This window comes from Lissotriton helveticus, chromosome 8 (genome assembly GCF_964261635.1).
Source record: "Lissotriton helveticus chromosome 8, aLisHel1.1, whole genome shotgun sequence".
In the NCBI taxonomy this organism is placed as follows: domain Eukaryota; kingdom Metazoa; phylum Chordata; class Amphibia; order Caudata; family Salamandridae; genus Lissotriton; species Lissotriton helveticus.
Genome location: NC_136069.1, coordinates 255,874,490 through 255,946,578, shown reverse-complemented (window position 1 = coordinate 255,946,578; position 72,089 = coordinate 255,874,490). Strand labels below are relative to the sequence as shown.

General features: G+C 42.3%; 1 protein-coding gene across 1 annotated transcript; it reads left to right on the top strand.

The window, feature by feature from the left end:
• The first annotated feature begins 24,095 nt into the window (after positions 1 to 24,095).
• Positions 24,096 to 60,316, top strand: LOC144772588 (collagenase 3-like). The gene is made up of 9 exons (XM_078657015.1): positions 24,096 to 24,333; positions 30,587 to 30,735; positions 35,545 to 35,670; positions 35,837 to 35,998; positions 39,547 to 39,664; positions 41,580 to 41,713; positions 54,126 to 54,285; positions 55,064 to 55,167; positions 59,214 to 60,316. Exons 1-9 carry the CDS (start codon positions 24,137 to 24,139, stop codon positions 59,312 to 59,314), a joined length of 1,251 nt encoding a protein of 416 aa, XP_078513141.1. The 5' UTR covers positions 24,096 to 24,136; the 3' UTR covers positions 59,315 to 60,316.
• The last annotated feature ends 11,773 nt before the right edge of the window (positions 60,317 to 72,089 follow it).

Here is a 72,089-nt window from a genome sequence, read left to right as displayed (position 1 = left end):
TATCGCTAGCCTGTAGATATGCATTGGCTTCACAAGCCTGTAGATATGCACTGTCATCGCTAGCCTGTAGATATGCTCTGTCATCGCTAGCCTGTAGATATGCATTGGCTTCACTAGCCTGTAGATATGCACTGTCATCGCTAGCCTGTAGATATGCTCTGTCATCACTAGCCTGTAGATATGCACTGCCATCGCTAGCCTGTAGATATGCATTGGCTTCACAAGCCTGTAGATATGCACTGTCATCGCTGTCATCGCTAGCCTGTAGATATGCATTGGCTTCACAAGCCTGTAGATATGCACTGTCATCGCTAGCCTGTAGATATGCTCTGTCATCGCTATCCTGTAGATATGTGCTGTCATCGCTAGCCTGTAGATATGCATTATCATCGCTAGCCTGTAGATATGCACTGTCATCGCTAGTCTGTAGATATGCTCTGTCATCGCTAGCCTGTAGATATGCATTGGCTTCACAAGCCTGTAGATATGCATTATCATCGCTAGCCTGTAGATATGCGCTGTCATTGCTATCCTGTAGATATGCGCTGTCATCGCTAGCCTGTAGATATGCATTATCATCGCTAGCCTGTTGATATGCACTGTCATCGCTAGCCTGTAGATATGCTCTGTCATCGCTGGCCTGTAGATATGCACTGTCATCGCTAGCCTGTAGATATGCATTGGCTTCACTAGCCTGTAGATATGCACTGTCATCGCTAGCCTGTAGATATGCATTGGCTTCACTAGCCTGTAGATATGCGCTGTCATTGCTATCCTGTAGATATGCGCTGTCATCGCTAGCCTGTAGATATGCTTTATCATCGCTAGCCTGTAGATATGCACTGTCATCGCTAGCCTGTAGATATGCTCTGTCATCGCTAGCCTGTAGATTAACACTGTCATCGCTAGCCTGCAGATATGCATTGGCTTCACAAGCCTGTAGATATGCACTGTCATCGCTAGCCTGTAGATATGCTCTGTCATCGCTAGCCTGTGTAGATATGCACTGTCATCGCTAGCCTGTAGATATGCTCTGTCATCGCTAGCCTGTAGATATGCACTGCCATCGCTAGCCTGTAGATATGCATTGGCTTCACAAGCCTGTAGATATGCACTGTCATCGCTGTCATCGCTAGCCTGTAGATATGCATTGGCTTCGCAAGCCTGTAGATATGCACTGTCATCGCTAGCCTGTAGATATGCTCTGTCATCGCTAGCCTGTTGATACGCATTGTCATCGCTAGCCTGTAGATATGCATTGGCTTCACTAGCCTGTAGATATGCACTGTCATCGCTGTCATCGCTAGCCTGTAGATATGCATTGGCTTCACTAGCCTGTAGATATGCACCGTCATCGCTAGCCTGTAGATATGCACTGTCATCGCTAGCCTGTATATATGCATTGCCTTCACTAGCCTGTAGTTATGCACTGTCATCGCTAGCCTGTAGATATGCTCTGTCATCGCTAGCCTGTAGATATGCACTGTCATCGCTGGCCTGTAGATATGCATTGGCTTCAAAAGCCTGTAGATATGCACTGTCATCGCTAGCCTGTAGATATGCTCTTTCATCGCTAGCCTGTAGATATGCATTGTCATCGCTAGCCTGTAAATATGCACTGTCATCGCTAGCCTGTAGATATGCACTGTCATCGCTAGCCTGTAGATATGCTCTGTCATCGCTAGCCTGTTGATATGCACTGTCATCACTAGCCTGTAGATATGCATTGGCTTCACTAGCCTGTAGATATGCACTGTCATCGCTAGCCTGTAGATATGCACTGTCATCGCTAGCCTGTAGATATGCTCTGTCATCGCTAGCCTGTAGATATGCACTGTCATCGCTAGCCTGTAGATATGCATTGGCTTCACTAGCCTGTAGATATGCACTGTCATCGCTAGCCTGTAGATATGCTCTGTCATTGCTAGCCTGTAGATATGCACTGTCATCGCTAGCCTGTAGATATGCTCTGTCATCGCTGGCCTGTAGATATGCACTGTCATCGCTAGCCTGTAGATATGCATTGGCTTCACTAGCCTGTAGATATGCACTGTCATCGCTAGCCTGTAGATATGCATTGGCTTCACTAGCCTGTAGATATGCGCTGTCATTGCTATCCTGTAGATATGCGCTGTCATCGCTAGCCTGTAGATATGCATTATCATCGCTAGCCTGTAGATATGCACTGTCATCGCTAGCCTGTAGATATGCTCTGTCATCGCTAGCCTGTAGATATGCACTGTCATCGCTAGCCTGCAGATATGCATTGGCTTCACAAGCCTGTAGATATGCACTGTCATCGCTAGCCTGTAGATATGCTCTGTCATCGCTAGCCTGTGTAGATATGCACTGTCATCGCTAGCCTGTAGATATGCTCTGTCATCGCTAGCCTGTAGATATGCACTGCCATCGCTAGCCTGTAGATATGCATTGGCTTCACAAGCCTGTAGATATGCACTGTCATCGCTGTCATCGCTAGCCTGTAGATATGCATTGGCTTCGCAAGCCTGTAGATATGCACTGTCATCGCTAGCCTGTAGATATGCTCTGTCATCGCTAGCCTGTTGATATGCATTGTCATCGCTAGCCTGTAGATATGCATTGGCTTCACTAGCCTGTAGATATGCACTGTCATCGCTGTCATCGCTAGCCTGTAGATATGCATTGGCTTCACTAGCCTGTAGATATGCACCGTCATCGCTAGCCTGTAGATATGCACTGTCATCGCTAGCCTGTAGATATGCATTGCCTTCACTAGCCTGTAGTTATGCACTGTCATCGCTAGCCTGTAGATATGCTCTGTCATCGCTAGCCTGTAGATATGCACTGTCATCGCTGGCCTGTAGATATGCATTGGCTTCAAAAGCCTTTAGATATGCACTGTCATCGCTAGCCTGTAGATATGCTCTTTCATCGCTAGCCTGTAGATATGCATTGTCATCGCTAGCCTGTAAATATGCACTGTCATCGCTAGCCTGTAGATTTGCACTGTCATCGCTAGCCTGTAGATATGCTCTGTCATCGCTAGCCTGTTGATATGCACTGTCATCACTAGCCTGTAGATATGCATTGGCTTCACTAGCCTGTAGATATGCACTGTCATCGCTAGCCTGTAGATATGCACTGTCATCGCTAGCCTGTAGATATGCTCTGTCATCGCTAGCCTGTAGATATGCACTGTCATCGCTAGCCTGTAGATATGCATTGGCTTCACTAGCCTGTAGATATGCACTGTCATCGCTAGCCTGTAGATATGCTCTGTCATTGCTAGCCTGTAGATATGCACTGTCATCGCTAGCCTGTAGATATGCAATGGCTTCACAAGCCTGTAGATATGCACTGTCATCGCTAGCCTGTAGATATGCTCTGTCATCGCTAGCCTGTAGATATGCATTGTCATCGCTAGCCTGTAGATATGCATTGGCTTCACTAGCCTGTAGATATGCACTGTCATCGCTAGCCTGTAGATATGCATTGGCTTCACAAGCCTGTAGATATGCATTATCATCGCTAGCCTGTAGATATGCACTGTCATTGCTATCCTGTAGATATGCGCTGTCATCGCTAGCCTGTAGATATGCATTATCATCGCTAGCCTGTAGATATGCACTCTTATCGCTAGCCTGTAGATATGCTCTGTCATCGCTAGCCTGTAGATATGCACTGTCATCGCTAGCCTGTAGATATGCATTGGCTTCACAAGCCTGTAGATATGCATTATCATCGCTAGCTTCTAGATATGCGCTGTCATTGCTATCTTGTAGATATGCGCTGTCATCGCTAGCCTGTAGATATGCATTATCATCTCTAGCCTGTAGATATGCACTGTCATCGCTAGCCTGTAGATATGCTCTGTCATCGCTACCCTGTAGATATGCACTGTCATCGCTAGCCTGTAGATATGCATTGGCTTCACTAGCCTGTAGATATGCACTGTCATCGCTAGCCTGTAGATATGCATTGGCTTCACTATCCTGTAGATATGCGCTGTCATCGCTAGCCTGTAGATATGCATTATCATCGCTAGCCTGTAGATATGCACTGTCATCGCTATCCTGTAGATATGCACTGTCATCGCTAGCCTGTAGATATGCTCTGTCATCGCTAGCCTGTAGATATGCACTGTCATCGCTAGCCTGTAGATATGCATTGGCTTCACTAGCCTGTAGATATGCACTGTCATCGCTAGCCTGTAGATATGCATTGGCTTCACAAGCCTGTAGATATGCACTGTCATCGCTAGCCTGTAGATATGCTCTGTCATTGCTAGCCTGTAGATATGCACTGTCATCGCTAGCTTGTAGATATGCATTGGCTTCACTAGCCTGTAGATATGCACTGTCATCGCTAGCCTGTAGATATGCTCTGTCATCGCTAGCCTGTAGATATGCACTGTCATCGCTAGCCTGTAGATATGCATTGGCTTCACTAGCCTGTAGATATGCACTGTCATCGCTAGCCTGTAGATATGCACTGTCATCGCTAGCCTGTAGCTATGCTCTGTCATCGCTAGCCTGTAGATATGCACTGTCATCGCTAGCCTGTAGATATGCATTGGCTTCACTAGCCTGTAGATATGCACTGTCATCGCTAGCCTGTAGATATGCTCTGTCATCGCTAGCCTGTAGATATGCACTGTCATCGCTAGCCTGCAGATATGCATTGGCTTCACAAGCCTGTAGATATGCACTGTCATCGCTAGCCTGTAGATATGCTCTGTCATCTCTAGCCTGTAGATATGCACTGTCATCGCTAGCCTGTAGATATGCATTGGCTTCACAAGCCTGTAGATATGCACTGTCATCGCTAGCCTGTAGATATGCTCTGTCATCGCTAGCCTGTAGATATGCATTGTCATCGCTAGCCTGTAGATATGCATTGGCTTCACTAGCCTGTAGATATGCACTGTCATCGCTAGCCTGTAGATATGCATTGGCTTCACAAGCCTGTAGATATGCATTATCATCGCTAGCCTGTAGATATGCACTGTCATTGCTATCCTGTAGATATGCGCTGTGATCGCTAGCCTGTAGATATGCATTATCATCGCTAGCCTGTAGATATGCACTGTCATCGCTAGCCTGTAGATATGCTCTGTCATTGCTAGCCTGTAGATATGCACTGTCATCGCTAGCCTGTAGATATGCATTGGCTTCACAAGCCTGTAGATATGCATTTTCATCGCTAGTCTGTAGATATGCGCTGTCATTGCTATCCTGTAGATATGCGCTGTCATCGCTAGCCTGTAGATATGCACTATCATCGCTAGCCTGTAGATATGCTCTGTCATCGCTAGCCTGTAGATATGCACTGTCATCGCTAGCCTGTAGATATGCATTGGCTTCACTAGCCTGTAGATATGCACTGTCATTGCTAGCCTGTAGATATGCATTGGCTTCACTAGCCTGTAGATATGCGCTGTCATTGCTATCCTGTAGATATGCGCTGTCATCGCTAGCCTGTAGATATGCATTATCATCGCTAGCCTGTAGATATGCACTGTCATCGCTATCCTGTAGATACACACTGTCATCGCTAGCCTGTAGATATGCTCTGTCATCGCTAGCTTGTAGATATGCACTGTCATCGCTAGCCTGTAGATTTGCATTGGCTTCACTAGCCTGTAGATATGCACTGTCATCGCTAGCCTGTAGATATGCATTGGCTTCACAAGCCTGTAGGTGTGCACTGTCATCGCTAGCCTGTAGATATGCTCTGTCATCGCTAGCCTGTAGATATGCACTGTCATCGCTAGCCTGTAGATATGCATTGGCTTCACTAGCCTGTAGATATGCACTGTCATCGCTAGCCTGTAGATATGCACTGTCATCGCTAGCCTGTAGCTATGCTCTGTCATCGCTAGCCTGTAGATATGCACTGTTATCGCTAGCCTGTAGATATGCATTGGCTTCACAAGCCTGTAGATATGCACTGTCATCGCTAGCCTGTAGATATGCTCTGTCATCGCTAGCCTGTAGATATGCATTGGCTTCACTAGCCTGTAGATATGCACTGTCATCGCTAGCCTGTAGATATGCTCTGTCATCGCTAGCCTGTAGATATGCACTGCCATCGCTAGCCTGTAGATATGCATTGGATTCACAAGCCTGTAGATATGCACTGTCATCGCTGTCATCGCTAGCCTGTAGATATGCATTGGCTTCACAAGCCTGTAGATATGCACTGTCATCGCTAGCCTTTAGATATGCTCTGTCATCGCTAGCCTGTAGATATGCATTGTCATCGCTAGCCTGTAGATATGCATTGGCTTCACTAGCCTGTAGATATGCACTGTCATCGCTGTCATCGCTAGCCTGTAGATATGCATAGGCTTCACTAGCCTGTAGATATGCACCGTCATCGCTAGCCTGTAGATATGCACTGTCATCGCTAGCCTGTAGATATGCATTGCCTTCACTAGCCTGTAGTTATGCACTGTCATCGCTAGCCTGTAGATATGCTCTGTCATCGCTAGCCTGTAGATATGCACTGTCATCGCTATCCTGTAGATATGCATTGGCTTCAAAAGCCTGTAGATATGCACTGTCATCGCTAGCCTGTAGATATGCTCTGTCATCGCTAGCCTGTAGATATGCATTGTCAACGCTAGCCTGTAAATATGCACTGTCATCGCTAGCCTGTAGATATGCACTGTCATCGCTAGCCTGTAGATAGGCTCTGTCATCGCTAGCCTGTAGATATGCACTGTCATCGCTAGCCTGTAGATATGCATTGGCTTCACTAGCCTGTAGATATGCACTGTCATCGCTAGCCTGTAGATATGCACTGTCATCGCTAGCCTGTAGATATGCTCTGTCATCGCTAGCCTGTAGATATGCACTGTCATCGCTAGCCTGTAGATATGCATTGGCTTCACTAGCCTGTAGATATGCACTGTCATCGCTAGCCTGTAGATATGCTCTGTCATCGCTAGCCTGTAGATATGCACTGTCATCGCTAGCCTGTAGATATGCATTGGCTTCACAAGCCTGTAGATATGCACTGTCATCGCTAGCCTGTAGATATGCTCTGTCATCGCTAGCCTGTAGATATGCATTGTCATCGCTAGCCTGTAGATATGCATTGGCTTCACTAGCCTGTAGATATGCACTGTCATCGCTAGCCTGTAGATATGCATTGGCTTCACAAGCCTGTAGATATGCATTATCATCGCTAGCCTGTAGATATGCACTGTCATTGCTATCCTGTAGATATGCGCTGTCATCGCTAGCCTGTAGATATGCATTATCATCGCTAGCCTGTAGATATGCACTCTTATCGCTAGCCTGTAGATATGCTCTGTCATCGCTAGCCTGTAGATATGCACTGTCATCGCTAGCCTGTAGATATGCATTGGCTTCACAAGCCTGTAGATATGCATTATCATCGCTAGCCTGTAGATATGCGCTGTCATTGCTATCCTGTAGATATGCGCTGTCATCGCTAGCCTGTAGATATGCATTATCATCACTAGCCTGTAGATATGCACTGTCATCGCTAGCCTGTAGATATGCTCTGTCATCGCTAGCCTGTAGATATGCACTGTCATCGCTAGCCTGTAGATATGCATTGGCTTCACTAGCCTGTAGATATGCACTGTCATCGCTAGCCTGTAGATATGCATTGGCTTCACTAGCTTGTAGATATGCGCTGTCATTGCTATCCTGTAGATATGTGCTGTCATCGCTAGCCTGTAGATATGTATTATCATCGCTAGCCTGTTGATATGCACTGTCATTGCTATCCTGTTGGAGTTCTGGACTTTTTTTGTTCCGTCCAGAGGTGTCAGGGATAACACCCGAAGACCCCGGAGTTCTACCTGTCTCGGTGCACAAATAAACAGAAACACAGGCTTCTCGATGGTGGCGTCAAAGACCAAAGGTTTATTACTGCAGGGACACAGAAGTCACAGAAACTACGCATGGGCAGTGTCTAGGAGCCTGTTCGAATTGTACAACGAGGGTTGCTCCTTATATGTTGAATATTGGGCTTCAGGCAAAATTCTTTACATGTTAGCACGTCCCAAAACCTTTGTATCTTAAACAATAAATATTTGGCGTTGCACAGGAATCGTTAGCAAAATCTGATGTCAAAACATTACGAACGAGGGGGTTCCCACTATTCCATCACAATCCCATGTCAACTTTTCATTCAAGACCCGGACCGCCTCATTGTAAATTTCGTTACCTCCCCCTAATAAAGGCCCAGAAGGGAAGGAGCAGAGCCAGGTGCAGAAGATAGAAAAGTGGGATAAGAGATGTTTGTGGGTCGTAAATGGGCAAGGTTACCAGATTCGGCTGACTAATCATGATCAGGCCAACGAACACGAGAACCAGTATAGCAGGACTGGCCTCAGGCAGTGGAGGCAACTTCTGTCGAGTCATGCGGCCATGGCGTGTTCTGTTCTAAGGTGCACGTGTCGCTAGCAAGGTGAATCTCCGGATAAAGCCTACGTGTCCTTAGGTGCTAGAGGTCACTGCGTGTCCATTGTCTACCTGAGGGCAAGAAACACAAAATGGCTTCCGTGATCTAAGATGGATGCCATGGGTAGATCAGAAATGTGTTCATAACAGGAGTGCTCTTGCTCGTAGCATAGCGAAAACATCAGGATATGCTAAATGGATCATTTGCGGTTCACTGATACCAAAATTATGTATTTACGACAATGTTGAAAACACGGGTTCAAACTGTCACGGAACCTCAGACCCTCCTTTTGCCCTTACGTAGGCAATTACTCTATGTCCGAGTCTATCTCTATGCTCATCAGGTCAGTGACGTGTTGTTGCATCATCATTCTTTCTCGCGCCTTTTCTCCAAACGCAGGTGGTTTTCTGAAACATGTTGCAGCACAAAGACTACACAAAGCGGGACCACACTGGATAATCAGGCAGCATGAGAACAGAAATACTAGGATGACACCAATGACCATCAGAACCTTCCATCCCCACGCTGATACCAGAGTCCAAAACCACTCCATGAAGGACCAGTTTCCCTTGTCTACGTGTATAGAGTCGGAAATCTTGTGTAGCTTAGAGATCGCCTCATAGACGGTTGGAGCATTATTGGGAATAAAAACACAGCAGCTCGATTGGATCATTTTGCATACCCCACCTCGATCTGCAAGTATTACGTCTAGAACCATACGGTTCTGCAACGTCATGAGACGATCCGCCTGAAGCTCAGCTGTCAAGTTACTAAGGGCACCAGCAGTTTCTGTAATAGTAGATTCAACTACCCGTGTTAGCTGACGTAGATTTCTACTGTTGGCCATAGGCCCCCAAAACGGAAGGAAACCTTTGAAGAAGTCTCCAGCTTCCTGACCAGCGGTATCTTCCTTGCTGAAGACACCTCTTGCTACTCTGGTCTTGTGATAATCTGAAGAAGCAGTGTATGTCGGAGGCAACAATCGAGCAATATAACACGAACCTGAGAAGTCAGCAGGCAGCCATGTATACGCTCTGTCTTGACAGATGAAGTAAGTACCCCTAGCAGTAAGGAAGGCAGGGGAAGAGTTAGACGGAAACACGTAAGTCTCAACGCACTCACTCCTCCCTAGCTGAGCTCTCGGATTTCTCCCATTTCCTTGCAAACAGACCTGACCTCGGTGAGGCACGACCCAGACTGGAGTGGAGCTTTTACGCTTGCTTTCTCCCAAACTAAGGCGATACTCTGTAGAGTTCCAACTCAAATATACCCGTAATTCATCTCTAGGGTAAGATAGAGTATTATTGACGTCTTTAATCATGTCAATAATTCCCTGGACTAAGGCTTTGTTGGCTGAGTTGTATTTAGTGGAACGTGGTGGACGCGGAGGATAGGTCTCAAGGGCATAGGCAAAAATGGTCTGAAAGGCCTGAAATGATCCATTATAGCTAAAAGGCAAGACTAGATAGGGAATGCCTTTATCCATAGTGTGGGGTATCAAGCCGCACACCCAGCAGTCTGTAGTATTAACTACCAGTTGGTGTTGATGCAAGAGCTGTACAAATGTATTGTTAATAAATTCTGAGCGTCGAGCTTGTTCGTGTTCAGGAAACGAGTGAAAAGAATGCATAAAAGAAACAGTAGAAGTATCAGGATCAAGGGGAGGTACTGTAGTTACCGGCATAAAAATCAAATGCACACCAAAGACGATTCCACCCACTAACGTTATCAAAACAATTAAAAACGTAACTGCACATTGCATTAGAAAGCATTTGCTGTGAAGTATTCTGTACAGTCTATTTCTGCGAACATAAATTACATTCTGTCGTTGCAGCTCAGGAAGCTCCATCTTCTACAATCCGCTCGCGACCACTGATGATGTGTACGTAGATGAAAATGCCTCTATCAGCCCTGGGAGTTCCCAGAACTAACAGAAAGATCGACCTTGTGTCTGACCCCTGCAGATTCAACTAGGCACACAGCCACGACCCTACGGCTACCCAGACGGCAAGGCAATTTTTAAAACAACAAAACAATAGCAAACTTCCTGGCTGGAGGCAATGTATCAAAAAATTCAAATGTGAAAATAGGCAGTTTCCTGCTTTATTTGTCCATATTGCGAGATCGTAAATTGTATCTCAGTTTTGCAGGAGCTGTCTGATCTGGAAACAATGTATTTTCAGTCGGCGTTGCAATGTTCACGTTCGCAGATGGCGAATGTTCTTTTGATGCAGATGGCAAATGGTCAGGGTTCAAAAGAGCAGTTTCAGGAGGAGAGCCAGAGTTTGGTGTATCTGTGATCAGTTCTGCATCGCTGAAAGGGATGAAACTGGGTATTTGTTCTGCTTCAGAGGCACCGATTCCTTTCTTCACCCAGTTGTCGTAAGGAAGTGGCAGGGGCACACGTTTGACGTGTGTCGTGTGTATCCAATTCTTCCGTCCGGCCACACGAATAGCAGTTCTCGTCGTCAATAACACCTGGAAGGGGCCAATGAATCTGGGCTGAAGATTTTTCGTTCTTGCAAAATTTCTAATGACGACTTGATCCCCAGGTTTCAGCTGATGACCTGGACTCTCCGGTGGCTTTGGCAATGCATCGAAAACCTGTTGGTGAATAAGGCTCAATTTAGCAGTCAAGTCGAAAAGGTAATCAATTAACATTGGATATTCCAGCTGTCTAAATTCTTTTGGCCTAGGCACCCCCCAAACATTGGCGGGACGGCCAAAAACTATTTCGTATGGACTAAGCCCTACTCTAGAATGTATAGTTGCTCTCGTTGATAACAAAGCCAAGGGTAGTGCATCTGGCCAGGACAAACCTGTGGATGCCTGAATTTTAGCGAGTTTCAGCTTGAGGGTGCCATTGTAACCCTCAACTAAACCAGCAGACTGGGGATGGTTCGCACTGTGGAACTTTTGTTTAATCCCTAAACCGGCACACACACTCTGCATAACTTTCCCTACGAACTCACTTCCGTTATCTGACCATACAATCCGTGGCATGCCATACCTAGGGAAGTATTCTTTGAGAAGAATTTTGGCAGTGGACAAAGCAGTATTGTCCTTCAGTGGATATGCTTCGATCCATCTGGAGAAAGCACAAACTACCACTAGGACGTACTTTAGATTGTTGCAACGATCCATGTGAATGAAGTCTAACTGAATCACTTCAAAGGGGCAAGAAGGAGGAGCGAAGTGACCTGCAGGTGTGGGGATTCCCTTGCCAGGATTATGCATTAGGCATACCATACAATTTCTCACCACTCTCTCTGCACACTTACTAATCCCCTCATTCTTCCAGACTGAAGCCAACATCTTACAAATCCCTTTAGAACTGATATGCGCTGCTCCATGTGCCATCATTACTACTGCAAGCACATACGCATCAGGCAACATCCAACGCTGCTGTTCCGACAAGTCAATCCAACACCCATTCGAGTCCAATTTACCCGTGCTCTCTTTCCATGCAAGCTTTTCCTCCTCAGTCGCCTCTTTCTGAATTTCTTTCACGCTTTCCACTGTGTCCTCACACATTCCAGACTCAGAAATCCATCTTGCAGACGTTGCAACATACATTCTACTCATCATATTTCTAGCTGTCTGTTTAGCAGTCTCGTCAGCAAAAGCATTCCCACGACCAACATCATCCGTGATTGCTTTATGAGCGCTGCACTTCACAACCGCAACTTCAGTCGGCAAGGTTAGAGATTTCAACAAGTCATTAACTAGCTGACCATGTTGGATCTTAGTCCCATGGGACGTAATGAAACCTCTCTCTTTCCACAAACGGCCAAAACTATGGGCCACGCCGAACGCGTACTGACTATCTGTGAACACATTCACTCTCTTTCCCTTAGCTAAAACACACGCTCTCGTTAGCGCAATTAATTCCGCAGCTTGGGCAGAATTCTGACTCACTCTTGCAGTCTCCACAATCGTACTCAAAGTCGTTACTGCATAGGCAGCAGTTACATCACCATTCTCCAATTTAAAACAAGACCCATCAACATACAACGTGCCATCCGGATCTGACAACGGAGTGTCTTTAAGATCAATTCGTCCTTTTGTCTCTTCCTCGGTTCTAAAGCAACAGTCATGTGGCTCGGAATCACTCGACTCTTGACTAGTCGGCAACAATGTTGCTGGATTCAATACATTGCATCTTTTGATCTGAATATGACTCGCTAGCAGTGTCAGCTCATAGCCAGATAATCTAGCACTGGTAAGGTGTTGTGTCTTAGTTCGGTTCATGAGTGTGTCCACAGCATGAGGAACCATAACCACTAGCATGTTGTTCATGACCAAACCAGCAGATTGTCGAATGGAAGCCGCAGCTGCCGCTGTAGCTCTCAAACAACTAGGCAACGCTCTAGCTACCGGATCTAATATTGATGAAAAATACGCACAAGGGCGTTGTTTATCACCAAATTTCTGTGTCAGAACACTCACCGCGCAACCTTCTCTCTCGTGAACATAGAGCGTAAATGGCTTACTGTAGTCAGGAGTACCCAACACAGGAGCTGAACACAGTGCATTTCGTAACTCAGAAAAACTCTCCTGACATACAGCAGACCATGGCACTGGACTCGGAACATTTTTCCCAGTCAAAGCTACCAACGGTTTTGCCAAAAGAGAAAAATTTGGGATCCACTGCCTACAGTATGAGGTAATACCTAAAAAGGCACGTACTTCTCTCTGTGTGCTAGGAACATTCATCTGTGTAATTGCTTTTATTCTCTCTGGGGTCAACTTCCTTCCCTCCTTTGACAAGAGATGACCTAGGTAGGTCACTTCTTGGCAACAATATTGCATTTTCGAAGGTGACACCCTGTGATTCAAATTAGACAAATGATGCAATAACGAAATTGTAGCTGTTTTGCAAGTTTCCTTGTCATCGGCAGCTACTAGAAGATCATCTACATACTGCACTAAAACAGAACCAGGAGGGAGTACCAAGGAATCTAACTGACTTTTTAATGCCTGACTGTAAATGGACGGACTCTCACAATACCCTTGTGGAGCACGTTTAAACCTGAAGCTTCGACCTCCTAAAGAGAAGCCGAAAATATCCCTGCTTTCCTCGGCTATCGGAATGCTGAAAAAGGCATTCTTCAAGTCGATAACTGAAAACCATGTGGCTGTAGCAGGAATCAACGTTAACAATGCAGTTATGTCTGGAACTACAGGGAACTGTGGAATCACAATCTTGTTAACCTCCCTAAGATCTATGACAAAGAGTATCAGGGAGAGAACGCAGCTCTGGTGGGAGCGCATCCATCGACAAGTACATTGGAGAGGTGATTCTTTTACCCAACGTAAGCTGTACTCCTTCCGGAGAACAGTACAATGTCGCATATAGGCGTTTTAACAAGTCTAAACCAAGCAGATTTTCATTACAACCTGTCGTCAAAATCAAGGGAGCTTTCAATTGACGGGGTCCGACAGAAATAGACAAAGGACCAGATACGGGGTTGTAAACAGGGGCGCCTGAAAAACCTACTGAAACATTTGTTAAGCCAGACAAAGGTGCGCCAGGGAGTTTCTCATGTATGATAGAACTTTTTGCTGCACCAGTATCCAACAGAAACGGTTCGACTACACCTGATGCTGCTACTGCGACATAAGGCCCACTCTGATCTACTGGAACTGATACTACTCCCTCTCTTTGTCCTTGGCTGTCCTAGTACTCTTTTTGCTGAAACCCTTCATCAGTTTCACAATAGTCTTCAACATGATACTGCTGAGATCTATTTTGCTGAGCAGACTGACTATTTCGCTGATCAAAATGGTTAGAAGGGCGATCGTTCGTTTGTGGAGGCATAGCACCTCGTCCTCGACCCCTAGAATTTTGCATAAAACCACCACGACCTCTCTGAGCTGCCGCAGCATTATTCTGCGCTAAGACTGGACACTCACTCTTATAATGGCCTTCCTTCTTACAGTATGCACACTGGTTCCACTGATATTGCGGTCTCTGAGAACCATAATCTGTCCTTTGATATGAACCTTGCTGCGTGTTAGTCTGATTCGTGCGAGACGGATATGCTTGCTGTAAAAGAACTTTAGTTTTTAAATCTTTTGTCTTCTTCTCTGATTTTTCCTTCTCCTCTTTATCCCTATTTTCATAGTACTGGGCAGTCGCAAGTATTTGCGCAGTCGTAGAGACAGCCCACGCACTCTCGGAATCTTTCAATTTATTACTAAGTTCGGGCAACAAATTGTGTACAAATTTATCAACGAATAGTCTCTGTCCTCCTTCTGTGCTCATATCCTGACCACTATGATCCACAAAAGTCTCTTCGAACCTTGTGAAAAAGTCGGAGACACTTTCGTCCTTCTTTTGCCTGCATGCGGACAACTTGTCCCAGTTAACGCGCAATGCCGGCATTAGAGTCTTCATTAATTCAATTATTCTACCGGGTAAATTAGCAATTAGAGGTTCGGGTTTGGAACCACCTATTTGCTGACCATCCGCTGCAATTATAGCTGCCCAATCACCACCTAGGGCAACTGGATGATTCTCTTTACGAATTTTAGCCCAAATTGGTTGCGGAACTACATTCCCAAATAACATGTCAATGTCCGCTAGATTCAGCACACAAGCCTCAACTGTCTGTGCTAACTCCTTGTAATATCCGGCTGGATTTTTACGCGGATCAGGCAGGGCCTGCTTTACTGCTAATACTTCAGCTCGCTTCCACGGAATGTGTATCCACACTCTCTGGAATTGGGCCGGAGCGGCAACAATACCATTCGGTACATCAGCTTGCACAGCTTCGCGCCAAATTGGAGGAACCTCCCTCATTGGATATTGGCGATTCTGCTTCGTACTACGTTTTTCTAACTCCCTCGGTGAACGAAGGGATGGGTCATTCCTATAACTTAAAATCAGTTCCATCGCTTCTTTTATATTTTGACCAATTATCATACCTGCAGCAAACTCTTTCTGAACATTAATTAATTCTTCTAGATTTGATTCAGAGTCATCCTCTTCCAATTCCTTACGTAAAAGGAAGCACATTTCATCGAACACATATCGTTGTGTCGGTTCTTTCCATTGCATAAATGTATCTAACACATCTCTAGTACTATATCTTCCACTTTTTAAAATCCATCTAAGAGCTGTGGAATCTAATATTCCTCGTTCTTCAGTACTGGGAAGCTGACTACGTCTCTGCACAAAATCAGAGGTAGGTGTCTTAATCAGAGTTTTATAGAAGGGAGATAGAATATTAGAGACAGAATCAGTGATTCTCCGACGAACAGAAAGCGGAGTCATAACACTAGCAGACGCAGAAAATAAAGTAGCAGTTGGGACAGATAGAACAGGATTAGTAGGAGTAGCGGGCAAAGCAGCCTGTAAAATAGCAGGTGTAAGCGATACAGGTATAGGTAAAGAAGCCGGCAACCCTGGAAGAGGGGGTGCCGAAGGAACATTAATATTGACCACAGGAGGTACAGGAGCTTGATTCAGGGGAGCAGGAGCACCAGGTTGCCCAGCAACCGGTAATTGAACATTCGGTAAAGGTGGAGCCGTAGCACCCTGTGCATACGGTGGGGGTGACCGTAACAAGTAAGACAACAGAGGATCGTTTTCAGGGTCCTCTACTATCTTAGCTGTACTTGATGGTAAAGCAGGATAGCACTTGTCTATCGCTAAATTATGCTCTCTGTTGGCCACCTCCATTGCTTTCTCAGACTCGTTGAGTTGCAGCTGCTTAGCAGACTGTTCTAAAGTCAACTCTTGCTCTTTCTGTTCTTTCTTCAACTTTTTAATTTCTCTCTGTTTAGATTCTTTTCGCCAATAACGAAGAGAATCAAACATTGCCGGCCGGGCTTTCTTCTTGAACAATTTCGTTTCTAAATTATCAAGAACTTGGGGTTCAAAACTACCATGCAGTGGCCAACTAAGGACACCGTCTTTCTGCGTATATCGGACCCATACCTCATTATAAGATATAGGACCCACTCCAAACTTACAATACAGATCATAAAGAGGAGTCCCAATCGGAGGAACCAGACATGAGTCCTCCAACCGGGAATCACTGTTGCAACCAAAGCACGACAACATACAATTTTTCCGACTTACCATTTTATAACCCGGAACACAGAATAAACAGACACACGAACAAAGGTGCGCACTCGGACCAAGAACTTAGGCCTACCAAAGCGAACAAATGTATCGATACCCAAACTAAACCAAATGATTATCGTGACTAGAACAACCAGTGATAATCTTACGAAACCAAACCAAACCAAGGACTGAAAAAGGGATTTGATCCTAACAGGAACAACCCTTACGAAGTAACCAACTAGCAACCACTTGATACTTAACTGAGGCACTGAAGACGTCACCAAGGAGAAACCCGTCTCGTCTCGCCGTACTAAGGACTGCACCTCGGGTCCAAGACAGGGCGACGGTCAAGGCAACGGACCACTGCAGCCGTCTGAACGGGAACCCTCGTGGAAGAGAACGTCGGGCCACTTTTGCGATATGCCGGGATCGATGAAGTGGGGCGCCTCCCTCAGGAATCTTCACACGAAGCTTCTCGAACTCTTCAGGCTTTTGGACCGGTACCGAATGACGTCGCCCCACGTTGGGCACCAATTGGAGTTCTGGACTTTTTTAGTTCCGTCCAGAGGTGTCAGGGATAACACCCGAAGACCCCGGAGTTCTACCTGTCTCGGTGCACAAATAAACAGAAACACGGGCTTCTCGATGGTGGCGTCAAAGACCAAAGGTTTATTACTGCAGGGACACAGAAGTCACAGAAACTACGCATGGGCAGTGTCTAGGAGCCTGTTCGAATTGTACAACGAGGGTTGCTCCTTATATATTGAATATTGGGCTTCAGGCAAAATTCTTTACATGTTAGCACGTCCCAAAACCTTTGTATCTTAAACAATAAATATTTGGCGTTGCACAGGAATCGTTAGCAAAATCTGATGTCAAAACATTACGAACGAGGGGGTTCCCACTATTCCATCACAATCCCATGTCAACTTTTCATTCAAGACCCGGACCGCCTCATTGTAAATTTCGTTACCTCCCCCTAATAAAGGCCCAGAAGGGAAGGAGCAGAGCCAGGTGCAGAAGATAGAAAAGTGGGATAAGAGATGTTTGTGGGTCGTAAATGGGCAAGGTTACCAGATTCGGCTGCCTAATCATGATCAGGCCAACGAACACGAGAACCAGTATAGCAGGACTGGCCTCAGGCAGTGGAGGCAACTTCTGTCGAGTCATGCGGCCATGGCGTGTTCTGTTCTAAGGTGCACGTGTCGCTAGCAAGGTGAATCTCCGGCTAAAGCCTACGTGTCCTTAGGTGCTAGAGGTCACTGCGTGTCCATTGTCTACGTGAGGGCAAGAAACACAAAATGGCTTCCGTGATCTAAGATGGATGCCATGGGTAGATCAGAAATGTGTTCATAACAGGAGTGCTCTTGCTCGTAGCATAGCGAAAACATCAGGATATGCTAAATGGATCATTTGCGGTTCACTGATACCAAAATTATGTATTTACGACAATGTTGAAAACACGGGTTCAAACTGTCACGGAACCTCACTGTAGATATGCACTGTCATCGCTAGCCTGTAGATATGCTCTGTCATCGCTAGCCTGTAGATATGCACTGTCATCGCTAGCCTGTAGATATGCATTGGCTTCACTAGCCTGTAGATATGCACTGTCATCGCTAGCCTGTAGATATGCATTGGCTTCACAAGCCTGTAGATATGCACTGTCATCGCTAGCCTGTAGATATGCATTGGCTTCACAAGCCTGTAGATATGCATTATCATCACTAGCCTGTAGATATGCACTGTCATTGCTATCCTGTAGATATGCGCTGTGATCGCTAGCCTGTAGATATGCATTATCATCGCTAGCCTGTAGATATGCACTGTCATTGCTAGCCTGTAGATATGCTCTGTCATCGCTAGCCTGTAGATATGCACTGTCATCGCTAGCCTGTAGATATGCATTGGCTTCACAAGCCTGTAGATATGCATTATCATCGCTAGCCTGTAGATATGCGCTGTCATTGCTATCCTGTAGATATGCGCTGTCATCGCTAGCCTGTAGATATGCACTGTCATCGCTAGCCTGTAGATATGCTCTATCATCGCTAGCCTGTAGATATGCACTGTCATCGCTAGCATGTAGATATGCATTGGCTTCACTAGCCTGTAGATATGCACTGTCATTGCTAGCCTGTAGATATGCATTGGCTTCACTAGCCTGTAGATATGCGCTGTCATTGCTATCCTGTAGATATGCGCTGTCATCGCTAGCCTGTAGATATGCATTATCATCGCTAGCCTGTAGATATGCACTGTCCTCGCTATCCTGTAGATATGCACTGTCATCGCTAGCCTGTAGATATGCTCTGTCATCGCTAGCTTGTAGATATGCACTGTCATCGTTAGCCTGTAGATATGCATTGGCTTCACTAGCCTGTAGATATGCACTGTCATCGCTAGCCTGTAGATATGCATTGGCTTCACAAGCCTGTAGATATGCACTGTCATCGCTAGCCTGTAGATATGCTCTGTCATCGCTAGCCTGTAGATATGCACTGTCATCGCTAGCCTGTAGATATGCATTGGCTTCACAAGCCTGTAGATATGCACTGTCATCGCTAGCCTGTAGATATGCACTGTCATCGCTAGCCTGTAGCTATGATCTGTCATCGCTAACCTGTAGATAGGCACTGTTATCGATAGCCTGTAGATATGCATTGGCTTCACAAGCCTGTAGATATGCACTGTCATCGCTAGCCTGTAGATATGCTCTGTCATCGCTAGCCTGTAGATATGCATTGGCTTCACTAGCCTGTAGATATGCACTGTCATCGCTAGCCTGTAGATATGCTCTGTCATCACTAGCCTGTAGATATGCACTGCCATCGCTAGCCTGTAGATATGCATTGGCTTCACAAGCCTGTAGATATGCACTGTCATCGCTGTCATCGCTAGCCTTTAGATATGCATTGGCTTCACAAGCCTGTAGATATGCACTGTCATCGCTAGCCTGTAGATATGCTCTGTCATCGCTAGCCTGTAGATATGCATTGTCATCGCTAGCCTGTAGATATGCATTGGCTTCACTAGCCTGTAGATATGCACTGTCATCGCTGTCATCGCTAGCCTGTAGATATGCATTGGCTTCACTAGCCTGTAGATATGCACCGTCATCGCTAGCCTGTAGATATGCACTGTCATCGCTAGCCTGTAGCTATGCTCTGTCATCGCTAGCCTGTAGATATGCACTGTTATCGCTAGCCTGTAGATATGCATTGGCTTCACTAGCCTGTAGATATGCTCTGTCATCGCTAGCCTGTAGATATGCATTGGCTTCACTAGCCTGTAGATATGCACTGTCATCGCTAGCCTGTAGATATGCTCTGTCATCGCTAGCCTGTAGATATGCACTGCCATCGCTAGCCTGTAGATATGCATTGGCTTCACAAGCCTGTAGATATGCACTGTCATCGCTGTCATCGCTAGCCTGTAGATATGCATTGGCTTCACAAGCCTGTAGATGGGCACTGTCATCGCTAGCCTGTAGATATGCTCTGTCATCGCTAGCCTGTAGATATGCATTGTCATCGCTAGCCTGTAGATATGCATTGGCTTCACTAGCCTGTAGATATGCACTGTCATCGCTGTCATCACTAGCCTGTAGATATGCATTGGCTTCACTAGCCTGTAGATATGCACCGTCATCGCTAGCCTGTAGATATGCACTGTCATCGCTAGCCTGTAGATATGCATTGCCTTCACTAGCCTGTAGTTATGCACTATCATCGCTAGCCTGTAGATATGCTCTGTCTTCGCTAGCCTGTAGATATGCACTGTCATCGCTAGCCTGTAGATATGCATTGGCTTCAAAAGCCTGTAGATACGCACTGTCATCGCTAGCCTGTAGATATGCTCTGTCATCGCTAGCCTGTAGATATGCATTGTCATCGCTAGCCTGTAAATATGCACTGTCATCGCTAGCCTGTAGATATGCACTGTCATCGCTAGCCTGTAGATATGCTCTGTCATCGCTAGCCTGTAGATATGCACTGTCATCGCTAGCCTGTAGATATGCATTGGCTTCACTAGCCTGTAGATATGCACTGTCATCGCTAGCCTGTAGATATGCTCTGTCATCGCTAGCCTGTAGATATGCACTGTCATCGCTAGCCAGTAGATATGCATTGGCTTCACTAGCCTGTAGATATGCACTGTCATTGCTAGCCTGTAGATATGCTCTGTCATCGCTAGCCTGTAGATATGCACTGTCATCGCTAGCCTGTAGATATGCATTGGCTTCACAAGCCTGTAGATATGCACTGTCATCGCTAGCCTGTAGATATGCTCTGTCATCGCAAGCCTGTAGATATGCATTGTCATCGCTAGCCTGTAGATATTCATTGGCTTCACTAGCCTGTAGATATGCATTGTCATCGCTAGCCTGTAGATATGCATTGGCTTCACAAGCCTGTAGATATGCATTATCATCGCTAGCCTGTAGATATGCACTGTCATTGCTATCCTGTAGATATGCGCTGTCATCGCTAGCCTGTAGATATGCATTATCATCGCTAGCCTGTAGATATGCACTCTTATCGCTAGCCTGTAGATATGCTCTGTCATGCATGCATTGGCTTCACTAGCCTGTAGATATGCGCTGTCATTGCTATCCTGTAGATATGCTCTGTCATCGCTAGCCTGTAGATATGCATTATCATCGCTAGCCTGTAGATATGCACTGTCATCGCTATCCTGTAGATATGCACTGTCATCGCTAGCCTGTAGATATGCTCTGTCATCGCTAGCTTGTAGATATGCACTGTCATCGCTAGCCTGTGGATATGCATTGGCTTCACTAGCCTGTAGATATGCACTGTCATCGCTAGCCTGTAGATATGCATTGGCTTCACAAGCCTGTAGATATGCACTGTCATCGCTAGCCTGTAGATATGCTCTCTCCTCGCTAGCCTGTAGATATGCACTGTCATCGCTAGCCTGTAGATATGCATTGGCTTCACTAGCCTGTAGATATGCACTGTCATCGCTAGCCTGTAGATATGCTCTGTCATCGCTAGCCTGTAGATATGCATTGTCATCGCTAGCCTGTAGATATGCATTGGCTTCACTAGCCTGTAGATATGCATTGTCATCGCTAGCCTGTAGATATGCATTGGCTTCACAAGCCTGTAGATATGCATTATCATCGCTAGCCTGTAGATATGCACTGTCATTGCTATCCTGTAGATATGCGCTGTCATCGCTAGCCTGTAGATATGCATTATCATCGCTAGCCTGTAGATATGCACTGTCCTCGCTAGCCTGTAGATATGCACTGTCATCGCTAGCCTGTAGATATGCATTGGCTTCACTAGCCTGTAGATATGCACTGTCATCGCTAGCCTGTAGATATGCTCTGTCATCGCTAGCCTGTAGATATGCACTGTCATCGCTAGCCTGTAGATATGCATTGGCTTCACTAGCCTGTAGATATGCACTGTCATCGCTAGCCTGTAGATATGCACTGTCATCGCTAGCCTGTAGCTATGCTCTGTCATCGCTAGCCTGTAGATATGCACTGTCATCGCTAGCCTGTAGATATGCATTGGCTTCACTAGCCTGTAGATATGCACTGTCATCGCTAGCCTGTAGATATGCTCTGTCATTGCTAACCTGTAGATATGCACTGTCATCGCTAGCCTGCAGATATGCATTGGCTTCACAAGCCTGTAGATATGCACTGTCATCGCTAGCCTGTAGATATGCTCTGTCATCGCTAGCCTATAGATATGCATTGTCATCGCTAGCCTGTAGATATGCACTGTTATCGCTAGCCTGTAGATATGCACTGTCATCGGTAGCCTGAAGATATGAAGTGTCATCACTGGCCTGTAACTATGCACTGTCATTGCTAGCCTATATGCACTGTGATCGCTAGCCTGTAGATATGCAATGTCATCCTCACTACTGTGTGTGTGTGAAAAACATACGTAAAAATCAACTCAAGGTGATGGCAAATAAAACACGCCGCAATCTTCATAGCTGTTTTTGTTTATTGCGAAAATCTCTGTTAAACTCTACCATATTGTTTTATTTTAAAAGACACGCGGATTGGCGAGGCAAGGGTGCTTGTATGCGAGGTATCTTAAAAAAAAATCAACTGTGACTGCCCTTGAAGCTACAGGAAAATTCTTTCCATTATCTCCGCCGTGAACGCGGCACTCTGACAGCTCCTAATTAAAATGAATGGACTGCCGTGCGCGAAACGTAAATGGTAAACGCGCGCATGATACATGCAATGCAACGGTGAACGCGCTCGCACCATCTGGAATGCATTACACGGGCACTCTGACAGCTCCTAATTAAGATTAATCACTCTGCCGTGCTCGTTCTCGCACAGAATATGCCACATCAGGCACGCGTAAATTACATAGAGCCTATCACGTCAACGCTACTAAATACACAGCACAGCGAAGACGAATCACTAGGCAGATGCCATAAAAAACTAAGGAATGTGCCAACCGGACCCCTTTCTGTCTTTTTTTTTTTGAACGCATAAGAGCTCGGAAGCTCCGCCCCCCACTTCGTGGAGGCCTAGGCCCGAGCCCTAAAAAGCCCTAACACACAAATTCCTAAATGTAGTTTATAATTTGGAACGTCATCACTGTTCTCGCTTACTCTTTTGGATCGGCTCCTAAAAGTACACCATTCCCTGAGAGCATCATTCTGTGCAGTTGAGAATTAGCATGGGGCCTTCAGTCTGCTGCGAGAGTTTCTTTGAAAAGACATCAGAACAAACATTATGGTAAAATGAAAAGCAAACTTCAAAGCCGAATTCACACAATTCCACCAAAGAGACTGAACAATATTTGTATTAACTAAATGAGCCCAAAATGAGTTTACACAAAAGTTCACTCAGACAATCTTGCTCTAATGAATAACAGCAAGGCAGCCTAATTTGTGTGTGCATGGTCATGAAAAGCCTAAATGTACTCGGTTCAACAACGTGTTCCTCTCAGACGTTGCCAGTAGAAATATGCTGAGAGCATGTTTACATAATCCTCGGGTTTGTCGTTCATTTCTGGGGTTGCAGATGGTTTGCTGTATGCACCTTTATTCTTTTAACCACAACCCACAGCCCCCCTGTGGGAGTTAAAAAGGCAGCGAGCATGTTTACCGTGCAGTGACTACACATGGAAGTTGGTGCATGTCTCCCCCGAGGTGACTCACTGCTCGGCTGTATAAAAGCAGCTGCTTGTAGTCTGGCACCTCAGAGGGGCCAGGGGTTTAAGACGAACACGATGCCTTCAGTGCTGTCCGCCGCCATCTTCTTTCTGAGCCTGGCTTTCGGCCTGCCTGTCCCTGTGCCCCATGAGCTGGACTCTGACGTGACTGAGCAAGAGCTGCGTTTAGCAGAGGTATTTCATTCTTTCTAATCCCTTGTTCCCGCAACGATGTTTCCTAGCTGTATCCAACTGTGTGACCTTGTGCAACCCTCTGTATCCCCAGATGCCTCTTGCCGCGCAAAACCGGGAGATTGCAAAGAGATTAGTTTGGCAGTTGTGTGCTATACAAGGACATGTTGTATTGTATCCAACCACATGTGAGTTTGAGGAATTGTAAAAACAAACATGTCTTTTTGTTTTCTAGAAATATCTGAAAACGTTCTACGTTGCTTCTGACCATGCGGGAATAATGACCAAGAAAGGGGGAAACGCCCTGGCATCAAAGCTCCGGGAAATGCAAGCTTTCTTCGACCTGGAGGTGACGGGCAAACTCGACGAGGATACGCTAGAGGTGATGAAGCAGCCAAGGTGTGGCGTCCCCGACGTGGGCGAATACAACGTCTTCCCGAGAAGTCTGAAATGGCCCCGGTTTAACCTGACCTACAGGTAGGCAGACAGTGTGTGATATACACAGAATAGCGAGGGCCTGGGCACCTCTCTGTAATAGAGTCTGACAGATACAGTTCGAGGCGGGATTTAGTTGCCTGCTAGTGTGGTGCACTGCCTAATAATACTCAGTGCACATTGTTGGTCTGTTCTTTTTAGGAGGGAGGTCTGTCTGCATTCTGAGCCTTTGTCCGAAGCAGTGTTTGGGCATTAGTTGCACCTTTTTAGTGCCAGTTTAACTCCCAAATATAGCAATATGCAACAGAAATATGACCAGTCCAACTTTGCAAAGGGCCTTCCACTGCGCAGTAATGTGTTGCTGAGTTTTTAGTAACATTTGAACCGTTTGAGCTAGAAACAATCTTTTGTTAAAATCTGCAGATTATGCAGCAGATGATGGATTATGTGGCAAATGCGGCAAATCAAAAATGATGTGAAAATTGCAGCGGTTGCACAATTGCATAATTCCAGTGGCACTGTCTGTAGAGGAAGAGAGCCACACCAAAATATATTATTGATAGGAATATGATAAGGCACTTCTCACCTAACCAAGGTAATAGGGTAGTGCTTAATTTGTAAAAAAAAATTAAGTGCCAGGGCCCTTCTCAGAAAACCACTGCAGCCCCCATGCCCTGCCAGCACTGTCAATGACAGTACCAATATAACACCTAACCATCGCACACCTACGAGTGTGACAATTGAGACTATTTCAGGCCACACAAAGCTATAATAATGGCATGAGAGGCTGGTATTTGTTTATGTTCAATGCATATTGACTTAATAAACACGATTATTGTACTCATCTCAAATTTAAAAAGTCAACACCACCATATGCTGGACTGGAACTAGAGCTGATAACTAAGTGGCGGTGCGCAGCACTGGAAACTTCCAGGACAAATTAAGCACTGTATCAGGGCGAACAGCATCTGGATAGATTTTATAAGGGACTACATGTGAGCAACCTATTACTCATGTGGACACAACATCTGACTTTACTCTCACATTTTCCAGAATTACGTATATTTCAGTTCTTGTAATATAAAAATAACAGAGAATGGATTGCTCTCATGTGACATCATGAGCATACACTTTTTCAGGTGTGAATATTGTGCTTTTTTGGACTGCGAAGTAAGTAGCAGCAGCCTTGCCCATTAATCCTCGTAATTATGGAATGGGCTCCTGGCGTCAGTTCCTGTTGAAAGCCCACCTCCCTTGGAATATATCTATATATGTAGGGTTTAGTTATGCATCCGTACCTTTGTAGACCACCAAGGGGCAAGGATGACCTGCTCAAATGGCCGCTATATCTCTGTTAAATATGAGGCTTGCGCATTTTCAGAAAACACAAAAATCTAAATGATCAGCAGAACTGTATAACCTAAAACTGCTCTTTGAATTAAGCTATAAATGTTTTTGCACTGTTCAATTTTTTCAAAACTTTTGTACAGCATTCCAAGTGCAAACATGATAATTGAATTGACTGACCAGTGTATTACCAAAATGTTGGAGTGGCCAGCTTGTCTGTTTACATCAGTTGTGCATTTCCCGTTCACTTAACTGCACTGGTGTTAGTCGAATACTGCACCAACATGTGTGCTGCCTGAGAAGTGCACAGATTACTTTTGCAAAGATAAGCCACTGCTAAAGTATTATTTGCACTAATCGGCTGCTACAAATAGAGGTCCAAATGTAGACGAAAACTTGCATAGGAACGTCTGTCTCCGAATATTTTCACCAATATTAAAATAGATGCTTTTGTGGTAACTTGCTGTTAGTCAGAGGTGTAGTGAGAGTGCTACGGACCCTAATGCAAGTAAGACAAAAGGGCCACCCCCAGTGCTTAATTTGTGCTGGTGTTTTCCGCTTCTGGGCAGTGACACTTTTTTGTAAAAACTAGCACTTTTTTTGAGAATACACCACATGGTGGCGCTGTGTGTGTATTTCCAAAGAACGTTCATAAGGGGTGCATTTAACTTTTAAATATATCTACAAAAATGATAACCATCAGCATTAAACTTGAAGTTTAAAGTGACATTTGAGTTGTATCAGCTGCAATGGGAGTGTGTTAAATAGCTTGGGCCCTGCAACAGTTTTTTAAACAAATTAAGCACTGCCTACCACCAAGCTGGATAGTAAATACATGCTATAATTGGGATGTAATTGCCTGTGAGATTTTTCATATGGGATCGTTTTGGCAGTCTTACACCTGAGCCCCGACATACGTGCGTCTTAATCTAAATTTCTAAAAGGCAAAGCAACTGACGGAAAAAGCTTCGTGAATCACACACAGGCTGTGAATTGGTTATGGGTGTGTTTACCACCAGGCACGTTATATACATTTGCACTTTCACCCATGACAATTACAGAAAATAACGCCAATGAAAAATATATCAATGTAAATTCCACACTTGGGATACTGATAGTAAGTGCTCAGGGGTGCAGGTTCACTTTGTACAAATCTCCTAAAATCTCTTCACATCAAAATGTGTAAACTAGCATATGCCCACCAGAATATTATTAAAATCTGTTTTATGTTTGTGGTCAGTCAGGGGCGTAATACAGGCCCCGGAAGCCTGTGTGAAGCAGGGGCTTTCAACCTTTCAGGGGACCCCCAACCGGCGAGGGGCCTCCATCGAGCCTAAGGGTGGATGGATGAGTGAATGCATCGTGGGTTGATGGCTGATTGGTTGGATGAATTGACTTGTGAGTGCATCGATAAGTGAGGTGCATGCAGCATAGCTGAAAGATTAATTGCATACATAGACGAATGTGTGAGTGAGCACACAGAGTTCTGAGTGTATGACAATGCATACATGTATAGCTTTATAAGTAACTGAATGCATGAGCAAACGAAATTAGAATGAGTGAGTGTTCCAATGGGTAATTGGGTGAGTGAGTGAATTGATGAATGGGATCTAGCCCTGAATGAATAGCTGTATACGTGGATAGATGAAAGAGTAGGGAATCAGTGAATCCCTGAATGAGTGCATGGGCAGTGAAATGAGTGAAGAATAAGAGAGTGCATGGATGGATGTGTGAGTGAGTGAATGGATGGATGAATAGGTGAGTACATTGATGAATGTGTACATCAGAGTATGAATGAGACGGTGAATGAAATAATAAAATGAATGTAATGTGAATGCTGAAATAGGTGAATGGGTAGATGAGAGAGAGCTTTTGTGCTTCCCTCCAGAGTTCATATTTATTATTTAATGATACAATATTTAATAACCTAACATTTTTATGATTAAATAATAAATATGCACTATTTTGTATACATGTTTACCATTAATATGTGTTTATTTGTATTTTAAATAATGGAATTAAATGTAATAATATTTCCTTTGAGGTTTTATTTGAAGCCTCTACTTCCAATATTTTCTATGGCAGGGTGTTGCAATACCAATTGTTGACCATATGTAGTGCTGGACTTATTACAAAAGTGTAAAATACTCCAAAAGCGTTACTTACTACAAAAGTGCAATTTATGAATACTGGAAAGTGGCAATCTCACCCAAAAGTGTAAACGTGGCCCAAAGTGCAGTTCATGAATCAGGCCGTCTAGTTATATTTGCATTTCAGTACCTACGCCTGTATGATGATGGGCTGAGCTGGCCCAGCACAGAGCCAATCACCTGCCTTATGTACATTTAATGTGTAAATTAAATTAATTGAATCCAATAAGTCTCAGAGTTAGAGCTTGGTTTTAATACAGTACAGCTTAGAAACAGTGAGCAAGTTTTGCCTCTTTCTGTTTCTGAGCTGAACTGTCTATACAATAATGCACAATAAATATCTGGCTAAATAAATTCACCTTACACATTTCAGGCACAGGAAAACAAGGGCTCAGCTCTGAGTCGAGCCGCCACAGCCCATCCTACTGCCCATGTTGTACGACGTTTGTAATGTAAAAATCAAAAACAACAAATTCTGGGCAGGAAAGATGAAGTCAGAAATGGATGAGTATGTAACACATTCCAAGATATGTTGAAGAGTCTGCTTTCCTGTTGTCTGTCACTCAGTGGTGGCCGATATCAAATAAAAATTGGGGGGTGGGGGAGTGCGGGGGAGTGTGCATGGGATTCATTAAGAAAAACCTACCTCATGATGATGGCCGCCTCGCCTCTTGCTGCTTCGCAGCTCTGCTGCTACCAGCAGTCCACCGGGGTCAGCATCACAGACCCACTGTGCAATCCTGGCGCTGCTCTCATGCTATGAGAACAGCACAGGGATTGGCCTGAGTGGGCTGAAAAGACGCTCACTCTGTGCTGTTTCTCCAACCCAGCTGTACAATACAGCTGGGTTGGAGAAAGGAAGGTGCTTTGTCAGTTTGGCCGCCCTAAGATGGTGGCCAACGTGACATGCGCACTTACAAGTGCACATACCACTCCTTCTCCCCCCCGTCCCATGGCCCAGCACTGCCCTTCCCTGCACACGCTGGCTCAGAGCCAGCAGCTAAAAAAGAAAACAATAGGAAGATATAATTTTATTTTTCAGCTGCTGGCTCTGAGCCAGTGGGCGGCTGCTGCTCCGCCATTGCGGAGGAGCCGCTGCTGCTATCATTCCTATTCTCCTTTCTGCGAATTTCCCCCTCCACTTCCACATGTCTCTCAGCTGATATGCGCCCCACTCGGCCAGAGCCAGTACATCTGTTCATAATATGGCCCCAAATGTGTCTGGATGTAAGAATGTGCTTTTGTTTTGCGTTTGCTAGTTTTCATAGTTTTACCTTTGATCTGTTTATGACTTATTGTTATTTACAATGTTGACGTCTTGAGGCTTCAGTAGAGTCTGTGTAAATAAGAACAATCCTCTTTCATCATGTCTAAAGGTTGTGTAAGGTCGCTTCCTGCGAATTCTCCAGATCAACAGATTTTATGATCTCAGCCCCTCTATCCATGTGGTGAATTGCACGCTAGTATTTTCAATGCCTTTATTAGCTATATGGCCTCTCGTGATTTGTATGATGATTTTTGATGCCTGCTTGTTCCTACAGGCTCACATGTAGCAACTGTTCTGTGTCCCTATAAACAGAAAGATTATACTCAGTACACATTTTATGGCTATCTGAACATTTGCCGCAGATAATGTAAGATACCACGAATGTTTCTTTATTGCTGATCATTATGTATTGATCATTAGCCACTCCTCACTAAAGTTTGACATTTTAGTGTAGCTTGTTGCTTTGTCTTGATTCTTTTGATGTACTACACCCAATCAGCCACCGTCAGTGCACCCATTCTAACATCATATTTGAACAGTGGTGTCTTTACACGACTTTTAGGGCAGCACACATTGGCCCACAGAAAAACTTAGCGGGGCCACCAACAATAATCTTAATCATTTATATATATATTCATTATACATAAATATGTATATATTACAGATATATGTATATATATATATATATGTATATATAGATATAAATATATATATTCATGTGTATATAATATATATATATATATATATATACACACACACAGAATTATATATAATGTGTGTGCCAAGGTGCAGTGTCTATTTGTTTTTTCTGTGTCGCCTACTGGTACATTCAGCAGCTGTGGAGGTGGGGGCTCAAGGGAAGACCCGGACATATAGAGCTGGGGCATAAGCTTGCCTTCCCACCCCCGGAGAAGCCATTAAGCTGGGAAGCTATTAAATTCCATTTTCAATGTATTTCTTGTGTCACTTTGCCTTTTGGAAATGTGCAAAACTGCAACAGTTTGTATTTTACATTTTATATTTTAGGATTTTTCACATAATGTTTTTCTGTCTGTTTACATGTACTGTAATCAGGTTAACAGTTTCAAACTGGGCCCTCAGACATGCAAATACATCAGTGCTTAACCTGAGCCAGTGGTTGCCTGTGCTGGGCCTGACACTCAATTTTTCAACACTGCCACATGGTGGTGCTGTTTGTGCAATCCAAAGTTGAGCATACAGTAGTTGTTCATTATTTAAATATATGTTAAAAATGAATAATGCCATCAGCCCTAGCAATTTTTATAGCTTTGGGGTCTGAAATAGTCTGAACAGTCACACTTGTACGAGTGTGATGGTTAATAGTTGTGTTGGTACTGTCTTTGGCAGCGCTAACAGGGGCAATGGGTGGTGCAAGCTGTAGTGGCCTCCTGATGAGGGCCTTGGCACTTATTTTTTATTTATTTTTACAAATGAAACACTGAAATGCATATATGTTGGAAGTATGCCTAATGTGATAAGTACATTATTGCCAACTTTATATTTTCAACAGAATTGAGAATTATACACCAGACATGACTCACGCTGATGTGGATCGAGCCATCAAGAAGGCCTTCAGAGTTTGGAGTGAGGTGACACCCCTGAACTTTACCAGACTACGCAGTGGCACTGCCGACATCATGATTTCTTTCGGAACAAAAGGTACTCCTAGGAAGAAGCCGCCTCCTATAAACAACCCCATTGTCCCGTACTAGAAAAATGATATCTTTTTATTCAACATTAAATTTGTAGGAAAACACGTTGAATAAGCCATTGTGATTGTCCTCCTATTTCCTGGGTAAATGTTGGGCACCACTACTACTTCACTTTTCACTTTTCTATAAGCAGCAGGATTAATATTGTTACACTGAGAAACCTGCTTCCCATTTGCTGAGAAATATTTTATGAGTTGGCCTTTCAGTTGTACAGATAGATTGCATTGACTATCAACATCACTAGCTGCATGCATATATACAAAGGATGAAAATAACAACCTGCCAAAATTCTGAGTACCTCAATATCCTGAGGGTACATATATCTAGTAAGTCTACATTTACTATTCTTAACTCCATATTTATCTACCTTGAGGTTATCGAGTGCCACAATATCATATGGTCTATATAGGTAAATACTGATTTACACTTACATATATGCACCTTGAGGATACACCACTGGGTGGTTTTATTTATGACCACATTTCCTTAGGAAATAGAATTTTTGGTTTGCATATAACATGACCCTGTTTGGTGAATCTTCACTAAACGTTCCCAAAAAAGTCTTAACCACCTCAGCTCCTTCCTGGAAAGTTTTAGGGTGATCCATCAAGTGGGGGCCGAGAGAAAGCGGGGCTCCCAAAATGCATTTTCCCCATGTAGTTTTACAAAGAAAAATTGCATATCAATACCTCTAAAATGACTGAATGGAATTACACTAATTTTGACAGAAAGCTAGATCTTGGTCCAGAAAGCATGCTTTTTGTGATTTGGTGTAAATCTGTCCAGTATTTTCTAAAATATTAAGCTTCAAAATTAATGTATATTTCATGCCATAAAGGATCCACGTTGCCGACAGATCAAAAGATAACTTCTACTTGGCACCACCCCATCAACAACGATGTGGCAGCAGCCATGTTAGGACTTAGGGACACAATCCCTGTATACTCAAGCAAGAAAAAAAAATTATGGTGGCAGGGTAGGGATACCCTGTTCCCCTAGGATAGTTGGGGGGGGTCCCAGAGGGGCTAAAAGTTATAGTTTATTTTTGACTGGACTGTTGATTGCAATTCCGTAAAAAAAACTGTCAGTGTCTTGCCCTTTTCATTATTAATCCCCGCCGGATGGGCCACAGGAACCCCATACCCCAATGCCATTTTTAATTATTTGGGAAGGGAATGTGCAGCCCCCCCCTTCCTGAGCCATGGACCCCATCCCACGGGATTGTAGATATTAATTCCACCTCCAGCAGGAGCAGTAATGCTCCTACAAGGCATAGCAAACATCAGGATTTGTTCCATGCCTGTACAAACTCTGCTCCATGGGGCCGCTGGGCCCTAGAATTCCGCCTTTGGCCCCCACCATAGAAGGCATAAATGGGTGCCCCAGAGGGCACTGCAGCACCATTGATGCTGGAACTGTTGGTGCCCTGGGGCTCCCCTGGCAGTCCCCAACAAAAAAGGCTGAACTACTTATTAATCTGTCAGAAAGCAACATGCTAAATTGTCAAGAATCACTTCAAGCCTCCAAAATTTAATTTGCATGAAGAAATCTACCCTGAACATTGGGCAGCATATACTTTGCCCATTGTGCCGCCTCTGCTTTTCTTTTTTATGATGCACCGGCGGCGCTGAGTGCCGACCCATATCTACTTTGCACAGCTTTTCATTGCCTCGTAGATATGGAGTAAGGCAAAGTAGCAAACATCTCTGTGTTGTCTTACTCAGTGTCAAAGAGTTGTTCCATGGGCGTTCTGGTGGGAGTTCCCACGCAACACCCATGAACTTTGATGCATTCCCAGATTTACACCTCCACAGAAGAGGTGTAAATGAGGTGTAGGAGAAATAACATAGTCTAAGGGTGCCTGCGTTGGCGCGATGCAGCCAATTTTACGCTAGCGCAGTGGAACAGGACAGGAATGGGCTGTATCTCGTAGATGTAGTGCATTCCTGCCCTTTCCTTTTGACGCAGCGTAGCGCAGCCAAGCGACTTGCTGCACTGCCCTCTGTCATAAACTAGTAGATAAGCCCCTTTGTCTTTTCAATGACTAAAAGGAATGCTTTCTACCTGTCTCGAAGTTTTTCACTCCGGAAGATTAAGATAAGCATTCAAGGGGAGATGATGGAGTCATTCTGACTGCCTCATATTGGCCCTACAGTCTGTGACTCACTTTAATGCAGAGTTGACAATGGCTACCACTCTACTCTTGTTCCTGGTTCCTTGTCCTCTGATGAAGCCAGACCTTCATCACTCACGCCCATGCCATCTTATCCTATTTGCGTGAACTGTTGAACAGATAGGACCTCAGACAAAGGGTTGTTTCAGAGCAGCTGAATAGTATTCCATAATCAATGACAGCTGTGTTCGTCAGTTATTTGTGGCCCTAGACTCAGTTTTCCAAGAAGTGGTTGGTGAAGAGCCTTCATCTTCACACTTAGGATCCTTTTCTTGTCATACATTTCCTCTGACAGCAGTTCTGTAATGAGCTGGTTGCCTCCGGTTTGTGGGGGCAAGGGATGGAGTCAACTAAAGGAGTTTAGTTATCATACTCCCTGTATCTTCAGGGCTTTGAGAATGACTAGATAGCGACTCACTCTCTTCAAAGCCCATAGGATCTGCCCTTGTTGTTGAAGGGGTTTCCACAGCAGTTCGCATTGACCCCACTAGTGATTCCATTATGGCCTGATTAAGGTGGGATGTTTTCTTTTTTGTCACCATTACCCCTGCTGGGAACATAGGAAGGATTTGCCTGTTCTCTTCAATATATTAAGGTGTTCCCAGTTAGGGTGAGGTACCCAGGTGCATGATTTATACCAAACAATTGTTACCATTTTCAATGGAATATAGGTATTGTTTTTCCTTCCTTCTGCCCTCACATACCTGATAGGCGGAAGTTCTCCAAACCCTGATTGTGTCCTCTTTCCTTGCATGAGTGTACATTTTTCTTCCATACATCACATTCCCTCCTGGCCACTTAAGGTTCCTTTAAAAGGGAACATAGCTATTTCCACTCACTTCATGTATTTAGGTCCACTTAAGGTTCCTTTAAAAGGGAACATAGCTATTTTCACTCACTTCATGTATTTAGGTTCATTTAGTTATTTGCAAGACATCCCAGGTGGTGGGGGAGGGTTGCCCTAGTCAATGATTCTGGAATATAGCAGCCTCCTGGGCTAGAGGATAAGGGGTTCATCTGAGAGAGATTTGCAGACTGCCAATATTACTGTCTCCCCATACATTTGTTTTGCTCTGAAGGCATGCCACAAGTGTTATTTTGATGAGATTGTGTTTGAGGTAGTGTTTCTTCAAGAAACAGCTACAGTGTTTTATATGATAATGTACTGCAGATGTTGCAACAGCTGTGCCTCTGCTTGTCATTTATGAAAGAAAGGATTTTTGTGGAACAATGATGGACATAGTGTATCTTCATCAGTCAGAGCTGTGATAAGAAAGCTGGATGGGCTGCAATGGCCTGATTATTTCTCAGCAAATTTTCATCACTTTGAGTCCAGGATTATCCCATCACAGTCCTACAATGTGCCTTTTTAGTATTGTCTCTCTACTGTGTACAATTAACTTGGAATGTTCAGGAAGTCCTCTTTTGTATCCAAAGTATATAGAGACCCTTCAATATGGAACATTACAAGAAATAGTTTTCTTGAGATAGAATCACGGCCCATGGGATTTCTTGCTAAAGAAAAATCAGTATTTTCTTTAGTTGGGAAAAGACACCAGTCTAGGGGGTTATGACTGATCCTCATTTAGTAAAGACTGTGAGGAGGAAGTGCTGTCCTTAAAGTAATAAAGATCACAGGCAATTTATCTGCCCATTCCTGTGTTCAAGCACAGCCACCCATGCGCATTCTTTGTGAGAGTGGGAAAATAAATTTTTTTAGCCCTCTGCCAAAGTTAAAGCAAGTCAGTGGCATAATGCTCAGTAATTGGCTCGACTGATATGAAATGTTCAAGACAAGTAAACTAGATTGGTGCAGAACGTCTTAGAAGATTGGGAATTCTACTGAACACAATTAAGTAGCTTAGGGATACTAATATAGCCTTATTGCCAGCCGCAGCGGGCTATACTGGCTATTAAAGTCCCGCTGCAGTGTTAAAGGCCCGAGCCGAAGGCGAGGGACTTTAACAAGGCAGCGGGACTTTAATAGCCGGTATAGCCCTGCTACGAAGGGCTATAAGGCTATTAGAATATTCTGCGACTAGAGGGAAGAATGTTCTGACAAATTAAACAAAGGCTTCAGGGAGTGTGAGGGGATTGAAATCCCCTCAGGCTCCTGAAGCTTTTGTTCACAGCCACAAAGAAGCATTGGAATGTTGGAGCTCCGGGCTTATACCAGCCATTATAAGCCCAGAGCACTCTATTGTTTTCAATGGAACTTCCAACGTTCCAATGTTCTAATAGCTGGCATGGACCTTCTGCTCCAGAATGTCTTTCTGTTTCTCCCATCTTAATTTATGACATCCTATACTCAGTCTACATTCAGTGGGTGAAATCTTCTAATAACCTTATAGCCCTTCTGTCTCATGCTGTACTGGATACAGTTCTTCTCCCTCATTACAGGCACATGTCTGCTGTTTATGCCTCTAACTTGGATTCAGACCCTCTAACAGTTGGCATAGCCTCAGCAGTGACTATAATGCTATAATAAGACATCAACTTATTAACTTGGCTTGTATCTCTAAAGCTAGCATGCATGCCTCTGTCTTTAATGCCACCATATGTTATTTTTATTTGTCTTTGCAGAGCATGGGGATTACTACCCATTTGATGGCCCTGATGGCCTTCTTGCCCATGCCTTTCCACCTGGGCAAAGAATTGGAGGAGACACACATTTTGATGATGATGAAACTTTCACAAGTGACTCAAACGGTACAGTGCTTATCAGGCAGTTTCCTGATTTCTGCTAGGTAGAATGGTACAAATCATTATAAATGAAGTAATTGTGCCATCCATTTTAAGAAGCAGATTGTCTTGCTGCATATGATCCATTCACGCGTTCTGTAATGCTATTTCTTGTACTCTTCCTTTCTTCCAGGCTACAACTTGTTCATTGTTGCAGCCCATGAGTTTGGTCATGCCCTGGGATTGGATCATTCCAGGGATCCTGGCTCTCTGATGTACCCTGTTTACTCTTACACTGAACCAAGCAGGTTCTTGCTTCCTGATGATGATGTGCAGGGAATTCAGTCTCTTTACGGTAGGTCGAGTATTCCATATTCCTCTTTCATCACTCACCTGCAATTCATTGGACCTTAAAAATGGACTGTTGTTTTGCGAAATCAGACTTATGAATATAAATTCTTACTGACATAAATAAAACCTATGTTTCACATCTGTCAAGTATTTAAAAACGTTGTTTATTGGCAGCTGTTCTGATATAAAAATGCTGAATTTTGATTGGATTATAGCCAGCAAATAGCTACCAAGTAGATGCATATCCAGAAGCTGAGATAGGCTTTCTTATAGACACACCCCACCTATTTCTAGTCTTCTTTGTACAGAATCTGTCTGTGAAGGTCATTGAGTTCTTACAACAAAATGGAAGATCAATTCTGAAAATATTACAAATTGCGAAAGTAGTAGTGATTACCTTGAATTTAAATTACTGTAGCTCCATATACTTGCAATTTTATCATACTCAAATGTCCATTCTATGCATCCGTCAAAGCAAGAATGAATGTTATTATTTATTTGTTATATTATGCATCCATACAGTACTGTAGGGTGAAATGCCAAGCAGTACAACGGTATGAAGGAAGCCAACCACACCACTCCATCTGGAAGAGAAATTATTGTTGTGTTTTAGATCAGAGAAATTATTTTTCATGAGCATTGGAGATTAACTTTAACTCCTGTATGTTTCATCTATTTTTCTCCTTTCTTCCCATACACTAAAGTATTATTGTATGTGATTAAATGAATCTGTTTTGCCAAGCACATCACCAATTTTGAAATACTTTGAATGTATCATTCATATAGCAAACATTTCATACACATTTACCAATTGCGTTCAGTACTACAAAACATACTACAAAATGCTATTAATAAACCTACATACAGAGTTTACACCTCTACCTCGCCTGCCTTTTTCCTTGAGGAAATCTTCACCCCAAGTGCAGAGTCTCCACTACACAAGTATATGTTTTATTAGTAAATGTAAGATAGACAGATAGGAGTGGCTAACAAATGGAATATTGCTTACTACTAATGGGTCGGGGAATTGGGAGGAGAAATTGGGAGTTAAGGTAGGGTCATGGAGCGGTTTAGGGCGGGACATCTCTCCACCCACAAAAGAGTAAGCCCATAACTATTCACAAATTGCACTTCTGAAAGTTACTGCAGCCCAAAAGGAACCCAAAACAGTAGCAGAGTGCTTCGGCCCAGAGCGGGAGTAAGTCCATCAGATCACATGCCTATCACTGGCACTGCAACACTGTCCTACAGAAATCATTGGAGTTAGGGACGTAAAATAAAACCCTATACAAATAATATAAAATTAAATGAAATTAATTAAAATATTTATAAATACAAATAAACATAATTTAATTTTATAAACATATATAAAAATAGTACATATTTTTAATTTATTTATAAAATATTTCAATAATATTTTAGAATTTGCAAATTAATGCAACAAAACATGATAATGATTAATATAATTAAATTACTTTAATTTAATGCTATACATCACTTTTAATAATTATTAATGCTTAATGAACAATATTTTCTTTACTTTAGGTGCAAATGTATTCTTTAATTTAACCCTGCAAAAAAGTAATGTTATTGTAATTTATTACGTACTTAAATAATTTATTTTTTAAGACAAAATATAGTTATTAGTGCAGTAGCATTTTTTCTTTAGTTCTATATTTAAAATAAATATATCAATAGAATTTACGTTATTATTTTACCTGAAAATATTTTGCCAAACATTTTCACTTTTCCCTATACTTTACAATAAAGAGACTCCGAGTCAGGGCAGAGATCTCTGTATATTAAAGTATAGGGAAAACATTTTTACAGTTCAGTTAGCACATTCTGGGACTGTTTTCTGTGCCATGTTTTACTGTTTTCATAAGGGGTGTTTGCTATCTGGAAGATTTTGACTTGCTAGGGCAAAGGGATTGGCTTTTGTGGTTTAATCGTTCAGAGGTTGGGTTTGTGACTTTGGCCACAGTGAAACTGTTTGGAAGCGAGTCCATATTGTCTGTTGGTTGGGCATCAGAAGACAGGGTATTCATATTGAAAAGCTGGTCTTGATGCCAGTCTACCACGATCATTGACATACAGTGAGCGCTTTTTCACCTTAAATATTTTAACATTTATGTCTCTGGCTCCCCTTATTGGCTTTTTATTGATTTGGTCTTATTTTACCTATACATTTTGATTATTTTTCAAAATTAGTTGTGGAGTTTTCTTATGTTTGTGTGACTTTTTCTACTGTGTTTGCACTGCTTTAATACATTATGCATCTCCTTTGAATTAAACATGACTGCTTTGTGTCTCCTTACCAGGGATTGAGCATAGGTTTATTTAATTTAATTTGTATGACATCTACCTGGTGGTGTCTTTATCCATTGAAGTGAACACTTATATACCCCAAATAATAATCCACTTTCCTACAGTAGGTTGTTGGATATGTTAGGGGATTTTAAGGTTGTGTAGTAGATTTTGATTTTGTGGTGGTGATGTCTTGTGATCGGCTGAAGTTCCTGTGGTAGGCGATGATGGTGTAATTGATTGATGGATGTGCTGATGATGAGGACAGGGAATTTGTCAAGGTCATCTAGAAGTAACAATGACATTAATATGGAGATGGGGAATTAACTGATGAGTAGTTTTATTTTGGAAATGTTGGAAATGTTCCTCCATCAAGAAATCCCTTAAGGACTTTTCGATGACAAAAAGACCTCCACCTGTCTTGTGCGCATAGTCAATATTTTGTATCCTGTAACCTTTAGATATGAGAATGTTCCGTATGTAAGCAGAAGTAATACCAAGGCATGTCTTTCAGATGAAAAAATTATCAAGATATTGTGCACATATAGTATCAGATGGTCAGTTACACGCCGTACAGCTGTGTGAATGTTGATGAGCATGAGTGCAATGTTTTGGTACTTGGGGCCTGATGTTTGGTAATAAGTCATATGTGAATGAGGTGGCTGAAACTTACACAATTGGAGAGTTTATAATTGGGAGTGTGTTGGCATGATGATGTGATTTTGGAGTTGTGAGATGTACACTTGTGATCAGGTACATGATGGTGACTTACTTGTAATATGAGATGCAGAGGTTCTAGCTCAGAGGTTCTAGCACAATGCTGTTTCCAAGCCATAACAGGACCAAACAGGAGTTGCCATTGTCTTATCCAGCCATTTGCTCAGCCTAAATGTGGGCAAGAGCATCCGAATAGTGCTCTCTGACCCCATAAAGATTGAGGAGATTGTGAGTTAAATTTGCTTAGCCTGTGGTGTTCAAAGTGTTTTGCACTGTCTTTTGAGTTTGCTTCCCTTGCTGTTCATCATTTTGCCAGACCACTTGTTGACTACCATGCACAACGTTCAGGCAAACTGAGGCATCAACACTCTAGTTCTTTTGGGGTGCAACGCCTCACAAATCTCTAATTTGGCAAATATACACAGATTTCCCGGCAGTAATTGGCATGCTTGTACTTTATTGTGCTCTCCCTGCTTGATAGGAAGAAAGAGTGAGACATTTAATGGAAACTTGTGAATCACATTACAGGCCCAGGCAATCGTGATCCAAATCCCAAGCACCCCAAAACACCAGAGAAATGTGACCCTGAATTATCTCTTGATGCAATAACTGAAATGAGAGGCGAAAAGCTAATTTTCAAGGACAGGTAAGGAAAATAGAATGTTTTTCTAAAAGTTTTTAACAAATATCATTTGACCTATTTGATCAGATAATGTTACTCACTTTTCGACTACCACAGGGGTGACACTGTAGCTCGTCACAAATGGGGTTGCACCTGGGTGTGTGTGACACCTGTGATTTTGCCAGCCCTGGCCAAACTACCTGATGGTTTGTATAGGGAACTCTATGTGCTTGTGCCAGCCACCATCAGATAAGTTCACTGCCTCAGGGTGCTGCTCAACCTTTGCTTCCACCGTCATTGTTCTATTACACCAAGAATGATAAATGATTTATTATTCACTTTTGGTATTATAAAAATGGGTCAGGAAACAAGAGGGGGCAGAACCCCAGTACCCATGATGGGGAGCCGCCACTTTTTACTTTTAGCCAGTAACTTTCAGAAATGTCTCTCAAGTAAGGGTGCTCATGTTGGAACCAGTAAGCAGTTTTCCAATATTGTTTAACAGATTAAGCAGTCAGACAATCACTTCACAATAAGTTTCTAAAGCTGAATCAATTTTGTCATCTCTGATTTTTCATTGCAAAAAAGAGTTGCGCTCTATAATTGGACCCGAAAAGAATGGCTCAGGGTGGCATACTCAGAGACATTTTTACAGCCCAGGTGGCCTCCATGGACGTTTAGCAGTCCAAGAAGAATTGTGAGGTTCCATATCCACTTCTTCAAGGCAGTGAAGCATAATATGAGCCTTGGTGGGGCTGGCAATCGGGAAACATGGTGTGCTCTCCAATTATATCACCCAACATCGTGGCAAGAAAGAGTGCAGAATTAAAAGAAAATTCTGATCTGCGATATGGTAGAGCAGCAAAAATGTGTCTTTGAGCACATGCAAATTTCATACGTTTTGGGTGTGCCCAAAATCCATTGCACATGTCCCAATAATATTTCACAAATATATCTGCTCAGGCATAGAATTTGTGGATGAGGCAGGCCACGGTATGTAGAAGGCTCTGATGCCACTGGACCACTCATCCACAGAGTGGTGCATCGAAATCTGGACCAAGCACACCTTCCATTCCCCTAAGGGAGTACCACATAGCTGCAGGAGTGCTGCAGCAAAAGGCACAATGGAGGTATGGAACAGAAATGTCCCACGTCTGCATTGCAGACCACAAACTCCACCGCTTAGGAAATAAATAAGTGACTGAGTACAATATTACATGGTACGTGTGCCATGAGTTCACAATTGGAACCACGATGCAAGTGTACTCTAGAGCTAGGAGTTTTGGCCCGAATCTCAAAGCATATTAATGTAAGAGACATGGGTCTTCTGCTCTTTTATGCATTTGCTATGGGTCGGTAGGGTGTAGAGAGGTCGAGGTCTACTGATGTCAGTAGGATCTTTCCCCTGGACGCACATCAACCATGGGAGCAGAGTAGCATGGACTTGTCTTGCATGTCATTGAAAGAATTACATTTCATGTAAATGAAGAACTGCCCTTAAAAAAAAATCTCAGAAACAACTTCTCCGTCTAAGCGCCCAGAATATGGAGAAACAGGTTCCTCACATCAGCCATCTCCAACCACTGCTGCTGTTCAGATCAGATCTGAAGACCTGTGTTTCTGTGACTCTGGGCCAGCGATGAAGAAGTGTTCCCAACAGGCATGCAGGGGGATCAGCAGAAGAAGACTGCTGTAGGTGGAATAATCAGCCATATTTGAAGGGATTTGATAGTTTTGACATGACCTTATTTAAAAATATGACGAATTATTGTTGCTCTAACTGTGAAATTGCGAGCCAGTGGCAACCTCCATTTACCATCCTTAAGCCCAATGTGCAAAATGACTGCCATTTCACATGTACTGTTTTCAGGAGTTCCCTTGCAAATCTTTTTATGTAAAATAAATTCATAAATGTGACGTTTTGCTCCTTATTCCTCAGGTTCTTCTGGCGCCAGCATCCTCAAATGACGGATGTCGAATTAGTACTAATAAGGAATTTTTGGCCAGAGCTTCCGAGCAAGATTGATGCTGCATATGAGTACCCTGAGAAGGATCTGATATACATTTTCAGAGGTCAGTTTCTCTCTTTTATATAATGTAGGAAATAAACTCAATTTTCAGTTGTCGATTAAATTAGTATTTTGAGCACTCCTTTCGATATGTTCACATCCTTTTAAATCCTTGGGTTTGTTCAAAGAATCTGCAAATAAAAAATGTTTTCTTTTTATGGACTAACCATACAACTCTCAGACCATTTAGATATCTGTGTCCTAGCACACTATGTAATTAAAAAAATGTTTTTTTGCTTTATTTACATTCAGGTTAAGTTACAGAGAATCATGTGAAGACATAGTAAAACCCCTTAAAAGTCTTAAAAACATATCTATTGCACACAATAGTAGCGTGAGCGTAATACAATAAATGCATTCCTGGAACAAATTATATTAAGTCAAATAAACAATTGTCTCAAAAAGTATCCCCCAGACATAGACAGGTGTGGACAAGTAAAAAGAACCTGATTATAGAAAACATTACATTAGCACAATGCCTACAATGGCGAGTTAACTCAGTATTGGACTTGCCCAAAGCAAACCACTAATTTTAACAAGATCCACTCCTCACTTCGGGTTAAAAATTAATGCACACCTAAAATTGCATTATACTTGTTTGTGCATGCATGTGCGGTACTTACCATATTTCAAATTGATAAAATAATGTTGATGTGCTTCAAAACCTTTAACAGTAATATCTCCAACGTTTTAAGGAAGTTATTGAGAAATGACATGGGGAGAGGATGTGGACTAATGGCTAGTGTGATCTACCTCGAAGCTGGGGAAGCAGGTCGAGTCTCAGCAAAAACGCTCAATATCGTGTGTCCATCTATTACTCAACTGGTGCTCATGTAAAGCACTCTGATACTTTCGAGTCGAGTTTGCACTATATAAAACTCTAAAAAAAAAGAAGAGAAAGACATGCGTTAAACATATTCTGGAATAGAAAGTCCATATTTTGAAAATGCCACTGCGAACATTTGATTCAAAGCATTCACTGGAGTATTATCAGTTTATTCAGCGGGCTAAGAATGATAAATTCTGCACCAATAGCGAAGGTTTTGCAAAGCCTCATAACTGACACTAGGGCATATTATCAAGCAGGGCGATAGGCAATTATCGGGGCCACTAAGCGGCGATAATTCTATCGCCCTACTAGCAAGCTGTAGCTAACTGATGTTAGCGACAGCTTTTAGGCGATAGCGAGGGGTTTGGGGCCCGCTTTGCATGTCAGCGATGTTTATCGCTAATGACATGCAAAGTGGGCGTACCCAACCAGTTAGCGACTGAAAGCAGTCGCTAACGTCGCTATCGCCTATTAGCAAGGTAGGCGTAGCGATGGAAATATTCGCGCTAAGCGCGAATATCTCCAAATACAAACACCTGCCCAGATCAGTTCTTAGCCATGTTATCCAATGGGAGGTGGATAACATGGCTAATAGTATTTTGTCGCTAATGCGTGAATATCGCTGTATTCTCAGCGATATTCACGCATTTCGCCGCTATCGCTGGATATTTTAGCACAATGGAGAAAAACGTTGCTAATAGCATGTTTTCTCCGCTAACATATCCAGCGATAGGCAGCGATAAAAAAAATGCGCTAAGCGCATTTTGCAATAAATATCCCTATTCCTTGGTAATATGCACCACAGATCTATTTAAATAACCTCGACATGGAGGCATGGTCTATAAGACAAACAAACTTTCCATAGTTTGTATTTTACTTTAGATGAACTGGTCAATGCTGTAATGGTTGGAGACTCCACTCTATAAAGGGGCAAAGCAGCGAATTTTAGCCAAGTGTTCTAAAAACCTTCTAAAAGACGAGGAAAATCGATCGTCCCACTGTTAAAATCACCGCATATGTGCACACATGTGTTATTTGAATAGCACAAACCTAACCAAAATGGCAGCAGGGCTCTGTACAAAGTAAAAGGCAAGCATACAGTAAGACAAATGTGATTTTAATTTTGTAGAATTAGGACGGACAACACATGTATTCTAGCACGTTCACTTGAACTACAAGGGCTTCTCTCTTTATGTCATCATGCATTTTATAAACTGGTGTGGGATGAGGTCCCTTTTTAGTTGCCCATGCTTTGTTCACAGTGATCAACGAGAGTTAGTCAATGAATCGAGAGCTTTGCAGGCACGACATTAGCACCAAGCACAATATTTCTAGACATGAAGTATAATATGAATAGTAGGTACCTAAAACGGAGCCCTTTCTCACTTCTTCAGAGCATTTGCCCATCACGTGAGTTACTCTGTTACTCTCCCCTTGTGTCTCTAACTGCTTCAATAACTAGTTTTAATTATTTTATGAACTTACCATGCTAAGCAGGCGATGGAATGACACAGAAGTTGAGCTTATGATACATTCAAGCACCCTCCCCAAAGACCTCCACTTGCATCCTCTAAAAGTGAGTAAGTAAGTAAGTAAGTAAGTAAAGTATTTATTTGTTGATTAATTAAAATCATTACAAACAAGGAAAGATAAAACAACCGGATTAAACAAGCATATACTATACACAGTGCTATTAGCATCATAAAGTGATACTCCAATAATACGTAGATAGTTGACCATTCCATCAAAACGTTCATACAATGCACAATAATTAAAATCTTTAAAACCAACTATAATGCCTTATGATTTGCCCCAAAAACTATTATAGCAGCATTTACTTTAAAATGACTTGTGTTGACAGATGCAATTACAAATACAATTTTTTTGCAGTATTTCATGTACAGGCGAGCGTAAAGTACAACAGTAATATATTATGCAATAAATAAATAAATAAAACTTACTAAAATGCCTTAGAATTGCACCAAGAACTATTATAGCAGCGTTTACATAAAGTGACCTAAGTTGGCAGTTGTAGTTAAAAAAACAAATTTTTGCTGTGTTCCATGTGCAAGCGATAATAAAGTGCAATGTGCCTAATTACATTAAAATATACTCCCAGAACCTTAAGCTAGCTTAACACTTTGCATTCATATAATGTTCGTTAAATTATGTTCCTTACGTATTTTATATCGCAATATAATTGTTTACCCGTTCTAAGCCTTTAAGTTTATTCTCTGCAATGATGATAAACTTAACAAAAACATAAGTAAGTTTAATATTCGCTCCACTCAAACAGGTAGTAAGTGCTTGTCTACATGTTCTAATTCCTAATTCATTAAAGATCGGTTTTAGAACGGTCTTCCGAACGTCTGCCAAAGCTGGGCATAAAGTTACTATATGAATTATTGATTCATCACTTTGCCCACAAAGCCTGCAAATACTCGATGACCATTGGTTCTCCCATTTCGGTATGCCATCCTTAGTCGGATATCTTCCCAACCTCAAGTGCATACATTTATTCTTAAACCTTGGTTTTAAATGATATGCTAAATAGGGTTGGGGCGTCAGCTTACCAAAGGAATTAGCAATTGTCCAGAAATGATTTCTTTTCCTTAATTCTTCTTTGTCAGCTATGATCGTTAGTAGTGAGGCCATTTGATTCATTTCTTTTTTAAAAACTACTTTACTCCTCATTCCATCTTCTAAGTTAGGACAATCAAAGTTACCTAAACATTCAGTTAAGTACAGCTGCCAGTTTTTTGAGTATTGCCCTCCTGAAATTTCAAGCCAACTTAGCTTTGCTAAAGATCCTTCCTCCGAGCGGGCTAATGATATTAAGGACTGCAGAAATGCTGATTGACGCGCCACAATTTGGTTTTTCAATCCAAATTCCAATTTTATGTTTGCTCGACTTATATATTTAGGGATTTTAAAAACAGCTTTATAAGTTCGAATTTCTATGTCATCGAGCACTTTCGCGTCTTTGCCCCGAAAGATGACTGAGCAATAGTCCAATGATGGAATTAACTTTGCTCTCATCACCTTCATCAGATGTTCATAATTAGGGCATAATAATTTGTCTCTTAATTTCCTGAAAGCAAATGCAAGAGAGCAGCCCCTGGCTTCAAGGTTATTAAAATGTTGTCTAAATATCAAACCGTCATCAAACGTGATCCCTAGATATTTATAAGATTTCACATTTTCAATTACCAGGCCATTGATATTCCACTCCTTCATCCTCTGTTTCCCTTTTCCCATAGTCATTATTTTTGTCTTTTTTGTATTAATTGTTAGTCCATTTTGAGTGACATAGCCATTAAATGAGTCAATTAACCTTTTTAACCCTATTTCTGTTTGGCTCAATAAAATGGTATCATCTGCATATTGCAGGTATTTGATTTCTTGACCTTGAATAAAAGGCGAATGTGAGTTACTATTTTTAAAGTGGGCAGGCAAGTCGGCCATAAAAAGATTAAAAAGGCAAGGAGCCAACACACAGCCTTGTTTCAATCCCACATTCGTATCCAATCGACGGGTCATATGCTTTCCATCGCCAATTTTGATCTGCACCCAGGTATTTGTGTATAAAAGTATGATCATCTTTAATAAAGATTCCGAAATACCCCAATTCCTTAACTTACCCCAGAGAGTATTCCGCGGCACAGAGTCAAAAGCGGCTTTTAGATCAATAAAACATACATATAATCTTTGCATCCTGGTTTTAGCTCTCTCACCTAATAATGTTAATAAAATCAAATTGGTATGGGTAGATTCTCCCTTTCTAAACCCAGTTTGAAAATTAGGGATAAGATCTTCCTTTGTGGCCCAAGCCTCTAACTCTTCCAATAGGCAACTAGCAAACAATTTTGCCTCTACATCAGTAAGCGTAATTAAACGATAGTTAGCCGGATTATCCTGTGGGCCACTCTTATATATAGGTTGTATAACACTCCCATGCCAAGATAGCGGAATAAGACCTGTTTTAAGAACTTCATTAAACAGAAGCATTAGCAACTCTGGCCAGTTACTTATATCAGCTTTAAATATTGCATTTGGGATACCATTTGGACCTGGTGCTCCATTGGATCTAATCTTATTTATTGCTTTTTTTACTTTATCGAGCGGCCAGGGCCCCAAATCCACTCTACATTGAGGAGGGGGGGTACAACCCTCAGTCTCTCTATCTATTACTTTATACATATCAAGTAGACTTTTATTAAAACATTTATCATTATCTAGACAATGGGTATCTATTTTTTTATTGAAAAAGCTCACCCAACTCACTTCATCAACATTAGCACTATTGCTTCTATTATTGCCGTTATCAATGTCATTAATAATGCTCCAGAATAACCGTAAATCCTTGGATTTACAAGCATGATGGACTTTTGCCCATGTTGTTTCAAAAAATGCTTGCTTAGCTCTCCAAATTTCCCTTTTGTATCTCTGTTTTAACTCTCTAATTTTAAGCGATACAATTTGAAGCGGCAGCCTGTTTTTATTCCGGTGCAGTGATCTTATTTCTTTATTAAGCTTTCTTTTTTGATATAATAGGTGGGAAGAATACCATCCAGGTTTCTTTGGTTTTAGCAATATGCCGTTGGTGGGCTCATTTCTAGCGGATTTAGATATCAGATCGTCACACAAATGTGTCCATAGGTCAACCATAGATTTACCTTTATCATAAGCATCGTGAGCATCCTTGATTAAACAGTCAAGCATTCTCAACATTTTATCCTCATTTTTTCCGTTCCATATTAACCTTTTAATATTAAAGGATGTTGGAGCTTTTACCATAATTTTAGTTTCTGGTAAATAGTCTAAATCAATATCAAAATTGATCACTTGTGGATTGTGATCACTTTCGATCCTTGGGGCAATCTCATAGCTTTTAACTAACTTATATAATTTCTCAGACATTATGGTATAGTCTATCACAGAGGAGATATCTGCTTTGGTAAAAGTCGGGATATTATCAAGGTCATGCATGATCTTTAAATCATATTTTTTAAATTCATAATCTGTCCATTGAGCTAACCATTTTAAGTCAAAAGTCTGCTTTTTAGATGCAACAAAGTGCATATTAAAATCACCTGAAATAATAAATACTGAATCCAAGTGCTCATAATATAAAGTTTTTACCATCCCCCACAGCTGTGTAATTTGGGTGGATCTAACCTTCTTTTTGCAACTTAAATACACATTAATTAGAATAATCGAGTGACTTACTATTAGTTTAACACACTGTAGCAATTTTACATGAAGGTCGATTTCAAAGTGAGAGGCTTTTAGTTTTGTTGATATATACATAGAAAGACCACCACATGGACGGCCTGAATTGGCTTCTCGTATTGCAACATTACAATATTCAACATAACCTATAAAAGGTTCTTTTGACGTAGTCCAAGTTTCCTGAAACATTAATATACTAAAAGCCTTCAAAAAATCAATTACGTATTGATCTTCAATTAATGATTTTAGGCCATTGGTGTTCCAGGAACAAAGAGACAAAGGATTTAGAATACATCAATCCTTTGTTTCAAAGTTATGTTTTGTTAAAATTCCTGGGAGCCAACTCCAATCATCTACCAACTCTGGGACTTTCTTCAATTCCTCACAAGTTCGCAGACCAGGTTGGCTGCTCATTATCTTGATGCCATACTCTAAGTTCAATTCCTTAGATGCGCCTGACGCATTTTTTAAAACTCTAGCCTGTTCTACTATGGTTCTTCTTTTATCATCAGATTTTTTTGTAGCCGTAGCTGATTTTTTATCATCCCCTGTTGGTTCATTTGGAATTAGCAACATCGGGTAGCAAGAAGCTTGGGCTCGCCAAATTTTAATGCCCCATTTCTCAAATACGCAACTGTTCGCCATTATTTTATCAACAATTTCCCCATTTAACCATGTTGTAACTGTTATTTCCCTGTCGCAATTTTCACTTTCTTTCTTAAACTCCACAACTTCTAGGTCACTTGTTACCACATCTTTAAGATCTATAATAGCATGTAATAGTTTCAGGATGTTGCCGCGATTTAAAATATCATGTGGGCCTCTAGAAGTGTATTGGGGACAGAAGGCTACTTTCAACATATCGGTCGACAAATTTAAATGCTCAATATTATCTTTCACAATTATAACTGGCGGGCGTGAATTATCCTTAACAATCACCGGAACCTTTTCTGTCAGCAGATTGACCTCTTTAACTTCCTTTATTGATCTCTCTTGTGTCTCACAGAGGACCACTTGATCGACTCTATTAACATCTTGCTGATAAATGTGATTCACTAAATTCTGATTAACAATATTATGTTGTGCACCTTGATCTACCCATACTTCCCTGCTTGGTTTCCAGCTTAATTCAGACCCCAATTCATTGCTCATACTACCCACTTGACCATTAGAGTCCACTGGTTTCTCAATATGACTATATTGCACACTATTAACTTCCGCACTTAACGATTGGTCAGATGCTTTTTCTTTTATTATTATTGGAACTTTGGCTATGAGGCCGGAACTGAATTTGGGATCTACGCCCCCTAGTTTTTCAACGCCACACTCCATTATTTGTTTTACCTTTACCTTAAATCCAGAGCTCTTATTGGGCCCAAAAATCGGGAAATATGGTTTCATTTTAGATTCCCTTACTTTCAAAAATTTAGAATCATCACTCACTTTCCCATACACTGATTTTAATTCATGTGCTTTCTTATTGTGAGCTTTCCTTAACCTTTTCCTAGCCCTTTTTGAAAGGTTTGTTGGTTTCAATGGACCACTTGAATCTTGGCGTTGTTTTAAGCATGGCGATTTCGTACTACTTGAATCATCGATTGACCGTGAAAAATCACTAGTCACACCTTCCATTATCAAGCTATCATTAATTTTGTCACATTCAGTTTTCGGATGAGTGATCTCAGTTACTTGTGTGTTGCTATCATCTTTTACATGTGGCAATTTATCGACGTTAATAAATCTGCTTAAATTATTTGATGGTTCAACAATTTCATTACTAGCTTGCGCATTTCTATCCGACAGCAGTTTAACTTCTTGCACCATGGAACTTACTATTGAGGGCAGATCAGAGATCTTATCAATCAACTGTGCACAGGTACAGGTTATAAGTGGACTATCCTTATCTGCTTGCACCTTCATAATCAAGTTAGTCAGATACAAGAGTTTGGTATCAATACCCGCCACATGGGATGCTAGTGTATTCAAAATATCCACCTGAACATCCAATTTATCTGAATGGAAATTAAGCGCATTAGTAATTGAGCCCATGGTGTGTAAAAGGCAATCCCATAAACCCTGCTCCGTGCTAAGCTCACTCCTTTTTGAGTGACCCGGGGATATCTGGGGGTCAGCCTCTGTTTTAGATAATGACAATATATTCACTGATTTAGACTGCCCAATATGGTCTAAGCTACATTGTTTATATGTATTAGTAATCTTATCAAAACTGCCATCACCTTGATCGAATGATGATATATTGATATTAAGGCTATTTTCCATTATTATACTTGACTGATCCGGGTTAAAAAAACTAACATTGTCACCTTTAACTGAACAACTAATTGGGCTAGGTAGAATGTCCTTTGTAACAATAATTGGGTCACTGGGTCCGGCCTTAAGAGTTAACTTTCCAACTTCGGTACTAACCTCAGCTCCTAGATCATACAAATTATGATGCTTATTTTCGTTCCTAGACATACAAGGAGACAAATCACACACCCTAGACCCCCCCTTATAGCCTGACTCTTTACTGCTAATTTCTAGTCCATCGGCCAACCGAATTGCCACCTGAGATACAGGGTCACAGACATGAATTTGCGCTTGAGCCTGTAACAGTCCTACTATAATTAAAAGTTGGGTTGGGGGTGCGGGGCTAGGTGCCAATACTTTACCTGTTACGGCTTCTTCGCTCATTGTCCTCCTAACCTGATTAACCACTGCAACATCCAAGTTTTCAGGCAACATCGGTTGGGCCAGGTCACTAACTGAGCTACTTATTTTCTCTTTTTTATACAACGGGGAAGGCAAAGGAGAGGACAATGAGCATTCACTAACCCCCCCACTGGGATCTTCCTTTTCAGAAGATTTCCTTTTGTGATTGTCCTTGTGATTATCTAACTGAGTTTGATGGTACTTAAAGAAGTAGCTCTTTATAGATGACTGTGCCACACATGGGGACCTCATATGACAAGAGTCTTTACTAAGAAAGGCAGAAGAGGCTATTTCCTTGACTGGGATGCACAGATTCTCCTCTGTGTACAGGCACTTCTTTTATTAATTAGCATGTTTCCCTCCTGTTCTCCGTTATCCTTATCCCTGCTCAGTCGGTTTGATACTTCCGTAGGAGCTTCTGTTGACTCTCTTATCTCCTCTGGCTTTTGAGTTTGCTTAGAGTTTTGTATAGAGTTTTGTGGACCCCCACGCTGGCGACCGGACCTCATCATCGTTGTTAGACACACAAAGTCCACTTCGCACAATAGACCTCCTCCTCCTTCACTCTCTTGAGTTCGTATGCACAAGATCTTGAATTCCTGCAGGTTTTGGGAAATTCACCACCAATTACAGGGAGGGCGAAACAGCTTCCAAATAGACAATCCCACAGAGTGCACAACTACCACTACTACCACTACACACTCCACAAAAATTTTCCTCAATAGTCCTCACTGATCAAGCGACGGGGGTCAGAGAACCTCTTGGAGCCCGTACACCGTCACCGCTACTCCCGGCACCTGGGCGATTCGGCAGCACGCCGACCCCCGTCTGGCACCCCGGGACTAAGCCGTACACGGTACACTACTCCAGAAGTTCCTGTTTTTCAAATCCTAATTCCGCCGCAGCAGGGGATGTGGCGGGGGGGGGGAACGGCGGTGTAGCCTCACTGCGGCCACAACCCGCAGCAGCCGCCGGAGCAGGTTCCTGTTTCTTGCTTGTTCCTACTTATTCCTGCTCACTCCCGCTCACTATTGGGGCAACCACTGCAGCAACCACCCATCCGGATCGGCGTTCTAGTGATCCTGACGTTTCCTGCAGGAGACAGCTGGCAACTCTCTAGGACACCAAGTGACACCAATGATGATCAGTAATAAATTATTACACCAGTCGGAGGGTGCAAGACTCCCCTCCTAACGACTTTGTGTGCACACAGTAACTGCAGCTGCCACCTTAATGTACCATAATGCAGCTCCCCCATGGCTCACCAACACCAATCAGGAACCCCCCCACAGTTATATTCAGTTATATCCAGTTATGACCAGTTATGTCCCCCAGTTCGAAACTCACCGCAGACTCGCAGGAGGCAACAGCCCTAATTGCTGGCGCTGAGGTCGTGCCCCCCCGATTACAGACCAGCCTACCGGCCTGCTGGCCTGCCAGCCTACTGAATTGCTCGTAGCGCCCTTGTGCACGCTGCTCTAGGCTCAAGGCTTCTTGCACTCGACACCCTGCACGGGTAGCAGCCCTTGATGGTCTTACGGCTTGCCGCGGCTTCTGGCTTTTCAGCAGTTATCCACGGTCTCAGCGGCTTCTTTCACCCGGTCAACATGCAACATGCATGAGTAGTGGCTCCCACAGCTCTTGTGCCTCTACGGCTCGCTGTGGCTCGCCGCGGTTTCAGCGGGCTCCGCCGTTCTCAGCCGTTCTCAGCCGTTCGCAGCCGCTCACAGGTGTTCACAGGTGCTCACAGCACTCACAGCGCGGCAACAGCGGAACAGCGGCAACAATACGTGACTCCTCCTCTCACTTCCGGCACTGGCAGCAGCTCTAAAAGTGAGAATTAATTTAAATTGCATGCATCATTCACAAGCGTCTCGACTTTGGCCTTCCTGGCTTGTTTAAGGAAATACCGTGCCTCACTGGAGAAGTACGCGAGGACAGAAGTAAGCCTAGTACTCTCCTGTAAATTCAGAAAATTTAAAAATCCAAGAAAATAAATCAGTAATTCTCCTGCCAACACCAAGACTCTGGAACAATGTACCAGAAGAACTAAGACGTATGCCTAATGAGCTGTCCTTCCTGAAAAAAATCAAAAGATGCATCTGTTTGCAGTACCTATTATGCCTAGCGCTGCTCCTGCCTCCTCCTAATTACCTCCACCAAGCTTCTTCTGGTTATATGTTTTGAATTATATGAAGTTCTAAAATATATTAGTGCATATACTTTACCACAGAAGTTGCTTCCCCTTGTCTTTTGCAGCCTCTAAAATACTTTCTTGTGCATTACCCTAGCTGTATGCAAGGTGCTCCATTGCCCTTGCAGCATGGTCCACGCATTAAACATAACTTAAATATATACATAATAAACTGTGTAAAATGTGGTCGTGAAATTCAAAAATGCATAAGCTGCAAAGTGCTTGTCAAGCCAGATTTTATTTGACTTTGGTGGTCAGTGCTGCCACATTGTACAGATTCGATATACCCAAACGGAAGCCTGCGTGTGTATTCAGAAGGAGTCTGATGTCAAGAGCCTACTCAGTGAGCTGTAGGAAGAATAGGCTTGGCAAAAATTCCCCTCTGACCTTAGCATTGCAATCAACCTAACAGGCCAAGGGTCAGATTTAGACACATGGTCGCATCCATGTCATGCATTTACCAGGTGGATGGAGACACTTTTGGTCATCTGCCTAGCCAAGGAGAGTAGGGGGGGGGTTACAAGTGGGACTGGTGTACCTAGAAGTAGGACATAATACATTAGCTGCAAAGGACACAGAAGAGAGATTGTTAGACATCTGTTTCAAGTGTGAATGTGCTCTAGAAGCAGGATCCAGGATCCTTGACCATGGAATGAGATGCCTCCAAATCATGTATATGTGGATGAAGAAGGAGTTAGTAGAGTTGTATTATCCAGCTGTGAGCTGGTATTTGGGTCATGAAGATTGTGGAACCAGTAGAGGGTGTAATGTGCTTGTAGAGCAGCTATCTCATAATGAACCAGCCTACAAAGTTCTGAACTGTGTAGGTATGAGAACCTTTTATCTGGAAACCACATGCACATGGGATTACATTAATCCAAACTGGATATTTCGACCAGGAGGATCAATGTGATTTTGTGAGAAAGCTGGTAAGGAGTAGAAGCCCGATAGCCATTGAAGTCGTGGACCATATTTTGAAATGGACCCCTCATTCCCTTGAAGAACAAAGAAGAAGCTACTTTAAAACAGAACCAATAAGTTGCATATGATCTGTTCAGTGATCAAGCTAGGCAACGTGAAAATGTGTAAGGTACTCAACTCAACTGGTAAGGTGGGAGAAATAAGTATTCGAGACACTAAGGCAAAGACGGTTTTGATTCCTACAGTACTGGACATGTGTCAGCTAGATCACCCCTTGGTATCGCTGACAAACCTGCAATAGTCAGTATTGCACCATGTTCCCTCAGTGTAGTCACTGAGCAGTGCTAAGTTTCACTCTGACAAAGTACACCAAGAGATAAATTCTATATCCACACAATAACATAATGTCTTATTTAGCGATGTTATTTGTTTTCCATAGTGCAGCATTTTATTAATATAATATTCTGTCTTTCTGGAAGAACTAACCACATATTAATGCACATACTGCTTTTATAATTTATGGATCAGGAAGAAAATTTTGGGCTCTCAATGGATATGACATTCTGGCAGATTACCCTAAGAAAATCCAGGAACTGGGATTTCCAAAGTCATTGAGGACAATTGATGCTGCAGTTTATAATCGCGCCATGGGCAAGACACTCTTCTTTACTGGAGAAAAGTACTGGAGGTATGTTATCTCTTCAAAAAAAGAGGTTGAAATCGGTTGGGTGAAATCAGGTTAATCTCTGAAGCAGGCGGTAAATGTATTAAAAAAACTGTATATGATCATAGTGCCATCATGCATCAGGGATGTTCTGGGAGCAAGTCAATGGCCTTTCAGGGACGGCCGATGGCTCCACTGATACCTGGCCCTCAGAGTGGTCAGTAAGAGATCCCACTGGGCTCATTCCTTAGATTTAGATTTGCGAATAATGAATTGTGAGTTGTGACCAACCCCATGCAAAATAATAAAGTGATCCTGAAACAATCCACTGTGTGAGACCCATTTACCCTGCACTAGATTTAGCCCAGGGCAAATGATCAGGCAGAGCAGCGATCCTAACAGTGAACGTCACAAGATGATTCTATGACGTCAGGGACTCGGTTATCCATTCCAGTTTTTCTTGCTAAAGTAGTTGTAATCTTGAAATGTAGAGGCTTATTTACAAGCCCCTTGCGACATTGATGCATCACTTTTAATATGGGAAAAACGACGCACTGGTGGCGCAAGGGGCTTATAAATAAGCCCGGTAGTCTAACTGCTTCAATTTACCTGTGCCAGGGCTATACCCCCACCATGCAGTGGATGGTTACCGAATGCCCAGGATTGGAACAGGGTGTCCCTGAAGACACAGTCATCTTGTAACCTTACCCACAATTTGCAGAAAAGAAGAGCGCTTTGTTTCCACAAGTCATTTGTCATGTATTAATATTTTAATGTAATTGTTCTCTTGTTTGCACCCTAGCTTTGATGAAGAGAAACAAACTGTGGAGAAAGGCTATCCCAGATTCATAGCAGATGACTTTCCAGGAATTGGCGAGAAGGTAGACGCAGCTTATCAGAGAAATGGTAAATTACTTTAAAAGTTTTAAAATTGTTGATTTGTTTGTCTAAAATCCAGCTCCAGATCGTTGACCACTCTAAGGGCCTGATTACGAGTCTGGCGGGCCAAGGACCACCAGCCTCATGGGACTCGGGGGTGGCAGTCCAGCCACTTCCGCAGCGGCCATCTGATGGCCCATTACAACTCTGGTGGTCGGACCGCCATTGCACTGCCGCAACAGTCCTGTGGTGGTCAGGGGCACACAACATGCTGGTGGTACCGCTGCAGCACTGCCATGCATATTATGAGTTTCAGGACCACCAGCAGTGTCATGGAGGATCTTTCTCCATGAAACTGCTGGCGGTCATGAAATAAAGGGGACCCTACAGGGAGCCACATGCCCCATGCATGGGGGTGCATGCAGGGGAAATATGCTGTGCCCCCTGTGTCCATGCACCCTCAGTTGCAGCATGACATCGACTTCACAGTCCATGCCGTTCTGGCACAGGGTGTGGTGATGCCTTACTAAGGCACACATAAGCCTCTGAAAGGCACCGCTGCAGGACTGCCACGCCACACGCCAGACCATGAAAAACTCTTAATCTGGCAGGCAGGTGGTGGCCCTGTTTGGCAGTCTTATAGAGGGGCAGTGGGGTGGCATCCCACTCCAGGACAGCCAAACTCGTAATTTGGCCCTTAATCTTTTCATAACTCATGGCTGGTGTGATGTACTGTTACGGCTGCTAGAAAGTGACTATTGTTTCAGTATTGATGTCGGCTGTGCTCTGGTGGCTAAATGTTCTACTCTAACCCTTCAACACTTTCTGCCGACAGTGGCATGTACAAAGTAACAAGGCCTGGTGAACTCTTCAGCGACTCTAGGGCTTTCACTCCTTCATATTGGCAGGAGTGTGCTCTAAAATAAGCCAGACCATTACTAGGGAGTCAAGGATAGGATGCTTCTTTTTCTTACCAAAAATATCTACATAGAAGCAGAGTGTTTGTACCTTTGCGAGTATGTCTATTTCTGTTCCTCATTATGAATGGCCCGGTGTTCTTGTCGACATTTATCACATCCGATGAAATCTGGCTCCACTGAGGCCGGGATTCATCAGGAGCGAAAAATACCACCCTATTATGAATTGGTCCTCGATAATTGGTAATGAGGAATAACATGCAGATTTCAGGGTTTACCACATCAAAATCTAAACGCTCTGGTAATTACTGGTCATTTTTTTCCCTATACATTTTGGCAGGTTTAAACTGCTGAAATTTTCCGGGAACAATTGTGTGAGTGCAGTTCTAGCTGCCAAACTCATACTACTAGTGTCCGGTAACAGTAGTTACTGCAAATATGGGAATTATCCAAGGCAGTTTTAAAGGGGGGCATTTTTAACTTGTCTGTACTATTCTATAACATAAATCTCATTTAAATATTCCACATTAGTTGTGTCGAGGTTCACTGAAATTACATGTGACTTTGCCTGTGATATCACAGCGCTCGGTAGCTTGATATCATAATGTGCTCATCTGTCTCCATAATGTATAGTATAAAGGCTCTGGATTTTTGCATCACGATGGCCCAGGAAACCACACGCACATAGCTTTAGTAAATATTCCCATAACTTCATATATATAGCGCTAAATATTACCCAACTCAATACGACTTGATATATAGTTTATAAGGATGGAAGGCTCAGGTAGCCCCCTGTGCAGGTCACATGCAGAACTCAGCGGCAATTGCTTAATTCATTGAACTATTTTAGTGTGCTGCGATCTGATATTGTGCAGTTACAGGTAAGACATTCTATGGGTAACAAGACAATGAGAGCATAACAAGATATTGCTCTATTTGAGTACAGTGTCGCTGTAGACTGGCAGCTTGTTGATTAGTTCTCATGCTCCTTTTACTTCAAGACAGAATATCCTACTGCAGTGGTTCTTAACCTGTGGTCTGGTGATCCCTGTGGGTCTGCGACTCCACAGAAAATAAAGCAACATGTAAAATTAAACATTTTAAAACATTCTGTACATTTTAAATAATTTTAAATTGGAGGCTGTAAATTAAGTCAGTACCCTCAAATTGATTTGGGAAGCAGTGCAGGTGTATCAAACAGAATATAGTATGGACCAGAGGGCTTCAATAACTCGATTGTGAGCTACCAGTAGCTTGCAGACTGCCACGGAGTAGCTCGCACATAACAATTGCCAGTGGACTTGAGAATATGCAGCTGCCAAACGGATAAGAAAGCTATTTAAAAAACTGTTCCTGTTTCTGTGAGAGCTCAACATCCGCAAGTGCAAGATGACAGGATGATGCAGCCTACCTTTTTGTGAACAATTCAATCTTTACTTCTTTTTCTCCTTTTTTTCTTGCATTTCTTTCCTTTTTTCTTTGGGTTTTATGTCTCCTTCTTTGTTGTGCATTTGTTAAGTTTCTTTCTTTTTTCTTCTTGTGTTTATTTTCTTCTTGCTATTTTTCGTTACTTTTTTCAGTTTTTTAAATTGCTACCTCTTTTTCTTTCATTTCCTTACTTTGTTTCTTTCTTATGTTTTTCTTTTATCTCTTCTTTAATTCTATTTATTTCACCTCCTTTTCTCTGCTTTGTTCTGTTTCTCACTAATTCTTTTTTCTTCACCTTTCTCTCAATAATTCTTTCCTTGGTTCTTTCATTCTTTCTTGTATCCATCCCTTTCTTTCATTCTACTTTCTCCTTTAATTTTTCCTCTAGATTTCATTCCATTCCATTCTATCGTTCTTTCTATCTGTGCATTTTCGACTTCTTCTTTCCATCTTTCCTTTCAGTCTTATCTTCTTTCTCTGTCTTCATCTTTCATCCTCTGTTATTCTTTCTATCTTTCTCTCTTTTTTTATTTACTTATTGCACGTTTTCCTTTCTTTTTCTCCATTCTTTCTTATTTGATGTTCTTTTCTCCACATCTTTCTTATCTGTTTATTTCATATTTCTTTTTTCTTCTACTTAACTTTTCCTTCTCTCATTTTATATTTCCTTACTTTCAACATTTTCTTGTTCTCTTTTTCTTGTCATGCTCTTCCTTCTTTCTTTTTCTACTTCTTACTTTGTCATTCCCTCTTTTTTCCTTTCCTTTCATTCATACGTTTCCCTTTTCCTTTCATAGTTCTTTCTCTTTTATTTTATTTTTCATTTCTCTTTTCTTATTTCTTTTCTTTCTGTTGCTCCTTTCTCTCTTCATGTATGTCCTCATCCTTTTGTTATTTCTGTCCTTGTATCTTTCTGCTTCTTTCTTTTTTATGTTCCATTCTTATTCTCTCATTTTTTCCTTTCTGTCTCTTTCTCTGCCTCTCTTTTTTTCTCTAACGTTCTCTGTTTTTGTTTCTCTTTCTTTCTATTTCTCCTGTTTGCTGTCTAAAGGGCAAATGGAAAATACTGATCCTCAGGGACCTCAAATGTAAACCTTTTGCAATGCAATTCCTTTACCATTAATACTGTATACTTCCTTTGGCAGTATTGGGGTACCTTATTAGTAGTGTTGGTATTTGGCCTCTGTGTACATTTATCCATTCCTTATATCAGGCAGTAGCTCATGACAGTTTTTAAAGATCAGTAGTAGCTCTCACTATAGATAGGAAAGGTTGGAGAACCCTGGTATGGAACATGAGTGAATTCAATTGATTTTAGAAAACATCCAACTTTCTCATTAAAATTAAAAATGTGATTTCTTTTTATATTTGTTTGAGAATGAAATAAAATATTTTATTATTTGTGTATTTCTTTGATGAATGCTTGTTTCTGTATATTTTGCGTATGGTTTTATGGCTTAAATCATCGTAAACTCTTGGCCAGGGCCCAATGCTTCCAGTAATGAATCCGTGGGGTTACCCAGATTGCAATGATGATTCTTTCGGTATCACGGGTTTCAGTAATGTTTACATGGGGCTCCACAGTAGTAAAAAGGCTAAGAACCACTTTTCCACTATGTATCCATCACTGTCTTTTCCTTTATAACCCATTCAAAGACACTTTGTTATTGATTCTGAATTCACGTTGCATATGAGCTTACAGCCTCCTGTCATTTGTGTTTTCCATAGGTTATATCTACTTTTTCAGCGGATCACTGCAGTTTGAATACAGCACCTGGAGTAACAAAGTTATTCGTGTTTTGAAAACAAACTCAATATTATGGTGCTGAACACCACGTGATTTTGTATCTCGTCCTTTTCAAGGTGTGGAGCAGTCTGTGGTATGCAGTGAGTACTGCTTCAGGCACAGAGCTCCATCAGAGGCAGGCCGGGGTCGGTGCATATAAGGGAGGCTCAGGTTAGCCATCATGACATCAGTGTGTAAATATTTTCAACTGTTTTCATTTCTATCAGTCTGGAACTGATGTTATTTAATAGAACGACAGAGACAAGGTGAACAACGAATTCAACACGGTTTACAAACTGTCAAACCAAAGAGCAGAACTTTATTAATTTATACATTTTTGATTGGGCTTTCTGTGGGTAGGTGTCATGGAAATGTATTGTTGTTATGAATTTGAGCATTTTAAATTTCAAGATTCTGACTTCAGCTTTTATTTTCAAAGCAATGCTTTATTTCTTCTGTGGGTAGGTGTCATGGAAATGTATTTTTGTTATGAATTTAAGCAGTTTAAATGTTAAGATTCTGACATCAGCTTTTATTTTCGAAGCAATGCTTTATTTCGCTTGGTCCATAATGCGCAGTGATACACTTCTTTGGATATTAACAACGTCATCAGTGGCCTCTGCAGCAATCCACTAATCCATCAGAAGTGTGTCACACAAAATCTTTGACCCTTAACTGTTTCACCCACAGCCTTTGACCCGTAAATCTTTTGCACACAGCCTTTGACACTTAACTGTTTTGTACACAGACTTTGACCTTTACCTGTTTTGCACACACTCCATGACCCTTAGAGATACGGATACGGCTAATCAATTCTATAAAGAACAAGAAAACTGAGTGCTGACTGTTTAATAACCTTTACTTTACAATGTTACCCCTTAAGCACTCAGCCAACATTTTATTATTTCATTGGTTTTAAATGAATCTGATGAAAAAAGCTGATGAATAACCCCCTGAGGATCTGTTTCATTGGATTTCACTTTTAAAAGTGCATTTTCAAGGTTATAATTCCAACTGTTGAATGCCTTATTCGCTAAATGTTTCTCTTTTTAATAAGAGGAGAGCCCTAAACACCCACATCGCTTTCTCTTGTCATTCGTCCTCTTTGATTAACCCCATATCCTCTCCTCTTCTTAATGATCTCTTCCTCTTCATCTGGCGACTCACCTAATTCCCTCATCACACTGCCACCCACTCATTGAAGTAGTCTCAACCTGGCCTCCGGCTCTGTGGCTTTATTTTATTTTTTTAAGGTAAAGATAATTTTGTTCTTGTGCTATTCCCTTTACATCCTCTGTATTCCTACTCCTATTTTTCTCTCTTTTTTTAAAACTAAAACCTTTATTTCTTGTCATGCTTTTTATTTAGTTTCATATTTGTGTCTTGATCCAGGATTCATGCATCCGTACTGTAGTCATGTCTTTCACCAATATATTGAGTTCCATCTAACCCTGGGTGGAGCTGGCGGAGAGGCACTAGGCAGAGGTCCATGGAGTTGGGACCAACTCCGTGGAGCTCCGCTCCTCCGTCCGCCTCCACCCCCTCAGTAAGAATTAAATAAATATAAATTATAAGTAAAATAATAAACATTTACCTTGCCTGCGGTGTCCCCGGGCTGTCGTCCTCCTCTTCCTCGGCGTTTCAAGATGTTAAATGCGCATGCGCGGGCGCGTGCACATGCGCAGATCACGGTGAAACACCGAGGAAGATGAGGACGGCAGCTCGGGGACGCTGCAGGCAAGGTAAGTGTTTATTATTTCACTTATAGTTTATATTTATTTAATTCTTACTTTGGGGGGTTGGAGGTGGGGGCTGGTGAACTCCGCTCCGCCGCGGAGTGTGCGGAGATTTGCCTACTCCGCGTTCTCCGTGGAAAGCAGAGTAGACAAATCACCGCACTCTCCGTGGGCGGAGCAGAGTTCTCCGCCCACGGTTAGTTCCATCAAGTTAACATACGTCAACTCTAATTTTAATCAGATGGGAGTTTCATGAGCCTGGCTTTGTTAGACTAATATTCTCTGACTTGGGTATCCTTCAGACTCACACATTCCTCTGTTAGTAACAGATATGCAATAATGCCAGCCTTACTTCTATTGCTCAAAATCTCTCCATTTGCAAACAGACCTATGTGTTTGCATCACTATAATGTGCCTGTAGGGCAGCATTAAGGATGTTTCATATATATATTCGTTAGCAGGAATGCAACCTCTAGATTCGAATTGGAACGTGCTCTAATCTGAGCACCTCGCTTCCATACAGAATGTGATGCCATAACTATAACCACTAGCTGAATGCCATGCATTATTTGTATAACGTGCAACGGGGCTCTATTTTGATCTAGGAAAAAATTGTTGTTTGTCTTTATTTTTCAGGCCTTCGCCTTGTTTAATTAGATAAATAGGGTTTTAGCTAGCTAGCTATCTACAGGAAGGTTTAGAATCTGGGGCACAGGTAAGAAGTGCATTGCAAAAGGCCCAGTTAGTTATATTACTGTTGAGACTTGAGTGAGTGGTAGAATTCTGCAGTACCCGTGCTTACTTATTCCACACTGAGCTGAACTTTCACAGTGCAAATATATCTTCTCTTAGTACTATACTGCACGAAATATTCTTGGCCACTCAGATGAAAGCTGGCAGCATTTTGAGGTCCAGTAACTCTTTTGCAACTTAACACAGCGTGTCCCTGAGAAGATATGAAGCCACCTGCAAGATGTCAGCAGAGTGGTTTTCTTTTTATGTGCATATGGAACAAAAACACAACAGTACCTCAAGGTTGTAAGGGCTACTTTTTAACATGGTTTTCTACTTGTGAACTGGGGCGGGTAACCCAAATTGTCTAGACTTGTTGTCCATGCTTGACATTGTAAATGCTTATTCTTTGACAATAAAGTTTTTTAAATTAAGAAAATTGATGTATCTTCTTCCATGTATGTATGTATGGTTGTGTATATTATGGGTGTATATGTGTTTGTGCATGTATTGATAATTCTAAAATGCAAAACCAAAGTCTTGAAGGTGGATCTTGCAAGAAAAGTGAAAGAATACTGCCAGTAACTTTCCATTCCCACCTCCAGCCTCTAGCCAAGGGATTTCTTTCTGGGGTGGGAGAGGAGCTAGAAATGAGGATGGAAGGGGCATGGTCCCTATCCCCTCGGCCAGAAATTATAATGAGAGGAGAGAGTGACAGCAGCTGAGAGCACATATCACTTCTACAAGCTTTCCTCCAGTCTTCACTGGAGGACCTAGGGCATGAACGAGTCCCAAATTATGCAGGTGTTGTAAACTTGTAACTAGGTTAGTCAGGGTTAGGGAAGTAGTAGGGCTCTTTGCAAGTCTGTCTACTAGGCACTGGGATGAGCTTGCCTTTTTCTTTTGTAGAGTTTTATGTGGCTCAAACTAGACCCAAAGGTATCAGAGCGCTTTACATGAGCACCAGTTACACTACAGATGGACACATTCATTTTGGTTAGGCACGGGGAGATTACCTGATTTGCCCAGAATCACACAATGTTGAGCAACCCTGCCGAGACTTGAACCCGGTTCTCCAGCTCTGAGTTTGACCGACCTAGCTGTAATGCCATTGCCTTCTGGGCTATAGAAATGATGAGTATGCTTAATGAAATCTTGGAAGTCTACTTCTGGGAACTGGGGATGTGACTTAGGAATGATGGCCCTAATGTCCTATTGCATTTCCCCATAGATGTAGAATGGGTAAAATACTTTGGTACATCTGACTCTAGGTACTAAGTGAAAATTCTAAATGTATCATTCACTATACATCCATTCAGAATTCAATTCACCGTGCTAACGATAGAGATATAAATAGCTGAATATGTGGGTGTAGAGGAATCCATCTTAAACCGATCGGTCATTGGAGAATTCTGCAAGGTTACATATTTGCTCTACGTGATGCTCTTAAGTCACATGCAATGTATAAAGAGGCTGTTATTTTGTTGGAAACTACTACAGTGGTACAGGCTTGAAACTAGTATCTGATGCATCAAAAAGCAATGAGTTGAAAGTAAAAAAGCTAATAGGTCTGAATAGTATTTTATTTTGCTTTAGGAATTGTTAACATGTTATAGATAAATACTTTTTAAAGGACTCTTAGTATTTGATTTTTTTTTTACATTAATATAATTAGGTGTATTAATTGGTATGTAATTGGTATGTAATACTTCATGAGTAGAAGAAACATCTAAAAAGGACAGACGAGTTTCGGAAAGGTAATGAAAAGTGTTAGTAAATAAAGTGTGGTTTTACACATTTATATAATTTAATTAGGCAAATATGTATACATATAAATCAGTGAGTGGGTGTGTACGAACTGGTATGGGTTTGTCAATGGTTTTGAGAATAGTAGTGTGGATGTTGGGGTGGGTGTATGAAAAGTTATATTGGGGTGTGAGTGGGTGCATCACAGATTCTGTGGATGATGTCATCAGTGATGTCATTTGAAATGTCATTGTTGATGTCATCAGCTATGTCACCGACCATGTCATGAGAAGTGTAAACATCATTAAGGGAAGACCCGGAAATAGTTATACGAGAAGCAGACAAGGGTGGGAACATTGTGATGATGAATCGGCTGGAATATCAGAAGGAAATTGACAGACAGTTAAAAAATACTAACTGCTATACCAAATTGAATTAAAATCCTACTAAACAAATTGAACGGAACATTAATTCTTGTTTACGAGATTGGCATGAATCATGTCTTTTGTCTGATAAAGAGTATAAATATCTGCAGGCACATGATTCAAGGCACCCATGTATTTATATCCTCTCCAAAATTCATAAAGGGGGCGAGGACTTCCCACCTGGGAGACATATAATATCAGGAAACGGTGACCCCACAGAACATCTTTCTGAATATGTTAATGGGTTTTTACAGCTCCTAGTAAAAAATCTACCCTCCTATTTAAAGGATAGGAGGGATGTTCTTTGTAAGCTGGAAGATTTCATTTGGGACAGTACAGATTTGTCACCCTTGACGTGGAAAGTTTGCACACATGCATTAAAGCTGACTGCGGATTGGATGCTCTCAAGCATTTCTTGTATAAACGAAATGCATGTAATCTTGAGCATACCCGTATACTGCTTGAAATGACACATATGATTCTTAAGATGAATGCCTTTTTGCATAACGGTGAATGGTTCTTACAACAACAGGGTACTTGTATTGTATTGTATTGTATATAGCTCTAGTATAGCGCAACTGCGACCCTACGGGTATCCTGGCGCTTTCAGAGAGAACCTAATCAGATGGAGCCGGCCGATGGCAGGGCTGAATAGTGGGTACTGAAATCTCAGATTTTGGCAAATAGCCAGGTCTTTAGGCTCCTTCTAAAACCTATCAGGGAGTCGGCTTGCCTGATGTTCTGGGGCAGCTCATTCCACAGCCGGGACGCTACTGTGCAAAAAGCCCTACCTCCCATCCTGGCTCTCTTAAATCTGGTGGTTGTTGCTAGACTCAGACTAGAGGAGCAAAGAGGCCTAGTGGGCTTGTACCATGTAAATCTCTCCTGCATTGGTAGGGGGCCCATACTGTGCAGTGCTCTATAGACAATGCACAGTGATTTAAATGTGACTGTCCCTCACGGGCAGCCAGTGGAGGTCTCTCAGAGCCATTGTGGTAGAGGAGCTGCGTGGTCATTTAAGTGCCAGCTTGGCCGCGAAGGTCTGGACTCTCTGCAGTCCCTGCAAGATATATGAGGGGGCACCTAAATATAGGGAATTGCAGTAATCCAGTCTGCATAAGATTATACTCCTTACCACCAGGGGCCTGGCCTCGGCGGGAAGAAGAGGGAGAATCTGTCTAAGTGCTTTTAGCAGACCAAAGCAGACGCTGATAGTTTTGTTGGTTTGCGATACCATTTGAAGATCTTCATCAAACAGTACTCCCAGTCGAGCAGTAGACTATCCCTGTTTTCCCCTCTTTAAATTGTAGGGAATTTGCATTAAGCCAACCAGAAACTCGACACATGCATTCCTGGAATGTGTCCAAAGACACTGCATGTTTCCCTTCAAGGGAAAACACCAATTGGGTGTCGTCAGCGTAATTGATCAGGTCGATCCCATAAGATTTTATAATGGGATCAGAGGCTGCAAGTATATATTAAAAAGGATAGGGCTGATCGCCGAGCCCTGTGGCACTCTAGGAGAAGCATACAGAGTCATGGTCACTACCTGTTTTCTACCTGACAGGTATGATTGTAGCCATGACAGAGCTTTGCCCTTCACCCCCAGTTTCTCCAGTCTGCCTAGCAGGACTGCGTGGCTTACCGTGTCGAATGCGGCCGACATATCCAACAACACTAGTATTGATGAATTACCATTGTCGGCTCGCATTCGCAGTGTGTCCAGCATGGTAGCCAACGCAGTCTCTGTCTCGTGGCCTGTGCGGAACCCGAACTGATCCTTATCCAGTAGGCGGTTATCTTCAAGATAACTCGACAAAGATCTACTAACAGCATTTTCCAGGATTTTTATGGGGTAGGGCAGAAGGGATATAGGCCTAAAATGAGCTGGGATAGTTGGGTCCAGTGAGGATTTCTTGAGTAGAGGAGTTACCGTTGCCTGCTTCCATATCTGCGGCACTACTCCTTCCTCCAGTGACTGGCAACAGATCAGTCGCATCCAGGGAAATAGCTCTGGCCCATACTCCTTCCAGATCTTATGGGGAAGGGGGTCTAAGGGGGAGCCAGAAGATACACTAAGAAAAGGCTGTTAAAGAGCTCTTCTGTGAGAGGTTGAAAACTCTCAATAGATGATACTGCCCATGGTTCCTCCTTGACAGTCAAAAGGAGAGTGTCCTGACTGCTGGCCTTATTCTGAACAAGTCACCCCACAATTTTGGCAATCTTTTCTTCAAAGAAGATAGAGATTTCGTCACAGAGCTTTTGTGTTGCAACCACCCTAATGCTCGTGCAGTCCGGGTTGGAAAGGTCCCTTATAATATTGAAGAGAGTTTTTGTGCTGTTAGGTGATTGAAGTATAGAAGTGGCATAAAAAGAGCTTTTGATTTGACAATGGCCCCTTTATATTTAGTTAGCGCTATCTTTAGCAGTCTCTTATCTGACTCTAGATAGAGTCTTCGCCACTTCCTTTCTGCCTGTCTACACTGATTACGTAGTAATTTTAGCTCCTCACTGAACTAGGGGGCTGACGGTTTCCCTCTGTTCCTTATCCATTTCAGGGGGACAAGTTTATCAAGGGTATCAGTGATATAATTACAGTAGACAAGATAATTCTGACCCTCCGAATTACCCGGAGCAAAAGGTGTCTGATTGGTGAAGGTGATCCGTTTTATCTTTTGGTAGTTTAGACCAGTCTCTTCCCTTTCAAGAGGTTGCAGGACAGGCATTTTTATTCACATGAGTGGATATAGTGATCTTAAAGTGGATCAGGGAGTGGTCAGTCCACCATTGGGGTAATATGCCAGTCACCTCTGCGTCAGTCTGATTAGCAAACACAAGATCCAGCACCTGTCCACCTGAGTGGGTAGGTACTGCCATGGGATCCAGGTTTGCTCCGTGCAAATCTCTTCATGGGTTTGAATGAGGCGGAGCATGCCTGGGGACCTGGCTCATGAAATTGGAATAAGAACATCATATTCTATGGTAGCTACATAGATGATGTTTTGATGATTTGGAACTGAGGGGTTCAAGAATTGCTAGATTATCATGAGTATTTAAATCAGAATAGATTCAATGTGAAGATGACCATCAATTACTCTGGTGAATCTATAGATTTCCTTGATCTAAAATTGTATATAACAGACAATAAAATACACAGTGACATTCATAAGAAATCCACAGCCTGCAACAGTGTCGTACATGCTAATAGCGCACATCCCAAGGGAACAATTAATGCAATACCGTATGGGGAAATGATTAGAGCCCGACGTAATTGCAGTGAAGATAAGAACTTTCACAAGCGTATAAAGACCCTTAAACGGGATTTTGGAGAAAAGGGATACACAAAACAATGTTTAAATAAAGCTGAATCCATGCCTTTGTAGATCGTAAAACTACACTAAAGACTGGTCTAAAAAAACAACAACAAGACAAAAAAGAAAAGGGTGAAGAAATTCTTTTCATAACAATGTTCAATGCATACAGTGATCATGTCTACAATATTCTACACAAAAACTGGCACATTATTGCCTCTGCAAAAACAACAATTGATGGACGGAATGTTGCACAATGGCAAAACAGTCACCCCAGTCACAGATCTGGGTTTAATCCATTGTTATTTTGCTCACCACACCACCCCAGTTCAGACATGGCCATATGCAAATCAGTCTTGACCCTGTGCCTCATGGGAACAGTCCAGCCCGAACTGCCAAGCCATGTCTTCTCTGGACCGGAATCAAGCATCCTAGGACCAGTTTTTGGCTATCAGCCTTCATCAGCCAGTATAAACTTGAGATGTCTACACTACATATGTAGAATAAGGTAGAACAAATACCCAATCCACATTATCTATTATCTAACCATCCTTGTTGACTTCGAGACAACAGTTCCTAAATATAAAGTGAATCTCTGTTCGGTTTATAGGCTGAAAAAAGATGTAATAGGGTAGCTTGATCATTAACAAATAGATTGAAGTGGTCGCAAACCATAGGACAATACAAGAGTAACAGTAACAAATACAACAGTAACCCATTATTTCCACCAATATTATTTAAATTACACTTTATTAATTTTCCATGACTTGCAAAAGTAACAAATCATTTCCACCGATATTATTTAATTGCCCTTTCTTATTTTTTTGTGATTTGCAAATGTTACAAATTCATGTTAAAACTTTAGGAAACTCGTATAATAATAATGGGCATTGGCCATTGTATTTAATAAATTTAGGATTCTGAAAATGGCCGCCATTTTGATACATCGATTTAAAATGTATTATTTGTATTAATTTTGAAAAATTACGATATGGTAGAAAAAACTACAAAACGTTACATCTGAGGTTCGGTGTGTGTTTGCACTGTGTTAGGATTATTTTAAATGGGTCTTTGGGTTATATGTGATCATTTGCGCCCCCCTCCAAGATGGCGCCCTTGAATAGTACATAAATCTTCGGTTCCAATATACTGCTGATTGAATAGCTTGTGAATTCTGAGGGACAAAAGATTGCCATAGTGGCAATATATTTGAAAATGACTGTGCTTTTGATAACACTCATTAGCACACAATTTCTTGGGTTATTCTTATGCTGCAGAATTATTTGCTTCTGAACTACGGGCGATAAGGTTTACCAAGAGAGGAGTTATATATTTCTAATTGCGTATTGATAATAAGACATCTTATGTCAAAAAAAAGGTTGAGTACCTTTCTTATATTAATATCTAATTACAATTAGTTACAAATGGGGGCTGTTTATATATCTACTCAACGTTCAAACAGTCTGCTCCAAGATGGTGCTGCAAAATATTGGGAGAATCCACCCACCCGGAGTCTAAACCCAGGTGTTTGTGATTTAATATTCTACGGCGGGTTATTTAAACAGTGGCTTGATTTGTCATTATTTAGACCGCGATGGACGCCATTCTACGGTGCCAGCCAAACCATGTCTAAACAGTAAGTTACGCCAGCTGTCTGAGTTATTCTGAAAAGATCTAGATACTTTAATTCTTAAAGAAAATACCTTTTTAAACTTGAGCTGCCCAAGTCATTATCGGTCCAATTTTGATACTTTGCAATATGTTCAAGAAAAGCCTTGCAGTAGGCGATGTATATTGCCTGGGAGACATGCCTACAGGACATGGTGATTTCTTTCATACATTTTATACTTCTGTTTAACTAGTAACCTTTCGTTTTGCCATTCCGCATTTGTGTTGTGATATGGCAATAGAAAATCTCAAAATAACTACTCTGTGTAGTGTCTTGGTGTGTACACGTTCTAGTGTTCCTGTGTAATGTAACACACTATACACCCACCCACCACGGACGTCATGGTGTCACATGACGCTGCCAATAAAAGAGGCTGAGCGCACGTGCTCAGGACCTTTCCTACCACTCATTCCTGGTGTCCGTGTCCATCCTTGCTGCGCCTAACATGCGGGCCCAGGGCCCATTACTTCTAACATTATACTCTGGATCTAACGTCTGACTTTTTAGAGAGGCGATGTTTGTTGCGGTGTCCAAACTTAAGAAGACTTGTGTCAATTCTCTTTAATAAGCGGTAAGAGTAACATAGATAATAGTGCCCAGTACAGTGTGCGAGTGGTATTTGGTCTTAGTATGCTCTGACTAAATGATCTATTTCTATTTTTATAAACTGGTCCGTTCGATATTATTGTCATGCTTTGAATACTTTGAATATATTCGTAGGTGGGAGTAATGGGAAGTCTTTGCCCACCCTCACTCGTAGTTTACTCCTCTGCTCTAATTATCACGTTAGAAGTTATCAGTAGTGGTGACATCTACAAGTACAAATAAACAAGAAAAACCCACATGTGCCTCTATTTGAGTTTTGATTTGGGTGATAGGAATAGTTGACTCCTCGTATGGGGACAACAGTGCCTAATAATGAAATATTAGAATATCAGTAGGTGAGGTTATTATCAATAGGACTTAAACATTAGATCTAGTCTTGAGAACGAATTGTAAGATAAATACGTTCTCCTTTATGGTTGAAATGTACTTTAGTGATATAAAAAATTATGTTAAACGCTTATATAGGAAGCTTATCTTGCTTTATCATTTATTTTCTGTATAGCTTATCAGGGAATAAAGACAGTTGATATGGACTGATCCACTACTATACTACCATATTGGGAGGAGCCAGAGAGCACTGGGACCTGAGGCAGCGGTCCAGTTGCTCGAGGCTCACTCACATAAAACGCGATGTGTTGGAGGGAGCGCAGCGGACGAGCGCAGCGGGCACGACGGAGGCGCGCCGGAGTTGCGCTAGAGTTAAGCTCGTCTGCGCTCGTCCGCGAGCGTCCGGGACCAGGGGCCAAGGACTCTGCCCGTTTTTTCACCTATTCATCTGCAGAGCTACTGGCTCTAAAACCTAACCTTATGACGTGCCCCCCAGTGCCGCCCAACACGATGAAACGAACATCTCGTCTTGGTATCAGTAACTCTAGTACCTTGGTAGCTGAGTCTATACCTAAGTACTCAGTGCATGCGACCACATCGGGCGCAACATGCAATTTCAGCTGCATTTATCTAAACACCCGCTCAATGACTAGACATCAGACGGATATATTTTTGCTATTAACAGACATGAAACCGGATATGCTGTTATTAACAGAAACATGGCTTACCCCAGATTCCCTACCGGACATTTTAGCTGCTTTACCAGCTGATTATTATATCATATCAGCAATCCGTCCCTTAGGGTAGGTTGGGGGAGGAGTGGCCATCATCATTAATAAAAAATATCAACTCAGGCAATTACCATCTCTACCTATGCCCAATTCAGATAATATAGTGGCCAAACTAGATACCATCAATGGAACACTGGTAGTGGTTCTCCTGTACCGTCCGCCACAAACAATGACCACATTTTCTGCCATCCTAGCAGAGCAGCTGGCCCTCTTAGTTACGAACCACTCCAAATTACTCTTGATTGGAGATTTAAACTATTGGTTCGATAACCTATTATTAGATCCGCAAGCAGCAGAGATGAAAGATCTTCTAAATGATATCAACTTGACCCAACATATTAACACCTCGACCCATCAGAAGGGCCACAGCCTCGACCAAATTTGGACTTCAAACTTATCAATTCACTCCATCGATATCAAACCTTGCAGTTGGTCTGACCATTACACTATAGGGTTCTCATTCTTTATAGATAAAATCACTCAATTTAGGCTACAAGCCAGCAGGACCACTAGGAAATGGAATTCAGTGGACATGCCAGCATTTTTAAACTCACTAATTACTTCCCTCCCCTCACTGAGCACTGACGTAGAGGTAGCGGACTCTAGGCTCAGAGAATGGATAAACATAGCCACTAATGATCATGCTCCTCTGATCAGCTTTGGCAGTTCAAGAAACGCGGATGCCCATAGGTGGTTTACACCTGACCTAAAAAAACTAAAGCTGGAAGTTCGTCAGCAAGAAAGAGCATGGCGATTAAAATATTGCCCACAAGCTAGGGCAGCTTACTGTCTAGCCAGGAAAGGGTACCAAAAACTCCTTCTTAAACACAAGACTGAATATTTCTCGACTAAAATACTAACATCTACCAATAAGTCGAAGGAAATTTTCAGAATTGTGAACGACTTATGCAATGACGATAGAACCTCCCTTCCTGTAGTCCCTACTCAAGCACTCTGCGACTCTTTAAATAATTTTTTCAGTGAAAAGATACTCACTATTAAACAAGATATATCCAAACTTCCTGTGTGCACCATCTTGGATGATTGTTTTTATAATCCATTAACACTTCATTCCTTCCCTCTCATGGACTTAGAAACCTTTTCAGTTCTATTAAACAGAGTAAAGTCAGGATCCCCTGAGGACATGTGCCCTCCGCAAATTATGAGGGAGATCGGACTTGCTATTCCTAATGGCATCTTACCATTGCTTAACGAATCCCTCCTGTCTGGAATGGTCCCTCACAGCTTTAAACAGGCCCTACTGATCCCTCTGACAAAAAAACCCGGTAAAGACCCCCTTGACCTCACAAACTATCGGCCAATTTCTCTCCTGCCCTACCTCTCAAAGATCTTGGAGGCTCATGTCACCAACTGCCTATCGAAATTTATAGAGGATTCTGAATATTTGCAACCTAATCAGGCAGGCTTTCGGCCCTGCCACTCTACAGAGGCAGTGATACTGGCCGTCCAGAACA

Excerpts from the sequence above, each read along its gene's own strand:
- LOC144772588 (XM_078657015.1), top strand. The coding sequence starts at position 24,137 with ATGACCAAGAAAGGGGGAAACGCCCTGGCATCAAAGCTCCGGGAAATG. Across the intron at positions 35,671-35,836 it reads TTTCACAAGTGACTCAAACG|GCTACAACTTGTTCATTGTT; the intron begins GTACAGTGCTTA and ends CCTTTCTTCCAG. Across the intron at positions 54,286-55,063 it reads ACTGGAGAAAAGTACTGGAG|CTTTGATGAAGAGAAACAAA; the intron begins GTATGTTATCTC and ends TTTGCACCCTAG.